This window comes from Corvus hawaiiensis, chromosome 6 (genome assembly GCF_020740725.1).
Source record: "Corvus hawaiiensis isolate bCorHaw1 chromosome 6, bCorHaw1.pri.cur, whole genome shotgun sequence".
Lineage (NCBI taxonomy): Eukaryota > Metazoa > Chordata > Aves > Passeriformes > Corvidae > Corvus > Corvus hawaiiensis.
The window spans coordinates 14,339,224-14,411,312 of NC_063218.1; the positions used below are offsets into that span (position 1 = coordinate 14,339,224).

General features: G+C 39.7%; 2 protein-coding genes across 6 annotated transcripts; both read right to left on the reverse strand.

Moving 5' to 3' along the window:
• Nucleotides 1–2,367: 2,367 nt before the first annotated feature.
• Nucleotides 2,368–36,032, reverse strand: BDKRB1 (bradykinin receptor B1). Of its 3 annotated transcripts, XM_048308351.1 has the most exons (3): nt 7,726–7,843; nt 4,481–5,099; nt 4,173–4,412 (listed from the first exon to the last, which is right to left on the reverse strand). In XM_048308351.1, the coding sequence occupies exons 2-3, from the start codon at nt 5,084–5,086 to the stop codon at nt 4,263–4,265; spliced, it is 756 nt and encodes a 251-aa protein (XP_048164308.1). In that variant the 5' UTR covers nt 5,087–5,099; nt 7,726–7,843; the 3' UTR covers nt 4,173–4,262. The 3 variants fall into 3 exon arrangements, with proteins under 3 accessions (XP_048164307.1, XP_048164306.1, XP_048164308.1); XM_048308350.1 differs by lacking the exon at nt 7,726–7,843 and adding an exon at nt 35,959–36,032 and having other exon boundaries at nt 2,368–5,099; XM_048308349.1 differs by having other exon boundaries at nt 2,368–5,099.
• Nucleotides 11,544–36,042, reverse strand: BDKRB2 (bradykinin receptor B2). Of its 3 annotated transcripts, none has more exons than XM_048308347.1 (3): nt 35,959–36,042; nt 26,237–26,427; nt 11,544–14,454 (listed from the first exon to the last, which is right to left on the reverse strand). In XM_048308347.1, exon 3 carries the CDS (start codon nt 14,450–14,452, stop codon nt 13,310–13,312), a length of 1,143 nt encoding a protein of 380 aa, XP_048164304.1. In that variant the 5' UTR covers nt 14,453–14,454; nt 26,237–26,427; nt 35,959–36,042; the 3' UTR covers nt 11,544–13,309. The 3 variants fall into 3 exon arrangements, with proteins under 3 accessions (XP_048164304.1, XP_048164305.1, XP_048164302.1); XM_048308348.1 differs by lacking the exon at nt 26,237–26,427 and adding an exon at nt 14,866–14,936 and having other exon boundaries at nt 35,959–36,028; XM_048308345.1 differs by lacking the exon at nt 26,237–26,427 and having other exon boundaries at nt 35,959–36,037.
• Between the last annotated feature and the right edge of the window lie 36,047 nt (nt 36,043–72,089).

Here is a 72,089-nt window from a genome sequence, read left to right on the forward strand (position 1 = left end):
CCATGCTGGATTCTCTCCAAAGAACCTGTCACTGGCTTTACCAGGAAGTTTTTATTAACGTTCTGAATTTCCCTTGCTGCAATTCAAGTTCATTCCCTGCTTTCATATACACCTTCGAGGCAGAAACAGCCTTTCTTCTGAAACAAGAGAGAAACAAGGCAGTCCTGGGTCATGTTTGTAAAGATTTAACTCCAGCCAGCTGCCAAGCCCCACTCAGCCACTTGCTCCTTCCCCCACCAGAGGGATCTGGGAGAGAATAGGAAGGGTCAAAGCTGGAAAACTCATGTGTTGAGATAAAGACAGTTTAATAGGGAAAGCAAAATCCATACACACAAACAAAGCAAAACAAGGAATTAATTCACTGCTTCCCATGGGCAGGCAGGTGTTCAGCAATCTCCAGGAGAGCAGAGCTCTATCACGTGTGACAGTGACTTGGAAAGCAAATGCCATCACTCCAAATGTCCCCTCCTTCTTCTTCCTTCTTCCCCCAACTTTATATACTGAGCATGATGCCACATGGTCTGGAATATCCCTTTGGTCAGTTTGGGTCACCTGTCCTGACTGTGTATCCCACCAGTCTCCCATGCACCCCTAGTCTCCTTCTTAGCACGGCAGTACAAAAAGCAGAAAAGGCCTTGGCTCTGTGTAAGCCCTGCTCAGCAATAACAAAAACATGTCTATGTTATCAACCCTGGGCTCAGCACAAATCCAAAACACAGCCCTATGCCAGCCACTGCAAAGAGAATTAATTCTACTCCAGCCCAAACCAGCACATTCCACCCCTTATTCCATACCATTTACATCATGCCCAGGTCCCACACTATTTGATACAACTTCATTAACCACTGTGCTTCTTCCCATCCTTTGACATAAAACACAGAAGTAATTTCTTTAGTCAATGGATGACACCTACAAAATACTTATAAAATGTCCACAAATGTTTACGAAATGTCCTTCGAGTTCATTTAGTCCATGACTTTATGCTCCATCTCTTCTGGGGGTCACTCAGGACAGGAGTGGTGTTGTGTTTCTTGGAGTTACTGGGCACCAAAGTCGGCTCAGGTCTGGTCACTGATGCACTTAAACTTCCTTGTAAGGCTTCTCCTCCATGGATTTGGGTGGTTTCTGCTGCACTAATTCCTGTAATATGCAACTCAAATCATGGCTTACAACAATTTAGAGGCACATCCATTACAGTCTCCACCCCTGGCCCTTTTCAGGCCAGATTATCTGGTTTAACATTGCAGTGAACTTCTCCCCTTGCTCCCAGCCTGCCTGCAGCAAGGGGTTCCTCCTGAAGTTCATCATTAATATAGTCTACATCACTGTCCTCCTCCATGGGCTGCAGAGGCACACCTCTTCACCATGGTCTTCACCATGGGCTGGAAGGGAATCTCTTCTTCCCCTGCTCCAGCAGCGGTTCCCACCCACAGGAGACAGTCCTCCTTGAACTTCTCCAGTGTGGGACCTTTCCAAGGGCTGCAGTTTATCATGAACTGCTCCAGTGTGGGTCCCTCATGAGGTCATAGGTCCTGCCATAAAACCTACTCCAGCAGAGGCTTCTCACAGGGCCACGTCACATTCTCCTTCAGGCATCCACCTTGCATCCACCCCAGCCTGGGGTCCTCCATGGGCTGCAGGTGGATCTCTGCTCCATCATGGTCTCATCCACATCCCTTCAACTCAAGTTCCCACTGGCGTTCCAGCCTGTCCAGTACAGCAGCACAGAAACAGCAGCAATGCCCAGGCCACCTGCTAGCCCAGGAACATCACCATGGCTATCACCAGAACCTTCCCAGGCACAAGTCAGTGAGGAACGCAGTGCAGCACCACAGCAAAAAGCGGCCACTAAGAGCCCTAACATACAGTCAGAAATGCATACATTTGCATACATTCATACTGCAGAGTAAATACATTGATTTGCAAGACCCTGTTAAGTGGTTTAAAGCAGTGTTTAAACTACAGATGTTTTTCCTGACAGTTGTGCAATTGTAAAAGAAGCAGCAATTTCATAAAAGCCCTTGTGACTTGTTCAGGAGGTTTTCCATTAAATTCAGATTTCATACTGATTTTCAATCTGTTATATCATAGCTTAAATATGCCACCACACTCAAGAAGTGTTTTTTTGCTTTATTTGTGTACATTGCATAACATGGACAAGGGTTAGTCAGACGAGACAAGATATTTTTCCCTTTTAAGGTCCTCATCTGTAGTGGGAAGATAGAACTTCTGTTTCTGCATTCTCTTTTCTCTTTTCTCTTTTCCTTTTCTTTTTTTCTCTTTTCTTTTCTTTTCTTTTCTTTTCTTTTCTTTTCTTTTCTTTTCTTTTCTTTTCTTTTCTTTTCTTTTCTTTTCTTTCTGCTTGGAAGTTTTTTGAATTAAAGATTCAGCTGGAGATGTATTAAATAGATGCAGTTTTCAACAGTTTACAATAGATGGGAGTTAGGAATTTGATTTCAGATGAGTCAGGGGACTTCACATGCTGTTGTTACTACTGGTGTCGAAGCCTGATATTTATTTTAAAAACACATGTCACAGAAGGAGTGGAAGTAATAAATCTGTGAGAGATTCTTCCTCCCTGATCCCTTAATCCACCCTTAATTCTTAAGCCATCATTGCAGGAAGATAGGCTTTTAAGTCTTCAAAAGGCTTCCACTGTTCAAATTCAAAAAGTTTGAGAGAACCATTAAAAATTAACACTAATCTTATTGCAATGAGGTTGAACAGATAGATTTCTATAATCAGAGATTTATTACATATTCAAAATGGAAACACTAAAAAGAACCACAGAAAATGCAGTGCTGTTACAGCAAGTACAAGACTGAACAGGCTTTACAATGAGTAGTTAAATGAATTTTTATACAATGATGTGTCTGTATGGTCCCTTCTGCATCAATATCTTTCTGGCTGAACAGGCTGCACTATCTTCTTCCATGTCTGTATATACACATAATTTTAGTGTTATGGAAACAGATATCAGTTGCCTTATATTTACTCTGCCACTGTGGATGTGACAGAAAAGAAGTTTTCTTCTACTTCCAGAGTTTGTATTCTGGTAGCAGCAAGGATTTTTAATCACAGGACTATATATTTGCTCTTCCCAAAAGGAACAGGGGAAAAAAACCAAAATATAAAAATAAATATAGGAAAAAACAAGCCGATGAAGTAAAATAAGATGTTATGCAGTTTATTAATTTTGATTCATAAAAATATAAATACGTATCTAAGGATTTGCCTCAAAATAATATAAGTGTCAATGGCCATCATGGATATTTTCACATATAGAAAATAAAAAGAATCTTTACAGTATTCGATGAGCAGTTTTATAATATTTTACTGGATCAACACAAGTCAAGTTTTGAGGAGCCTACTGCATTACTGTGCTTTTTTTACAATTTATGTAAACTTTCTTTGTGTTGCATCATCTTGTACAATAGTTATGCACTGCATATAATTGAAATGCACAAAAAAATGTAAAATTTTCAATATCTTACTGTGAAAATGCAAACCAGTTAAAATCTGGTTCAAAATAACCAAAGTTATTCTATACCTACTCAAATGCATCTATCAGTCGAAGATGAAGCTCATATTTGCTCTGTAATACCTGTTGCAATTTTATGAATAGTCTTATAAGTGGTATAGTAGCTGTCATCACAGACACAATGCAGCAAATATTCAGGTGGCTTATGGCTTTCTGCAATGAAACCAGATTTCTGGTATTTTGTAAAGAAGCTTTTCTTTCAAGCCACTGTTAATGGGTAAGACAGGTTAGATCATTTGGTATAAAATTCTGATATTGCATGTTATGCATTTGGATGGATAACACAGAAATAAAAAAGCAAACGTGGGAACAAATATGCAATCAATCAAGTGATTTACTTTAATAGATAATTAGCTTAGTCTGTGAAGGCCAGATCACTGCATTTCATATTAATTTTTAATGCCATTTGCAATGGCATAAAATAAGTTGTAATATCAATGAAGATGGAACCAAGAACCATTATGTTAAACTACTCCTGACTGGAAACATGTTGAAATTCGATGACATTTCTTTGAAAGATACCCATTTCAAAGGAAATCCACAGGGAATAAACTGTGAAAAAACTTCTAAAGCCTTTTGCCTGAAGTATTTCCCAACAAAGACATAAATCACAGGGTTAATGCAGCTATTGGTGGTAGCCAGTGTATAAGCAAACTGCTCCCCAAAGTTGATCAGTTCCTCCCAGAAACAGCCTTTGAGCACATTTGCACGGTGTAATGTATCAAGGAATAAAAAAATATGGTGAGGAGTCCAGCAGAAAAGAAACATCAGTACCACGGTGAAGATCAGCCTGGTTGCCTTTGTGCCTTTGTGCCTTTTGCAGCCCTTTGCTCTGAGTGCTCTTCGTTCTCTTGCTGTTTTTTGTAGGGACCTAATGGTGGAGAAATTGAGAAAGATGATTGCTGTGGACGGCAACAGAAACCCCACTATGTTACGTACCAGGCTTTCAGCTGTTCTCCACGATGGGGTGGGGAAATCCAAAACGCACGCTGAAATATTCCACTGGGGAAGGTCTTCCACAGTCCGGAACATGAAAGCTGGGATGCTGAGAAGGATGCAAAAGAACCAGATGAGCAAGCAGATCCCTCTGGTCATAGTTTTGCTCCATATCTCTCTGTGGTTCAAGGTATGGACAAAAGTCAAGTAGCGATCCATGCTGACGGCCACGAGCAAGTAGATGCTGGTGTACATGTTCAAGGTGATGGACGCGCTGATGCTGCGGCACAGGAAACTGCCAAACGGCCAGTTAAACTCATTATTGATGTTCTCTGCCCAGAAAGGGAGCCACATGAGGAAGATAAGATCAGCAATGGCTAGGTTCATAAGGTAGATTTCAGCTATCTTCAGGGGGCCTTTGTGCAGTGAATAAGTGAAGAGAACAAATACATTTCCAAGCATACCAATGACACAGACAGTGTTGATGTACTTGGGAACTATACAGTATACGATGTCCCACCAGTCATCCAATTCTGGGCAAACAGTTGAGTTGCTCTGGTTTTCACTCTGGTTTGAGGAGGGAATATCCAGCAGAGGAGTTTCAGTCATTTTTGAAAAAACTCTGAAATGAACAGAAGATGTCTTTGAAATGAGAGAAAATGACTGCAAAAAAGAAGCATAAAAATGCTAAAGTTGCCTCCCATGAGTGGTATAATAAACATTTAACTGCTGCAAATTCTTTATTAGTCCTTACTGATTAATATAGGCTAGATCACTCCATACGTGATATGTGCAATGGTGAGAAATGTTCCCAGTATTAGCAAGGATAGAACTTCCTCTACATCCTATGAAGTTTCCTCTCCTTGCTTCCATTGTTTAAAGTGACACAGAGGAAGGAGCGTGACAAATTAGAGGAAGTAGTTCCGTATGTCTCCTCCAGACTGATGACAGACACAGATATGGGAGAATTCCATCTCCCCGAGAGTAGTGGGAGCCACGCTGGTGACACAAAGCCAGCTTTGCATCCTTCCCTGCCCTTTCTCTTACTCTTATTTACCAAGCTATGTGCATTATTATATTACTGTATTATATAGTATATTATATATACATTAATATATTATTATATTCTGTTATCCTGCTGAAGCAGGATCCTGCCTGTTTCCCAGAACCGGGAAAGCTGCTCACTCTCTGTATGAACTACTTGCTGCCTGAACTTTGCATTCTTTTGTTCCTTCTCCTTTCCTCCCATCCTGAACTTCGGGTTCAAAATTGCTGTTAGATTAGACAGCTTATTGCCTTCAAATGTCAGCAGTTGGAATAACAAAACACAGACTCCTTCAAAACATTACACTAAAAATCTTGCCTGGAGGGAAGGCCTCTGCAGCTCTAAATTTACAGCATTCTTCTCTAGTTCAAAAATTTCATTTGAGCTCAGCTGGAGAGAGGCTGTGCAGCCTCCAAAGTGTTTAGTCCATCAAAGCATTGGCACAATCTTTCTTTCTGGTAACCCCATGTGAGATTGTGCAGGAGTAAGAACATGGGTAAAACCTTATCCTCTCATGAAAATCCACTGGATTTTCTGTCACAGATCCACTCTCAGGGCTGCGTCCTGCTTCATTCTTCTGGTGCTGCCATGCTTGATGCTAGTGCCTGGATCCTGGTTTTTACAGGCATTCAGCCTCAGAATCATTATGATAGGCAAGTTATTATTGAGCCTGTGCTGCCATCTGACATTTCAGTATTTCATATGCAAGTGGAGCATGACAATCTATAAAAAAGAATGTATTTGAAAAAATCAGTATTTTGCAATCAGTCATTCTAAATATCAGCTTTCTGCTGCAGCTATTTAACTCTGTTCTTTCAACTTCTGTATTTTACACCACGGAGACAGCTAAGTATGGAGTTTCTGAAGAGACAATTTAGGACGATCATTCATCTCTTTTACATATAGGTACAACCTCAGTGATGTCTCTATATGAGCAGCTTGCGTCACTTATTTCTGGGATGCCTCTAGGAATAAGTTAAGTAATAATATTCCACATCAGGCTATCTGGTACTAATGCACAGAACATTTTTCATCACTGCAGAACCAGGTGAGCAGCAAAGTTGTATCTGAGTTCATAAACTCACTCAAGCTGGCAGTCTTGACTGGGAACTGAGCTACAACTCAACACAGCTCCCTGGATTTCCCTCAGAACAATCTGAATGTTACCTAGTTCACAGACATCTCATGCAAAATAAGATAACTTGAGAGGATCTAAAACTACAGATAAAATATATAGCAAATAAATGGCTGATTAGCATCAAAGAGGCTTTTCATGAGACAGCAGAAATCTAACCCTGTTACAGCAGGCTAAGGCATGAGAGAGCAATGGCAGAAAATCTATAACTTCATATTTCAAAAATAATGTAGAAGAAAGATAACAGTTAAACCTAACAGAATTATTTATTTTAATAAATGTAGAAGAAAAAGAACTGTTTATTGTCCTTGCTTGTCCTTTTCCTGATGACTTCTTGCTATCAGCCCAACTTCTTGCTATCAGCTTGTGCGCCAGTCACTCTGCACCCTTCAGATGTGATCTCTCAGCTGAAGCCACAGATTCATTCATGATGGCCTCAGCTAAAAACACCAGGAAGCTTTATTTTTCATTGAAACTTTGAGTTTAGTCTCAGCTAAATCTGAATTCTTGTTCAGCTCTCAATGGTACCTGAGGATTCTGTAGAGTTTTTAATTTCAAAAATTTCTTCAGAGTCTACTAGTCAGTGTCTGAGTGCTACCACAAGCCACAAGCCTTTTAATAATTTAGAGCTCAAAATGTTCTCTTGACAGAAAATGCACTTTATTTTCAGTAATTTCTGTAAGTATTTTTAAGTATTTAGTGCTAATGGACAATTAACCACATGAATGGTTTTCAGCTTCTGTACTTAACACATTCCGGTCATCTTTTATACAAATAATGACATATTTTTCTTACTTTGAACTGATTTCTGATGAATTTCCATGCACAGTGCATCTATCACCCTTTTTACTATTAATACTCATCAGCAAGTTAGAGCAATTAGGTAAAATGGATCATGGCTTTATACATAAACTAATACTGACTTTCAGAATTACTTTCAAGGTGAAAAAGAAAGGGTAAGTCTTACTAGACTGCACAGATCAGAACTGAGAGCACAAAAGATTATTTTTTGGATAAAATATAGAAATTATTTTAGTAAAGAAAATACATTTAAAAACATAGGCATACCTACTCCTGGTCCTTCCTGGCAATTCAGGCAAAGTTTCAAATTCAGAAACAGTTGATAAACAGCAGTAGAGAGGTTACTGAGAGAATTCAAAGATGCATCCTGAGGCACAACTGAGTGACTGAGGGCTGTCCTGAGTGTTTTGTTGGCCATACACCATGCGCGTGATGTTACATCTTGGAAGAAAGCCCCAGGAATTTTTTTTTAACTTCCCCACATGTCAGCTGTAGTAATTTTCAAGACATGTGAAATATTTCATTCTCATTGTGAAATAATACAGTCCATATGTCATGACTCTTGTCATCCTGTGACCTCTAATGAAAGCTTTCAAATTGTCTTTGGCAATTAAAAGTTCCTTTGTGTGAATAGCTATGTTTGTACCAACAATAACTTCATTAACAGCTCTGAATTGCCTTCTCAGTGTCAATGCACACAGGGAGAAGCTTAGAACTAGGTTTTTGTTGTGGTAGGAGCTCCTTTTCCTGCTAGGCTTGAGGGGAAACCATGCCAAAGAGCAGGGGGTAAAGCAGGACAGATAGGGGGAATGGCTGCTGAAACATGAACCTTGCTAAACCCCCCTTCCACTGTTTTTGAAAAGCTTTGCTTTTTGCACCCCTCTATAGGTGTCCAGGGCATGAATCTCTGTGAATATGACTTCTCAGTAGTGCATGATGACTCCTGTATTTTCTCAGGCTTGCACCCACATAAGTTTCTTTTTTTTTTTTTTTTAATTACTTGCTGGTACCATGAAGCCTGAGAGTGATTGTTTATAAATTATTTTTATCTTTTTCATTCTGATTGTCCTCTGATTAGAGGAATATTAGAAAAAGATAATATCTATTGCATCTCAGGCTTTAAATGCAAATCTCTTTTAAGTATATCCATGCAAAAAATATGGGTTTTCAATCAAAAAAAAACAAAACAATGAGAAATTATCAAGGGACTGGAATGCTATTTACTTATAGGAAAATATTCTTCCCATTGGCTACTTAACCAACACATGCACCATTTCTCTCAATTCTTATGCCATTATGTCCATTCTTGTTTGATAAGTAAGTTAAAATGAAAAGGCAGGGGAGGCTGAATGGTGATACCTTGTAATGAACTTCCCTATCATGAAAAATACTTTTATTCCAAATTTTTATTAATTAAAAGATAATAGTTATGCAAGCAGTGCTAAAATTGATAAATGAAAAAAGTTCCAGTTAACACCACTACAATGGAGAAAACTCTAAATGGCTCAAGATTTAATATTTGGGGCTTTTTTTAATAACTTGTAAAATTTTTATTTTTGGCAAAGACTTGAATTTTTGAATTACACATTATGTAAGGAATCCTAATAAATCACAGGAGGAAAATCTTGAAACAACCCATCTCACACTGACTCATGAAGGTAAGTGCAATATATCAGGAGATCTTCGTCACAGACTTTCCAAAGCCTCCTCTTTGCTTACACGACTGCATTTCCGTGTTTAAGTTACTTTTTCCATAATTAAGAACATTTAAGCAATAACAAGAAGCTTGGAATTTTTCCTTGCTTGGACATGCATCTCTAGGAGCTGCCAAGTTCCACATTTACTCACAGACTGAATAAAAAACTGCAGCTGTGTCTAAAATTTATATGATAAATAACACAGTCTTACAAAACTTGTCACATCAAAATGGGATCAAAATTCTGGTTTTGCAAATCCAACTCCTCTTTGTAAATCTAGTTTCTTATTTTCTGTTGTTTTTCATTGCTATATTTGGAACATTTTTCAGTAATGGAGAGAGATTCAAAATTGGAAGTCTATGCATTTAGTAGAAATAGTGAAATGAATAGGCACTGCAGTAGCTCCAGCATTTAAAGATCTTAGAACAAGTCTACAGAAGAAGATGTAACTTTATACAGAAAGGGGATTTAATTTACTATTTCTTTACAACTTCATTCTTCTCAACCTATAGAAAGTATGTAAAAATCTGACAACATTTCACAGTTTGCACAGATGTAATGGACCATGAATTGAAGGAATGTGAAGGATTAGTTTGAAAACATCTATAAGAGTCCATAGTTATAGTAAAAAACTTATCTGTCTATTGGCACCTTTAGATCAGGATACTCACAGCATGTTGGTTTATGTTTTAAGCTTACATGATCTTCAGTCACACTGTCTAGGCAAACTTTCCTGCAGAAAGCAAACATTCTCTAGAGCTGCATAAAAATTTACAAATGCTAACTGAGCCTCTCTGATCATAATGATTAAACAAATATGTTGGTGAACTTGGAGGTAAGACTCTTTGCTTGATTATTACACACATTACAAGGTAGACAAATGTCAAAAATCCCAAAGGTCTCCAGAGTTCTGTCTCTTAGTCCAGTTCAGCCATTAAAAATCATCTTCTTAAGATAGCTGGAACCTTTAATGGTTGGGCCAAATTATCTTTTTGGATCAGCATGTTTAAACAGTTTGATTTTCTTTACTGAAATGGTTTGCAAATCAGCTTAGTTATCTGCTATAACTGTTCATCTGTTCTGGAGCAGCAGAAAAAGTTTTTGATATGACCTTTTGATGTAAAACTCTTTGTCCAGCTTAGTTGGATTTCTTCACGTGTTCTATAGTGATTGCTAAGGAGAGCTTAAACTCTGGTGCAGTTATTTAAAATTCCCAAAGAATGATCATGGTACCATCACAGTGTGGTAATAATCAAGCCCTACTAACTACAGTTTACAGAGCTTGAAACAGCAAAGTAGGAAGGAGCCAATATAGGTTGGAAAACCAGCAATGCACTGATGGAAGAAAGGAGCGTAAGGATGGTTCAATGGCTAAAGGCTGCTTAGGGATTTGGGAGACCTGAACCAAGATCCTAATTTCTCCACTGAAACCAATGCCTAAAAAAGAGCAACTTTCTTCTGTCTGCAGCAAGAACCAGCTGCTTGTGTAACAGCTTTTAAACTGTTAATTTTTCATTTCAAGTGAAGCCAATAATCCACTTGAAAAAATGAGAGTGGAGAAATGAGAATTATTCCTGCCTGTAGATGCTGATGGCCAGAAATATCATCTGGCCATTCCTCTGGCGATGGTCCCCACTTCTGTCAGGCTGAATCGGGAGTCAGGCATTTGCATGGCAAAAGTCTTGATAACAGTTGTGGCAGTCTCAGGTAAAAGAGAAGATGGGATCATATGTACAATGGGGACAGGATGAAGAGGAATAAAAAGATTATATGATTACTCTTTGGCATCTTCAGCTCTGAAATTCTCAGGACAAAGTCTGACCTAATTTTACCAAAAGTTATTCTCATATTTTGTCATGTTTCTTTGAGAACAGAACGGAGCCAAGTGTGACTGGAAACTGTCAGTAGGTCAGATAGAGCTTGGATGTTACACTTTATTTCTTGGGGGTTTTTTGTTGCCTGTATAAATGATGCATGTGAATACCACAAACATGCCATCACACTGAAAAGTCAGTAAAATGTAAATTAAACAGTCTGTGACAGTCTCTGTTTTGTGATGTGCAGAAGCTGCTGCAGGGGCTTTCCATTGTTGCTGGTGTCTGCATGGGACCTTGAGTTATCAGCAGGCAGAGAAAAGCTTCCGAAAATATTTCAGTACCCTTAGCTGCCTTAATTCAGATTTTAACTTCCAAAGGGACTGAGGATGGTCAGCACCAGTCAGAAATGGGCCCTGAAAAGAAAGATCTCAAAGCAGCTAAAATTCTGTTGTTTCAGCTCACTTTCCTTTGGTGTAACAGGAGGTGAAGTAAATAACTGGAACAGTTGAACTTCTGACAAATCATTCCTTAGTAACAGGATACAGGCTGGAGAAGAAAATGCCAGGAAGTCTCATTTCTCAAAGTACTTTATTTTCTTTTGTACATGCTTACTGCATAGCAAAAAATGTCTATGTATTTACATTGTTTAAATTACTGTGATATTAACACAATAACATTTTTATATTTTACTACTCAGTACCAAATATTCAGAAATAACTTCTGTTGCCTGAATAACCTCTGCATGGAATTCCTTTTGTGTAATGGTTGCTTGAACAGCATGCTCATGGATGAGACAATGTGATAACACTGGATATAACAGAAAGCCTTGCAGTGTTTTGTCATAGTTGTCCCTCTTGCTTCAGACAATAAAAAGGATGAGCAGTAGAAGTATTTATGACTTAAGATTATACTAGGTTATCAAAGAAAAGCTATGGCAATTGCCTATAAATCACATAGGGTGATCTAAATCCTGTAGTCTTTAAAGCACGTCTGCACACTTCTAATTAGCAGTTCAGTTATTTGAAGGTTTAATACAAATTTCCCATCTTAAATGAACTTTATTTCTCCATTCAAGCTCTAATGAATAAAGACCATGTAGTTGCAGTCTGAGTTTGCTTATGTCACCAAACTTCATTTCCCTTGGTGGCTTTAAAAGCTGTAACCTTAAGTGCTTTAAAAAGAAAAAAGACTGTTAGTTTCAGCATACACTGGATCATCTTCCACTCCATTTAGATCAAGGTTCCTAGAGGTTAAAGGGCATACAGACAATTCAGTACACTATGAGCTTTCTTACGTGTATAATCAACTTAGATCAAAAATACAGTCCAATTAGGGAAAAGCTATCTTGTATTAAAATCTCACAGATTAACTCTACAAATAAAATGTAGGTATTACTAGAATCTGAAAAGGCCATTCTTGAATACTCTGAACTTTAAAGACCCCTGTTATCTTCAGTTAGATTTCTAATGTAGTTAGGTGATGCTCTCCTTCATATTCTCAGTTTCTTCCGCTTGTGAGATTATACCAATTGTGCTGAGATTTTATATATCCGTTAAAAAACATTCATTATGCTTTGTGAATACTAAAAACCCAAGTGTCTGAACTGAAGTGTAAGCGTGAATGTAAATAGCATTCGCTCACTCAAAAGGAGTAAATTAATGCTTTCACTCCAAGGTAGAAGGGGTAAAGAATCTTCTACAAAGAAAACTCAGCTAACTGCATGCAGCTGGATGCAGCTTCCCTTCCACTACAGCTTTACCTTTTTTCCAGCTACTTTCCATACACACTTGCTCATGTAAATCTGTAACTAACTGGAGCAGTTGCAAAAATGCACTGCTTGTCAATGAAAAAATCGGAGAGTTTTGGATGATTGAAGAGAGAAATTAAAAACCCAAAAGATGGACACATCTAAAAATGGATTCACTTAATGGAACTTACTCAAACACAAGCCCCTCCCAGATCAAAAATCTTATCTAACACACTATTGTGGGTACCATAAGTAGCTGCACAATCCTGACAATAGCTTCTCTACTGGGGCTCTGTTCAGAGAATTGTATGTACACCTTAGAAATGGAAACATTCCAAATGATACATGAGCCAAATATTATTCAGCCACGAAAATGTAAGTAAGCCACAAAACAGGATTCAGTCATGAAAAACATCCAATAACATTAGAAGCAGGTCTCTTTATGGAATTTCCAAAAAGATCAAACCATTGTTTTCCCTCATATAATGAACACTAGTACGTGTTTACTCTGTGGACTTGTAGCAGATGGATAGGAGCAGAGACTGATATGTTAGAAGGCATTCTTCCTGTAAGGATTTCCTAAGATTATGCTATTGGGATAATGGCAAAACAGACATTTTCTTTGGGTATTCGCTTGAAATGGAAGTTCTTAAAGTGTCCAGGGAATTTTCCATCTGCACAGACTGTAATTTTCTGCACCTCCTTGTGAACAAGTCCTTGTAGAATTCCATAGCCTTCTTCTGGAAGTTTTTCCCAACAATCACATACAAGATTGGGTTCAGGCAGCTGTTGCTAAAGGAACAGTACGTGGCTATTTGGGTCAGTATGTCATTGATGTCTTCCAGGCATTTGAGTGTGGGTGAGAAGTAACGGATTGTGTCAGTGAACGTGCTGATCTGGAATGGAAGCCAGCAAATGATGAACAGCAAGAGCACAGCAAGGACCAGCATGGTGGCTCTCCTTTCTGTCTGGACTATGTTCATTTTTCGTAGCTCACTGCTTCGTAAGGCTTTGATGATTTGCACAGTGCAATAGGTAATTACACAGAATGGGAACACAAACCCCACAATATTCAGCAAGCAGTTGTTTGTGAGCTCCCAGTAGCTGGATGGGTAAAGAAGAGCGCAGGCTGTGATGTTGTATTCTTTAAAATAACTCAGATTTCGAAACACCATTGTAGGTGAACAAATGAGCAATGCACATGTCCAGATTACAAAACAATACCATTTGGCACAGACAGTTCGTCTCATCCGTCCAAGAGACATGGTTTTCACCAAGGCCAGGTAGCGGTCAATGCTCACTAGTGTCAGGAAATAAATGCTAGAATATAAGTTCATGTAGCTCATAATGTTGATGGCTTTACAGAGAAACAGGCCAAAAGGCCAATGAAAATTATTAGAAATATTAATGGCCCAGAAGGGTAAAGTACAGACTAACATCAGGTCAGCAAATGCCATGTTTGCTAGGTAAATTTCAGCCACTGTGCATCTACTCTTGTGGAAACACAGGACGGTGAGCACAAAGGAATTTTCTATTGATCCCAGAATAAATATAAACCAGAGGAATGCAGGCTGAAAATCCTGTAGCCATTTCCATGCATCTGCACTGACACATTCATTTTGTTTTATCTGATGCACTCCTGAATTATTGCGGAAATCTGGTGTACTGACTCTGAGCTCCTGGGTGATTGTGTTGTACAGCTGTGTAACATTTTCAGTTGTGATGGAAACCATTTCTGTGAAGAGAAAAATAGGTGACATGAGATTGCTACATCTAGCTCATTGCTGCAAAAGACACTATAAGAAGATCTGTCTCTGCTTTTCCTGATGTCCTAGAAGCATAGCTTTTGAACAGGCTTACACCTCCCTGGTTTGCTTTCTGATAGACACAGGGCATGCCTGTGGAATGTTTCACAGGCAGCATTGCTATGGACTGCCTGGACAAATTTTAGGCAAGTGAAACAGAGAGGATGTAGCAACAACAGACATTGTTGTGAATGGGTTAACAGAAGAAAACATTTACCAGCCTTTATTCACCAGAACTGAGCTGCAGCAAGTCTTTGTTCATTCTTTGAGGATGTTCATCATTAGTTTGTCTTCTTATCTTTTTATTGCATTAGACATGGTCTCCTAAAGGACAGGTGTACCTTGGGTCTCAGGTTGCTCTTGGTAAAGCTGCTAGTTCTGTGTCACATCCTGCAACATTCTACACTCTCCCCTGCAGAGCAAGAATTGAGTGGAATTCAGTGGTGCTTCCTCCCCGAAGAACACCGTATATTTTTCCAAATATTATGACTGTACTATAAACAGACATTTAGTTTGCAGCTCTAGTTTGCATTGAGAATGCTGTGGGATCAGTGTTTGCCAGCAGCATGCCTTTCTCAGCTTCGCACTGAAATTGTCCGTGTATTTCTGTCTCTGCGTTACAGTCTCTTTCTGCAGCCAAGTCACAGAAGAGATAAGTGGTACAACTTCACGAGAGAGCTCAGTTTTAAGAGGTGCACAGTGGGTGGGTTGGCAGTTTGGCAGAGATGGTGGCCATCATATAAGCCAGGACCTGTCTGTAGTCAGGCTGCAGTCAGCCAGCTTGGGTGCAAGAGCACAGTCTGAAAACCAGAATGCTGTAAACATTCTACAGATCAGAACAGTCTGAGATCTTACAGGGAACTATTTACAGGCAGAAATGTCAGATGTGTACTTGAATGCTACTAAAACCAAACAGAAGTTGAGTGTGCAGCATCACTCACTACTGATAAAATGTTAACTGTGTTTTCTTCTTGTGCTCTTGGATAATGAATGCTGAGATATTATTCAAATGAGAGATTGGCTTCCCAGATCAGTACATATAATTCTCTGGACTGAGTGACAGAAAACCTGTCTTTTTCCAGGTCTTTATAATAACCACTGTTTGTATTATCATTTGATCGGAAGATTTTCAAATGTATTTTTAATTAAGACATTTGTCCTATTCAATTGGTAACGTGACAGTGAAAAGGGACACTTGCCATTCCTGAAAGGATGAGGGTTCTCATTTGTTTTCTGGTTGCTGGAATTGTTGGCTGGTAATTGTGAGTGCTTAATATGCATACAGAAATTTGGCTATTGGTTGCAGAATTGATGAAAAATGGTGGTCATATTTTGTGTACTTTGTGTTACAATGTAGCCCTTAAATATCTCAAAGCCCAACATGTGTGGCTGTGAGAGATGCCACTAACAAATTGCAAACAGCAGTTTCAAGTCCCTCTTTCTTTCTACGCTGGCACTTTTCATTGCAAAAACACGTGGGAAGTGAAATACTAACGGATGGCCAACAAGAGGTCATCTGGGAATAGAGAAATTCTGTTGCTTGATGAAATTATCAGAAATTGTTTCTTCTGCTGGTAGTAGGCTGTGAACCAGCAAAAAAAAAAATTGTAAGTGCATTATTTTATGCTTTGAGGTTGGATGTATGGACACATTTAATAAAATAAGCATTCGTAATTAAGAGAGTGGTCATAAAGGCCATGTTGGCCTTTTCTGTGATTTTCATTTCATTCATTTACAGAATTTAATTTACAACAAATAGCAACTCCAAAACTGCCTATTGATTTATCTGTATTTTCTCTGCAATTAAACTCTTTTAGATTTTGGTTTTAGACGGGAAAAATCTAGAATGCTTTAAAATAAGTTAATTCTATCATATTACTGTGGTCTAAGAACAGTGTGCAGGGACTAGTTAGGATGCCACCAAGTCCATGACATGGGGCTTCTGGCAGCCTGCCACCTTGGTCTTTAGCTCAAGTCCTTCCATAATGCATTGCTAGAAATGGAGGAGCGAACAAGATAAAATGTGCTAATTATCAATTTACAAACCCTAATGTTTGGGTTTAAAATGATGTGCTTGATGCTATTCTGTATAGCATCTGAAGTATGTGATTGCTGAATAAATTATTGTCAAAGCCACAGCTTAGAGAAGGCAGTGATTTGCTGTTTTCTTGTCATATTTCGGTGAAAATAAATGTGATCCTTTCACACATTCTCTACAAATATTTTCTGTGCAATGCAAGACAAGCCTAATATCTCACCAGGGACTTTCAATAAGATTTTATGTGACAGTTTTGATTGAAATACTGCCCAGATGAAGTAATCTATCATTAGTGGTTCTGAGGGACTCCTGTGGGGGTTGAATTTGAACCTGACGGAGTCCACCTCCTGTTGTGAGTTACCTCCTCCTTGGCAGTCTATAAAACCCACTGTCAGTCATTATCTCGTGTTGTTCTGGAGTATTTTTTGCTAATAGCATTGGGAACAAATGACAAGGTTTTGATGGGAGGGGGCTTCAGGGTGCCCTGTGTGGGAGGCAGTTGTGTCCTGGCCAATGCTGGTGGCAGCCAGCCCTCACCAAGGCTGAAGGCTTTGGAGTCGGGTCATGGGGGATACTTTGGGTGTTGGCCAGATCCTGCCAATGCTGCAAGTGAAGAACCCCTGCAGAGGGACTGGGAAGAAGGGGTTAATCAACTGTTGTATTGTCTTTACAAGCAGGTGGAGAAAGACTCCAGAAAGGTGGTGGTCACCCGTGCCATAGCCTGAAACTCTGAGGGCTGGGCAGAGTCACTAGGGCACCTTGGTGTCTCTTGGCAAACTCATGGGATGTCCTGCTGTTCAAGGACTGACCCACACATGCTGCACTGGAGGGAGCATGCCAGAAGACAGGCAGGAGTTAGTCAGCAAGCTAAGGATGACACCTGGAGTCCAGCAGAGCGGTTAATCTTAGAATGTGGAAGGAAAGTCCCCTGCTGCAGCCATACATGCTGGGGCCTATGAAAGTTCTTGAAAGAAAAGAAAGGGAATGTGATGAATTGGAACAAAAAGTCCTCTAAGGATCAAGAGATATGAGCTAAGGAATGTAAGGACAGGGGGAAAAAGGTCAGTGATCAGTTAATGCTGCTACTGGATTAATGCAAGCTCCAGCACAGCTTTACTCCCCAAATGGGATATGCTGCTTCAGGTGAATGATTTCACCATCAGTTTGGGTCTGGATGAAGCCCTACAGCTACTGAACTCCTGACTTTATTAGTAATGACACCAGTGTTAATCTTTCCTTGTACTATGCTAAACATTTTCTGTATGGTAAGATACAGTGAATAACTAAATATCTCATGATGGTCTCAGTCATGTCTTATACAAGAACAAGTTCTGAAATGTGTAATAAGAATTCAGGTTATTTCAATGTTACCTGCAGTAATCTACTTTGTGGGAGCAAGAGAGGGACTTTGTAATGCATATTTTACAGCTGTTGTGACTTTGCTGATTACATGTTTTGCAGAAACAAGGTGTGAAATTTGTAATTAGTATATTCTGAGATTGTTGCAATATTAACCTTGCTAATTTAGACCTCAGAGACAAGAGGTGGAGCCTAAAACAGATAAATGCTTTTATGATGTCAACTGCTATAATACGGTTTGCTGGAGCAAAAGAGAGAATATTAAAAAGCATAGGTACACAGTCCTGATGTTTTCCTACACAGTCTGATTTGCAAGGGCAAAGGATAGAGTGGGCCCAGGGCCCCACTGGTCTTCTCCAAATGAGGAATTTCTTTGATGGATGATCATTCATGATGAAAGTTGCCTAGAAAGCAGCTAAATTTTCCATTTATTTCAGGAATTTCTTAGCAAGGCTGAGTGAAGGATAGGTATGACACCCAGTCTGTAGCATCCTTAGCAGAATTTTACAATTATCTAGTTTGCTTTAAGTGCTGTCAGTGGCCAAAAGTGGTTTTGGATACATACAGTTGGCTTGGCATACATACATACAGCCCCATGTACAGCTGGGTGTCAGTGGCACAGAGGAGAGGAAAAGCTGGGAGAAAAAAATATGGATTTGAAGGAGTGGCTGCAAACTGAGAGAGGCACTGGCTGACTTCTGGCATGGTGATTTTTTAGAAGACGTGTTAGCTACAGAAGGAAACAAGCAAGGGCTGCCCCAGCCTCTCCTGTGACTGTCTGTTTCTGTGCAGAGCCCAGCCTGCTTTAATGCTTTGTATTTTTTGTGTGAGTTTGTCCTGAACATCTCTGAGCCCAGCTTGGGCAGCCAAGTGTCCCCTGGTGGCTCTGATTTGCCAGGCATCCTTGCTTCTTCATGCTAATGCAAAAGCTACAGTAAATGTAACACAGGAGTTGCCAGAGCCGTAAGAGGAAAAAGGGTATCTGCCTGACAGATCTGCTGTGACTGAAATGGGAAACAGCAGGAGTTTAAAAGCTGCTGTAGGTAAGGGAGGCCTTCCACAGTGTGGTCTGTGCAAGGAAGCCTGGAAGTCCTGCTGACTTTGTGTAAGTGCCACTGCTGCCCTCAGGAGCTTCGAGTGTAAACCTGATAGATTCAGCAAGTTGTTAGGAGGCTGTAGGATGTCCCCTAAATTGCCTCATTTGCAACCGTCAGACAGGTATTTGCTGGCCAAGAAAGGTAAGTTTTATTTTAACAGCTTTGGAGGATTTGGTTGCAGAACATCTATTTGCGAGGAAAAGGAGGATTTTTATTTAGTAATAGGTTATAACAAAACAATCTCAATGCATAATTTCTCCTTCAGCTCCACACCGACAGGTCTAGCAGGCCTGAAGGACATATGATGGAATGGCATAAGCAGAGGCATTGCCCAGCAAGAACCCAAAGGTGTGCTGGAAGATTGAGCTTCAGTGGTGGACTCTAACATTCAGAATTTAGTATCAACAAAAATACAGGTGACCCATCCTCTTTATAAATTCTATATCTCCTCCATAAGGTTTATTTTCAAAGCTTCTATTTCAACCTGGTCTTCTTGCAACCTTTACTCCTGAAAAAAATCACCTTTGTCATCTATCCCCAGTTCATTGAGACTCTTGTTTCCATCTAATCCAAGCCCAATGGGACTGCTCATACCCCTCTCTTTGGCTTCAGAATGGGTTTGTATCTTTGGCTGGATGAATACTGGAAGGTAAAATTATATCACTCTTGTGGCATCTCTGAAACATGTTCTGAAACGTTCTCTGAATGTCCTTTTAATTCTGCATTACTGTGGAGGCATTAGTTATTTTGGCGAGGTAGAGGAAGTATGGGAAACATTCCTAAAATGTTCTGCTTTTATGGATCCCACTACATTAATTTTTAATATCCAATCTTTGTATAATGAATCCCTAATGGGCTTTAGCATCTTTGAGGTTGTAGATCAGCAGACACTTTCTGTGGCCGTGTTAACTTAAAGGTTTCTTGCTCTTCATTCACCCTTCACTGTCCCTTTCACCTTACGGCTGCTCTCATGGTTCATGAGGCTTCATGTTGAACCAGATTCAGGAACTTGACTGGGACAAAAATCACCTTGTAAAAGAAAAAATTCTTTTAAACACAAGCTCCATAGTTTGCCAGAAAACTAAGGCAATAAAGAAAATATACAGAGGAGCTACCTCTCAAAAGTGTAATTTTTAGATTTTATTTGTTGTGTAAGCTTGAAGCCCACCATGGAAAGAAATTATTGTTCTGCAGTTACCGTTAAAGGCATCTACATCAACTATGTTAGGAAAAAGGTGGGGGGAAAAAAAGTTGCTCTGTGAAAGCAGTTATTTCAATAACAATGAGACCAAGGTGAGAAGAGGCTACTAATTTTTCTCCCTGTGTGGGAGTTGAAGCCACTCAATTCCAACTAAAGAAAGGTGTGGAGAGAGTAGAAATCCAATCAAGTGCAATGAAGCACTTTGCATAATGCTTTTTTTTCTACGTGGAAATCTTGAATGTTCTTACTTTAAACTCTCCAGGGTTATAATTTCCTAAAAATAATATCCTATACATTTTAGCTTTCAAAACCTGGTATGTTATTTTTCAATGGTCTTTAGACAGTCCAGTCAATAACTGTGATGATTCTGGCAAAGGGTATCATCTCTGTGTAAAATAGTTATAACTGAAATAGATAAGAACAGCGTCGTTGGACTGCGGTGAGAACTGGAAGAAGAAGGAAAATATGAATTGGTTCAGAGTACTGTCCTGATCACAGGACCTTTGTATAAGGGAGAGGGCTCATCTCATTATAAAGTTTTGATTTAGTTCAGATTTGGTGATGATGTTTGAGTCAGTCCGTGTTTGATCCCTACTTGCTGCCATCAATATTTTAGAAACTTTTCTACTAAAGATGATCTACTAAAGATGACCTCCAAAATGTTGCAAATGTCACCAAAGCTGGATTTTGTTGTCATTCTGAAAGAGTAGATTAGGACAAGAATCCTACTTAATCTGAAGTGAGAAATAATATTTTTAACACTAGAGCCTCTTTCAGGATCAAAACACAGAATCTGCAAGTTTCTCCAGCCACTAAATCATTAAATTTCAGCCTTGTAATCCTCAGAAATTTCAAAGACACAGCTGTAAAAGACCAGAGTAGCATAGTCTGACCCAGCTTTGAGCAAGAGGTTGGCCTACAGACCTTCCAACCCACATTATCCTAAGCTCCTTAATTTGTGCTTCTTGTGCTAATAAATGAAAATTCCAGTTGGATTAAGGCTAAAAAATAAAAAGTAGAATCATAGAATTGGGTTGGGTTGGGTTGTAAGGGACCTTAAAGATCATCCAACTCCAACCCCCCTGCAATGGGCAGGGAACCTCCCACTAGACCAAGTCCCTGGTTACTTAAAGCTGAATTTCAGCAGCAAGTGCCTTCATTTGTTGGAATTTTCTACCTCACTGAGATGCCCTTGCTCAGCAATGTTCCTTAGGAAGCTGTGTAGATTTTGTTGAGAGTGCTATGGGAACTGGCCTTCCCAAAAGTATTTTTTTTTAAATTATTTTTAATTTTGGAACACAAAACTGGTTCATCTAAGTCACAGAAGGAACCAGAGAAAAGTTTTTCTTGTATTAGTAGATTTTCATCAGGAGGAACAAGACAGCTTGGGTACCAGGAAAGCAGAGCCTGCACAGCCAGGAGTTGAGAGGCCAATATTGGCAACTGAAATGTGCTGTGTTAGTCGTCTGCATCAGGTCTACCATGCACCACACTGGGCTGCTGGAGCCAGCTTTCAACCTGTATGTACTGTTCTGTTTACCCTTCTGGTCATTAGGGTGCTTCAGTTATGTGGTTAGAAAAGAAAGAATATCCCAGAGGAAAAAAAAGATCTGGAATAATTAAGCAGAGACATTCAGGCAGTGAAGCAGGAGGGATGAACTGGAAATTGAAATAGAAATCTACAGTTGTTGACAATTTGGTCTGGCATATTAATGGGGAGTTTTGCCTTTTTTTGCACAGAAAGCCTGAGGAGCTGCATTCAGTGTGTATAGAGGCAATTAAAAAATTTGGTGATTCTGAGGGAAAGTGGTAGCCAGGTACCTGGAAGGCAATTCAGGTGCTTGGATATTGGCATTTTGGAAAGTGCAGGCTGTCTGGGATATCTGCATGGGGTTGGTATATGGTACAAGACCTCTGAGAGATCTTCTGGAGACAAGACACCCTGGAGTTTCTGAAGCACCCAAGACCTTGCAGGGGCTCCTTTACCCCTTGATGTTAACACTAAGATTAGAGCATGGGAAGCATAACTCCACTGTGAAAATAGCAAATATTTAGGCTTAATAGAGCATTATAGACACTATAAAATAGAGCATTATACCTGTGAAATGAAATGCAGAATTATAGCAAAAGAAGATATGGGAAAGTTTCCTGGGAATTAGTCCTTTAAAACAATCCAAGTTTTCAGAGATCAAAAGGATAAGCTGCTGATTTCTCTTGGAAGAAATGGTTAAAATGTTAGTTTCTGATTTTTAAGAATTAAAAAAAGACAATAAAGGAGGCTTAGGTCCATATTTTAAATGAACACAAGTCTGATGTAGTGCTCAATGTATTGGACCTTGACTTAGTACTGGTTTTAAGGAAAATTTCTGCTGGTCTTTTGGGAGTGCAGGAATGCTGTGTAAAGTTCTGTGGTACCTCAACAACAGCTATCGTAGATGAACTGCAGGCAAAGTTTTTGGTTTTATTCTTTTGAGTTTCTTCTGACAAAGTTATTATCTAGGAGAAAAAACCCAAACCTACATCCATACACTACTTTTTGCTTACTTTCTGACCTTTTAAAAATCTGCATGTTCACAGCACCTTTCTCATTCCTGAGAAGTCTGTATTCCTCAAAGCTGACATAAAGGCCATCCATATTTTAGTTTTACATAACTATCTCAAGGGCAGTGTATGCTAAAATTGTTCAGCAAGAAATAACTTTTTAAATTAACCATTTTCCTTGCAGAAATATGTCCTCTTCGTTCTCAGATTTACAGAGAAGAGAAAACACATAATTAATCAGAAATTTGCTACCATACAGCTCTGATCATCTATCATTTCCATTGTAATTTTTATAAATGCCATGTATTATTGTAATAAATAAGCAGTAATTTTACTAAGAGTACTTTACAAAAGGGAGTGGATTCAGTATCTCCTGTGAAAATTTCTGATATGGGCTGTCATAAGGCTTCATGGGCACATTCAGTCAGTGGCGAGCACAAGGACGAGGTGGAGGACTCTTGCTACAAAGATTCAGTTGCAGTTTTGTTGCATGCGTAAACTCACTGGGCTATTCTTTGGAGCTATGTCACTCCTCTTGTATGGAAATGTTTCACAGATCCTGGACTGTAGAATATACCCCAGCAAAACTGCTGTTGGCCATACACGGAGTGAGAACATTCCTTTTGCAGAGAAAGTGCGCATCAAAGCATCATTAAATTAAAAAGGGAAGGGTATAAGCAAATAAGTAATAGGAAATGCCAAATCCATTGAACACTGCTCTGGAGTTCTTATGAAGCATATCATATCAAGGCACTGCTTGGATGAAGCAATGAAGTATGAAGATAAATCCCTCAGCTGTCTCTTTTTCAAAAATAAACCTTCTGCTAATATTAGAGAGGGTTTGTCAATAAAAGTAAAGGAGGTCTGCAACTGTGGGGCCATCAGGAAATGCAAATGTGATACATACAAAACGTGCACAGTGACATGCTCGCAGCAACAACTCTCTAAGTTAAATTTAGAGCTGAGTACCTGGTTTAGCATTTTGTTTTCCTGAAGATTTCTATTATGTTAATGTTTTCCCCTTCCCTTTTGTACATGATGGATTAGTAAATGCAGTAGAACTACCCTGAAGTAAAACTTCCTGTACTTCTCAGCCACTTTTATTATTGTAGTTCACAAGCAGAAAAAGAAGTTTAATTCAAAAACTATCTAACTGCTCTGAAAAAACGTATCACTGCCTTCTACCTCCTCTCAGCACACACTTTGATTTCTGCTGTTCAAACATCTTAGAAAGTTTAAGCTGCTCTGATTTACAGAGCTATCTTTCCCTCATCTCCAGCTTTCTCAAGACAGTATATGTCTACAAAGAAATGAAGTATATGAAGGTCTTAAATGTAAGTGTTAAAAAAACAAAAGCCAGTTTGTAGTCATTGGGCAGATGGAAGATCTATTTCCAAATCTCTATTCTGTTTAACTTGGAATAAAATCTGGAAATTAGGTGATTCCCACACCTGTATACTAAGAGGCCACAAGCTTATTGAATAACGTTGAATGAGGTATTTAACTTTATGAAGCTATTTCCAGTTAGTATATATACTTAAATAAATATTGAATCTGAATCTTCCATCTTTGGAAATATCATTAGTTTTGAGGTTTTTAATGTCAATCTCACAACTCCTTCTCCCTCTCCTTGTGAATACTTGCTGCTTTTCTCAAGTCTTTAATTCTTGAGGATTTTGATCTTCTTGGACCTGCCCAACTCCTTCTCCTTTAGACTTAATGTGACTCTGCTCCACAGCCTGGTGTCAGGAGTCACCAGAAGTCTCGTGTGTCCCTGAACTGAGATGATAACTTTCTGACTAACAGCAAAGCATATAAATCTTACACAACACAAGTAACAGCTGGATCTACATTTTTTCTGTCTGTATTGTGGTGTGTTTGCTCAAAATGTTTTGAAAACTGAGAAGGAAAATACTCAACCAGGAGAAAACTGACCACAAGCTCACTCTGCAAGGCTGGCAGGGTATTTTGGTTTGGTTTTTTTGGCATTTCCCATATGAGAACAGGTAAGGTTAACCATGAGTGCTCATCGTCCAGAGCTCAGCCAACAACTAGCATTTAGGTTAGTGTCAGGAGAGTGAGAAATCTAGGAGCTGCAGTAGGAGTGGGACTGCAAAAGCCCTGCAGGAGTGAAGAACAGTCATCCACATGAATTTATCCTTGAGAACATTTTCATGGGGACCGTGCATGGAGCAAGATTCAGCCCACACCTAGAGTTCAGGTTAGGGCTCAGGGAGTCACAGGCTATGTCTGCTCTTTCAGAGATAGGGTGAGCCCTGTCAGGCTTGTGCATGTGTTTATCACGCTTCTGACACTGAGTCATATCAGCCCTCTGTGTTTTCCCATGTATGTGATATTGGGTCAGCCTACTCTTGTGTACTGCTATCTTGAGCTTTGTTAGCTTTTGCTTTCAGAAAGCTCTGAGCATATCACTGAGCTTAAGGTCCATCTGCTGCCATGTCTGACTTGTGATCCTTTGGGTTTTGTTTACTTGATTTTCATATTTGGTTCAAAACAATGTTTTGTATTTTCTATTGTTACCTGGAAGGCCTCCTGTGAACAGGAGCTATGATCAGATTGTGGTTTGCTTACATTTTTAAGATTTGCAGAGTTTATGCTCGACATTGGATCTGTTGCTGAGATGACCATCTATTAACATAATTTATTCTTGCTCCTAGCTGGTTCACTGCCTATCTTGATAATATCTCCCCCAGCTGAACTGTCTTGCAAGCCAGACTGCAGATTTGTACAGGGAGAGAAACAGTCAAAGCAGTGCTTGGAGTGAAAGCAACATGCCTTGGCCTCAGGAACCTCACAGGGCTCCCTGCTGGGTGTCAGTGACTGCTGGGAAACCCTGTCTTGTCCTGGGGCTGAAATCTTGCATGTTCCTTAACACTCCTGCACTCATGGTGTCAGAATACCAAGATGAATGATCACAATTTGCACAAATTAACTGAAGTACAAAGAAAAATAAGAGACTGTAAACTTCTTGAGTTTTATAATATGACCTGTAGATTTACCAAATTGGAACGAAGCCAAAGGTGGTTGTATCTAGTCCCCTGAGCTCTGCAGGCACCACAGGAATTTTCTGTTGTAGACAAGGGATTTCTGTACTCCATCACCATTACAAAATTCAGTGCTTAACACGCTAGCATTGTGAGACCAATTTAATATCCATTGCAGGAGTCTGATACCATGTGAAATGGCAGGTCTGATGGTATCAAACAGTACAATGCACCTCTCAAATGGCAGACAATACCCTGAGCCCAGTGAATAGCTAAGGTATCCAGTGATAAAGAAATAAAATGCTAGTGATCATACCAAGAGTAGCTTGTGCAGCTAGATTATATTTCTTTCTTAAAGCGAGAATTTCCTGCTTTAGAAAACAGCCTTTCCTGAAACCCAGATAGCTCAAACTTATTGCAAGAACCAGGCCAAAACCTGCTAAGCTGGAAAATAAAAAGGTGAATTTTCACCTGGCTGATGACAGCTTTCAGGACATGGGCTGGAGGAGCTGAGCCATTCCTAGGGTGGGTTCTCAGAATTGGTCTTGGGGTTCAATTAATTTAGTTACAGTCTTGATCTCAGTATGAAAGACAGAAGAGCACTGATGAACCATGCCAGTAAATTGCTTGATATCTTCATTACAGAGAACAATGGGAATATCCTGCAGAGAGAAGTGGACGATATTAGTAGAGCCTCAGAGGTGGAATGATAAGAGGAAAAGGCTGTGAGTCCTGAGGCATACCAGTTCCCAAGAAGATAAGTGAGTGATGCTCCTTTGTCCTCCCTACTGTAGTGGAGGCACAGAAGAGCTGTTCAGCAGTGCAGAAACCTCCACTCTCTGACGTGCACATGTATGTCCTCTAAAGCTTTGCTCTTTGATGCATTACTCCCACCAGACCTCTTCAGCTCAGTTTAGCCACACCTTTCTCTTAGCAATTGAAATACTATTCTTTTCCCTGGGTAGCAGCATTAGGTTCTCATGACTAGGAAAAATGTGAAGGTCTAATGGCCAAATAGCATTTGTCAGTATTGGTCCCTCTGAGCATTAAATACTTAATGGAAAGATTTGCCTTTCATATGAACTGGCTCTGTGCCCTGAAAGCACTTTACTTCTAGCACCTTGAGGACATTTTGACAGCCATTTAGGAAAAAATAAGAGATTTGCCATCTTGAGGGCCTCCAGTCACTATAATATTTACACTGTTGTCATGTATTTGCAATAATGCAGCATTTTCTGCATATTTTTACCACTGGCTGTCACAGGTGTGGACTTTGAGGAAAGCCCAAGTGTCTCCAATAGCAAAGAGCTCCCAAAGAAGCTCACGGTATGTGGGACTGACTGGTTGTTGTCCCAAAGTCTAATACTGATTACTTTGACAGCAACTGCCTTCCTCATTTCTTATCATACAGGTAACTGATTTTTTACTCTGCTGTAATTAGAAAAGCATAGAAAATATTTTAACCTGTCACATTATGTCTGAAAACCACATTTGCAACTCCTCAGTCATCCCTTCCAGCAGCTGGAAATGTTTCAGTCACTATTTTGCTGTTTCCATTGCTGAGACACAGCATGGCTCTGTGCAAGCAGAGGAGTCCTTAGCACAGAAGACGCCACAGGCAGAATCTGTCCTGTAAATTAGTAATAATGCCTTGTGTTTTCTTAATGCCTTTCACCACAGGGATATATGGACAGCTTCGCTGCGTAATGGTGCAGTTTCCAAACAGCACTTCAGGCTCTGACAACAGGATAGGCTAGAAAGTATCTAACTATAACTATATAATGCTTAAGTGAAATTACAGCTTTATTTTTGAGCAGGTGGAATTCAGAAGACATGATATTTACATTCAGGTTACCACCTCTAATGCGTGGGTTTCTGAAGATGGTCCTAGTTTAATTTAGATCTTCTGACAACAGCTACACTAAACTATAAACTTAGATTTCAACTTCCTGAATAGGTTTCCTTGTGGATCATCTCAGAGAAAGATCCCCAGCATCACTGATTTGTGTCATGGAAGGCAATACAAATGTGACATGATATTCATTGTCTTTACAATGGCAGGTTGTCTTTACTAAAGGATTGGAGGGTTTTGTTTGCTTGTTTATTCAAAATTTCATATTCTTTTAAAAACTAAAATCAGAGTGTGGCAGTGGAAGCAATGGTGAGTTCCCTTCTGAAGGAGAAGACTAGTCTGTAATGTGCTTCACTTCTTAAATTATAAACTTTAGAAAACCATTTTGCCTTGTCCTTCCTAGGTCAAACACTAGGTCCTGCTATGTTGTTGTTATTTCTTGAGCAGCTGGGACAGTAATTTCATATTATTTTTGTGTATCTGCTCCTCACTTAGCCAGTACATGAAGTATTGGCAATTGGAAAGAGGTCAGTTTTCAGACAGCGTAGTTAGAAATCACCATATTCTATATATTGTAGAGAAAAGCTCAAAACCAGATGTAACTGTTAGAAATGGTGTGTAATTCACACTATAGTGAATTTCAAACCGTATTGCAATTTTCTTGATAGTAACAGCAGATAAAAATTAGATATAATCCAAATGGAGCCCGTTTTTCTACAGAAAACCCAGGGGAACTCTACTGACAACAGTTCTTGAGTGAGAATACACCCTGTTTCTATTGAAAAGACTAAGTATTTGAATACATGCAGAAAGGGATTTGGTGATTAAACTGTATAAACATGGATATGACTTTCAACACTGAGAGATCTGGAAGGTTCAGGACACTTCTCCAGCCGAGAAGTAGTGTGGTTTACAGTGTCGATTTACAACAGTCGGTGTTTGGATGACAATTTTTTTTTGCCTTTGCATGCTTTGCCAGTGTTGAAATTAAATTGTGTGTTAATTTATTGTAATTCCTTTGTTAGCAACAGGAGATGACAGAGCTCTGCTGGAACCTGGTGCAGACAGTTTGTTTTTCACTCTGCATACACAGGTTTTGAGCACTGGTGTTTGCAAAGAAGATATGTCCTATCTGCTCTTTCCAGAATGTCAGACCCAACAAAAAAATACAGGGTAACAATTTAGTTAGAGAGACAGATTCCCTTAGCATATGCTATATTTACTTCAAAGAACTACTGTACCCAAAGCTAACAAAAAGATAAGGTTTAATGTCTTTGTTATTGGCACAGACAGTGGGATCAAGTGTACCCTCAGCAAATTTGCCAATGACCCAAGCTGTGTGAAGCAGTTGACTGACACACTGGAGGGAAGGGATGCCATCCAGAGGGAAGGAATTCCACCCAGAGAGAAGGGATGCTTGAGAGGTGGGCCTATGCAAACCTCAGGAGGTTCAACAAGCCAAGTGCAAGGTGCTGCCCCTGGGTTGGGGCAACCCCTGATATCAACACAAGTTGGGGGATGGAGAGCAGCCCCGCCAAGAAGGACTTGGGGTGCTGGTGGATGAGAGGCTGGACATCACCCAGCAAAGTGCACTTGCAGCCCAGAAAGCCAGTTGTGTTTCGGGCTCCATCCAAAGCAGAGTGGCCAGCAGGGTGAGGGAGGGGATTCTGCCCCTCTGCTCTGCTACAGTTAATGGATTATGTTTTCTGGTACCTTAAACTCACATATTACTACAGCTATGTAGGAGATACTTTTTAAAGTGTTGGAGGAGGGGAATTTTCTTTTCCATTAAAATGACTATAAAAATAGAAAATTTCTGGAGAAACTGATTTTAAAAGAAAGATTTTCACAAAAGATTTGGGTAATTTAACAGAAAATATTTTAAAGATGTAATTTCTTATCTTGAACAAAGGAGAAGATGTACTGATTTCTCACAGTTTAGCAGATGACCCAGACCCACTCTTGCTCTCTCTGGCCAACTAAAGAATTTAATACCTTTACAAAATGGAGTAGTTCCAAAAAAACCCCAGAGACTGCAAGAGCCCAATTCACTACAGTTTATCCCTCAGGCACTTGCTTAAGAAGGAAGATGCCTCTTTCAAAACCCCTTATCAGTGATCCCCATTCCCAGGCAGATTTATCCTCTGTGTGTGCATTTGTTCCGTGGGTTGTTTTCTTGCTTTTGTTAAAAATGTCAAGACCCTTCACCAGTTTGTCTCTAGAACAGAAATGTTGTCTTCTGACCAGCTTTGTTAATTTAAAAAAATATTCTGATTTAAGTTAATCATGTCCCCTTTGAACTTGTGTACCATCACTTTGCCACCACTGTAGAAGAGAAAGCACTATGTAGAATTGTGTGTGACAGTTTTCTGCAGCAGGCAGCAAAGGCTCATGGCAGGATTTTAGGGCAGGAAGATGTGAAGGGGAAATGAGCGGATGTGAGTTCTGGAAGGCAACGTAATGCTTCTAAGTGAAACAGAGGAGAAGCCCTGCTGTTGGGAAGAAAGGAAGGATGAAGAATGAGAAATGTTAATGTTGAAATGGAAGGAAGGAAAGAAGGGAAAAAGAGGAGTTTAATTTCTCAAGAGGGAAAAGAGTTGCAGACCAAACAATGAATAAGAATTCTTTCCTAAGTCAGGTATATGCCAGGCTTATGAGAGCTTTATCTGGGATTTTGATTTAAAATGTTAGAAAACTTAGGTAGTTTATACAGTTTGGATCCGTATTTTACCCAGCTTCAAAATAGTCCAAAATCTGAAATTGTTTGATTCTTGTATTTAAAGTCAAACTTCTCTTTGATTTTTTAAAGTTAATTAACCAGAGTATATTTATTCTAAGGCAAATTTTATCAATATGTTCCATTGAACCCTTTTTTTAAAACCAGAGACCAGTGTGCAGTGAAAACTTCTTAACCTGTTGGTAGAAATATATGATGTAAGAGTAGAAAAATGGAACTCCAGATATCCCATACTGTATAGTTATTAGCTGTAGTATGATTTAAATGCCAATTTTTAGACTACATTTATTGTAGAAGGAAATTAATTGCTGTCTTCTTACATTTCCAAAAAAGACTGTTTCCAAAGCATTGCTGGAAACACCTACACAAAACTGTCTCCACTTTGTTACTTCTACTTCCTTCTACTTCTGGGAAATGTCCCTTTTGCTGACCCAGCTGACTGGAATTTATGAGCTATAAGGTGACTATTTTAAATTAAAAAAAGAAAAGTTTCTCAGAAGAAAAATATAATCAGAAGGTAAGGTTGTCTTATGCGACCTGCCTCCACATGCTGTTTTTAAAAAAAGCATGTGTTATAAATTAAAACTTCTGTGACCAATATCCCAGCCATTCATGAACTGCATTCATGTCTGATTCATTATGACTGCTTTATTTAGATTGCACTATTATCATTTTGAAAATGAACTTGCAACTCACAGAGGAGAAAAAATACCAGTATGGAGAAAGCTTGTAAGTTTTAAACTGGTTCTCTTGTTCTGGTAAATTGCTATTCCAAATTCTTTGTCTTATTTGAATTTGCTATTTACTGTAAAGCTCTAACAGTTTTCAGGCCTGGAAGCAGATAACTGCTTTTGCTTATTTATCTACCCATGAGTGTTTTGATATTAATAGATGGACACATCAGAAATGTCTGATGAAAATATTTGCTGATTGTTTTGTACAATGTAAAAAATCTGGGAGGAAAGTTACGGAGGTTTGAGGTCCCCCTAGCAATGGGTAGGACAGGACTGCATGAATATGCAAAGGAACATGTATTTTACTTCTCTGACTAGATGTTAATAATTCTAAATATATGTTTGTGTGTATATATATATATATATATGTATGTCTATGTGTGTACAGAGAGAGAATTTCCACAAAGCAGACATTTCCTGGTCACCTTCAGAGCCTCACACCTTTCATCTACTCTTTTGTTGTTTACTTAGGGAGAACATAGCTTGTGTGCACTCCCAGCACAAGAAGGACCAGGCCAAGAAACCTTTCTAGGTGATGTCAAGGTGAACAGCCATCTGTGAGCTGGTCTGGAACAGGTAAAACAGGATTCTGCACGAGGAGCATGTGGGAGGGCTCCCCAGAGTACAAACAGCGTAAAGTGGGTTTGTTTCAGGTGACTCGATCTGAAGAAATAAAGAAATAAAAATTCATCCTTGAGCTCAGGTGTCAGACAGAGATGAGACTGTTATGATACATAACCTGATGACACTAGGCTGGTTGTAAGATTCATTGGCTGAAGTTCAGTGTTGAACTGAAGCTGTACAGTTACAAAGGCCAAAATGTGACTTGAAGTGTATTATGTGTCCCAGAACCAGGTTTATCTATGTGATAGGTAAAGGAACAGGTATGGCGTACATTTTTTGTAATCTCCTAATTTCACAGCTAGGAAAATCAGCCTTTCACAGACCTTTCCATCTGGAGAATAAGGCCAGAAAAAGAGAATGTGTCAATGATATGTTTGTTAAGCGGGCTACCTGTGAGCAAATTGCTCATTTCTGCTGATACATCCAAAAGACCTCATCTTCTATAATTTGTCATTACTTTGCTGATGCTGACTTGGAGGGCACTGGAAGCAGTCAGTCCAGCTGAGGATCTAGCCTGTGTGCCTACTTGTATGACTTTTTTGCATCCCTCCATCTTGTTGTTTCTTGTTGAGCTGTTTGCTGCTGTCTAGCAGGTAGAACCAGGAGCACAGCTCTGCAGACACTGCCATACTGGCTGTGTTACACTGATTGCCAGAGGCTTTGGGGATAATCAGTGTGCAAAACTCTTGCAAGCTTACAATCTAAGCAGAATCCAAATATAATACAGAGTAGAATATGGCTTATTATAGGGAAAGACTGCTGCAGAAGGAAGTGAGAGGTGCATGCAGAGCTGAGCCGAAATCTAGCAACAGGTAATGCAATATTTCTGTCATCCTACTTACTTGTTTAAGGATCAGGTCTCAGGTTTGAAGTATAAAGGCTTAATAGCTGCTTTTTGTAAAAATGCTCAAGGTACCTGATGAAACATTTCCAGTTTATTGGCCTGCCTGTAGACCTTCCCATTACCCTTCACATCAGGAGAGTGGCATATTGCTGTGCTCCATGTATGTGGGTAGAGGGACCTGCTGTCCTTCTTTTGTAACCCATGACACTTCAGAGCAGCAGCCCTTCAGTCAGTCAGACAGCTGACAGGAAATCTTACAGCCATGGCAAAGGGACAGACCACCTCCGCACTGGGGCACGGTCCCAAAGGGCTTATTCCTTTCTGCCAAGGCAGGAACACGGCAGGAGGAAAAGCACCTATGACCAGTTCTGCCCCTGGGCATGCATGCATAAATCCTGTTAATGTTAAAAAGACCTGGCCCTCTACCATGGATCACTCACTATTTTTGTGGCATTTAACTGTAATTTCAGATAACATGAGTGGTTAAAGTGGATTTCTGCATTTTGACAGCTCCATTCTCTGCAAATTAACCATAGTCTGAAGTGTGTTCTTTGCAATACTAACACCATTCTGGCATACCTTATTGTGCAAAGCTACTGAATCTGCAAACCTGGATGATCAGATTTATTTGCAGGGTTCACACAAACCAGCCCAACCTTGGTGAATCAAGGAGTTAACATGTAGGGGACTTAAATATAGCACAGAAGCAAAAGTAAGTCAAATCCACGCTTTCAGGGAACATCAAAAGTCCTGAAGTATTTTAGTGAAGTTTGATATAGCAGCTTTGCCACAATGTCTGAATGCTTTGGACTTGCCTGTCATCAGACTGAAGATAGGTGCTTTGAGCAGGCAGCTTTGCCCCTTGTGTTTCTCTGGTCTGTATCTCCCACTTGTGCCTGTTCTCCAACATTTAACACTCCTAAGTGGGGTGTTAGACCATGACCAGAGTCCCTCAGTCCCAGTTCATTATCTTTACTTCTAAGCAAACTAGGTGTCACTGCTGTGGTGATCACAAGCAGTTACAACTTGATCTGTGTAAAGCCAACCTGCAGGGCCCAAATTTAAAGTACTGCTCTCATCCTCTGTGCTTTCCCACTGTGGCTGAGCCTACCTGGCTCAGGGCTGGCACAACACTGGGATGCCCTCTCCTCCCTCTATCCCTGCTCAGGGGCACCCAGCCGAGGGGAGAAGCTGGTTCAGCCATGTGTCTCCACCCTTTTGTGAGTCAGCAGCCAAAGACTGCTCTAGGGTGTGATTCCTTAGTAACTACAAGTTACTAAAGCCCAGAAAGAGCTGGCAAAGGATAGCTTTTGCCTCCACTTTAAAGTACCCTGCTCCTGTACAGCTGTGTATCAGCCAGGCAGAGGCACAATTTTCCATCTCGATGTATGAAGTATGTAAAACATAAGGAGGAAGGAAGATAAGCCTTTTGATAAGGTAGGGGGAAACTCATCTGTATGGAGTGCTGAGAGGGAGTTTTAAAAAACCATTAGCGAAAAGAGAACAAGGCTTATGAGTAGTTTTAAAGAAAAGTAGAACTTTTAGCTAAATGGCATTTTTCCCTGTGGGTGTTTTTTTACTTTACATTGATTAGCATTGCTAATAGGTTCAGGTGTACTTTTGCAGTTGATTTGGTTACTGAGAGGGAATTTGTTTTGAAAACAAAGCTCTATTCTTTGATAAGTTTTCCTAGACTTGCAATATGAATTTTTTTCCTACTGTGACTTTAAAAACAGTAGAATTTGAGTGTTGAAGGGATTTTTACCCCCTTCTTTTAGTGAAAAACAGATTATCAAATACTGGTTATTCTTAAACAATAAATTTTAGGGTCTTCATAATGAATGTCCTAAAATTCTCCCAAATTCAATTTGTTTTCTGCCTGAGAACATACTTGAGCTATTACATAGCTACAAAGAATTTTTAAAGCTGTTTTCCTGTGCAAGGATGGGATGTATATTTCAGGAAGCTCTAACTCAGTAGGAAAGGCGGTTCTTTTGTTAGTTTGTCAGTACAAAATGTTCAGGTAACACTGAGTAACTCAATTAATCTTGTTCTCACATGTCCTAAAAGGCCCAGAGGAAAACCTGACAAAGATTTTCTGGAGGTGTCCCTGGTCTGCTATTCCAAGGTCTTTATTAACTTAGGTGTATTTATCCCTTCTGTTTGTGTTTTCACTATTCACACTGAAAACAAGAGAAATACATCTGGAAGTCTATAAATGAACCTGGAGTGCAAAGATGCCTCTCTTAATTTTTTCTTAATGATTGCACATTATCAGAGACCAAGTAAAAGTCATATGAGTGATGTTACTCGGTATGCTGATACTTCAATCTTAGAGGGTCATGTGAAGGTAGAGATTTCTTTTACTCAGATAACTGTCTTCTAGTTTCTAAGAAAATATGTACAGCTGTTTAAGATAAAAGTCTGCCCCTATCTTAGGAGACAGCATCTGTAAGACTACATACAGAAGGTTAAAAGAAGAATTCTAATGGCTAACTATTTGAACACTTCTGTCTTTATGGCTATTTGCTATTATTACACTAAGAAGGCTGCTTAGGATACTGAGTAATGGAAAAGGAATAGCTGAAAGTAGAGCATTTATTTCAACCTTTGCTCTTTTTGTTACATGATTCTAAATACAATACCACTACTAAGGTCTTTGTTTTCATCAGCAACTTAAAAGTCAATCTCCTACTGAATTTTTCTTTATTTGCATACAGATTTTTAAAAGAACCTAATAATGCAGCTTAAATGTCATCCAAAACCTTTCTTCTTTGTAGTATAAGTTTCAAAGGTTTAGCCTTTGCCGTTCAATCAGTGCAGATGAGACCGGTTAGCAGTGTAAGGTACACACACATGCACTTCCACATCCTGCCCAACAAAGTTTACAATCAAAATAATAAAGAGAGACAAAATTATCAGCATGTACAGAAAATAATTGACTCTTTTTTCTCCTTGCTATTTTGTAGGTAATTTCTCAGCCACAAACAAAGTTAGCTGTTTGTACTTCCTGATTATTTTAGTGAAAGAAACGGCACCCATGGTGTGATCACAGACATGAAGTGTAATCTGGATAGGAGAAATCCTTACCCTCCAGTACATGGGACAGTATCTGTGGCAGATGAAATACCCTGTGGCTTTGATACATTGGATACTTTGAAATAAAGCATTTTTCTGTAAATGTTATAGCTCTGCAAAACCCAACAAAAATCACATTAGCAAAATCACATTAGCAAAAGTTATTTTTCTCCTCCATTTTCCTGGAACAATAATAATATCGGCTCTTTAGTCACTGAACCAGAAACATACTAAGAATTCAATAAGTGGTTTCCAAGAAGAACAAACCACACTGAAATTAAATAGTAAGAACTTTTCATATGAAAGAGAAGTGAAATTACATACCTTGACTGAAAATTCACCACTGAGCAGATGCAAATGAGTTAAGTGCAACACCTCTCTGGGAACAGCTCCTTCTCTAGTATGAATGAGTCTAACTTATGGTTTTACTGCCCCTCCCTGAACACAGCAGACTCATCCCTCTGTTGATGACATCATATTCCTGGATTTTCTCCCATACTATATTTTAAAAACAATGTTTATCTACTGTATCCAGTATGAGACCACTGATATTTTAATATGGGTGGCAAACAACACAAACACAGCTAAGATACTGATGTTCCCCAGTATGTGTATAAAACAGTCATGTGTTTGTACAACAGCTTCCAGAATTGTGCATGAGCTTGCACGCACAAACATACAGCTCTTATCCTGATTTGGGGTAATGATGAGAGCATTTTTTATTTTACTGGTGTTAGAGCTAAACAAGTCAGCTTTCTGGAGGACTTGGATCTTTAAAACAGAAAAGACATCTTTTTTCTCATGGGAAAAAATTTACTGTTTTTATTCTGGAAGACACTGCTCTTCCTCTCTGACTACTTGGTCTGCTGAGAGCAAGTACAGAATCCACATACCACTTAAAAATTTAAATTGGACCAAAATTTCTTCAAGGTTATGGATGAAGTCTCTATATGAATCAGAATTATAGGCAAACACCAGAACATACCTTTTTACTTACTGCATTCATTGACTTTTATTCTGGATGTCAGTTAATTAACAGAGAACTAATTTTAGACTATTTATTAGAGGCATAGCTGGTTTTCCTCTAATATTCATGCAATTAAACTGAAATCTGAAATGGCAACCATGGTTGCAGAATTCCACACAAAGGACACATCTTCATTCAAAGGAGGAATGAACAGAGAAAAGAACGGTCCACTCCCTTAATTTGCCACAAAATTCTAATTCCAAAAGTGAACAATTCAGGAAAGATGCTGGTCTATATAGTGACCAGTGGTATCTACCAGTTAACATATTTGGCTCCCACTCTCCACTGCTTTGTCATTTACAGTTCTAGTGCAATACACTTCCTTGGTGTGTATTCTGACAGGAATCACTGCTTTGCTTTTCAGTCATTTTCCTTTTCTTTTTCTTTCTCTTTCTCAGAATCTGTCATAATGGCTGCTTGGTACATTTTCAGTCTTTATTGGAACTAGTTGAGTCATGCTCTACTATCAGCAATACCTCCCCCTGGTCTGTCCCTGATTTCCCTGCACCAGTTCCAGTTTGGCTGGGTAATCTTGAGACTCACAATCACAAAGATCTTCATTCTACATTTTTTTTCCAGTTCTTCTTTTAACTCATTATGCACTTGAATAAAAATTTTAGGGCCACCTCTAGATTTTTGGTTTTTAGCTGGTCATGGATTTAATATTAAATATTAACATAATTTTGCAAATACAGTGCCTCAAAACTATGCTTTGATTTTAAGACACATTTTATGTGTATATAGGAGAGACTCTGCTGTCTCATTTGTAATGATGTAATAAAACCCAGCTATAACCAGATCTACTCAGTTGCACCTGAGGAATGTGGATAACTTCTGGAAGAGCAGGAGAGGAGTATTCTACAGCCATTTCAGGAGGCTGAGGCTGGTGTTGCCAGCAGCCAGTCTGCTGTGGAGGCTTACTGAATGGTGAAATAAATGCATGCAGTCATCTCAAAAGCTTTAGAAAGGCAAAGCTCTGCAAAGCAGGAGCTATTAGTCTATACACACAAACAGGGTTGCCCCATCCCAAGTGCAGAATCCAACACTTTCCATTGCTGAATTGGTGATTCTCCCTCTCTCTAATTTGTCGAGGTCTCTCTGCAGGGCCTCTCTCCCCTTGGAGGAGTCAACGGCTCATCCCAATTTAGTGTTGTTGGCAACACTTAGTATCCCTTCCAGTCCTGTGTTCAAGTCATTAATGAAGACGTTGAAGAGCAGAGAGCTGATGATGGAGCCCTGTGGAACCCCACTAGTGACAGGTCCCCAGTCTGATGTCACCCCATTCACTGTAACCCTTTGTGCCTGACCCGTGAGCCAGGTTCTTACCCAGTGCACCACTCAATTATCCAGCTGTGGGATGGACATTTTGTTCAGAAGGATGTTGTGAAAGTAGCAAAAGCTTTTCTGAAGTCCCAAAAGATTACACCTACTGGCTTTTCTAGACCAAGTAGGTGGGTTAACCTGTTGTAGAAGGAAATCAGGTTTGATAAGCAGGACTTTCCTCTCATGAAGTTGTGCTGGCTGTGACCAAGGATTGTATTGTCTTTCAGGTGTTTTTCAACATCTTCCAGAATAATCTTCTCCGTAACTTTACCAGGCACTGAAGTGAGACTGACAGGCCTGTAGTTTCTGGAGTCCTCCTTCCTGCCCGCCTTGAAAATCATCACAAAGTTCACCAACTTCCAGTCAGGTCCAGATTCCCGAGATCACTTGAAAATCATTGAGAGAGGCTTTGCAATTGCCTCAGCCAGCTCTTTGAGGATTCTAGGATGAACCCCATCAGGCCCCATAAATTTATAGGGAGACAGCTGGAGCAGCAGATCTCACACAAGTTCAAGGTTGACTGGGGTTTGATCATTCTCACAGTCGTGGTCCTCCAGCTCAGGACACTGAGACCCCCTTAGTCCATCACTGGTGCTGAAGACAGAGGTAAAGAATGCATTAAACACCTCTGCCTTGTCCCTGTCCCTGTTTTTGAGGTGGCCATCCTCATCCTGGAATGGGCTGCTGTTGTTTTTACACTGTCTGTTGCCATTAATATATTTGGAAAAACTTTTTATTGTCCTCCACATTTCTGGCAGCTTCAACTCCAGCTGAGCTTTGGGCACATGAATTTTCTCCTTACAGTGGTGATCAGCATCTCTGTATTCCTGCTATGTCACCTGACCTTGCTTCCACTGGGCATACACTCTGGGTTATGTGGGAACATTGCTGCTCAGTTAGCATTTGTCTGGGAAACTGAGAGATATGTGTGTGAACATTTGACTCTGTTAACTCAAGACAGCAAACAGTGAGTAAAGAGTAAGTATAAGGGGAGAATTGGTTGCCTAGGTAGTTGTTCAGGACTGTTGCAGCACTTTCTACGAGAGGAAATTATTACCATGTGATTTTACTTATTGATTTCTGACCTTTTCCAAGTATGTTTTGCTCTTTTTGGCCTACCAAGTTTGCATTCCAGATTTGGAAGAAGGAAGCAGTCCTTGGCTTTTTGACAGGGACTTAGAACTTTAATTGTTGGTGTTTGAGCAGAAGTCCCCGGCCCCCATGTGAACAGGCGACTTGCACTATTGGCCATGCAAGTTATCTGAAGCTACATTCAGATAAGTGCTGCTCTTCAAATCTCTGTGTGTATATGCACACACTGATCAGTCTCCTAGAAGAAGCTATTTTTGCAGCTAAGTCTGTGTATTACTTCCCCTGCAAACTCAGTGTTTTTCCAAGACTCACTGATTAAAATTAGCAGCTGAAGATGTTTAGGTAACTTTCTCTAAAGAGGATAGTGATTAATTTCCTTTTCCTTGCCCTGAACTGATCTGATTCTCCTAAATAAATTGTATCGGCACAGTTTTATAGCAGTTGTAAGGTTTTTGTATCATCATTGAGCCTTAACTTACTGGGATGTCTTCTGGTTTAAACAACCACCCATTTTGGTCAGTTATATTTTTCTAGAATGAGAACAGCTTTTTTATCTCCTATGTGTTTCTGGCCCTTCAATATGTTGCATTTATTTTAAAACCTCTTTTCAGTAATTTGTAAATACACAGTTTTTTTCCTTTCTACAATTTTAAGAATTATGGTACTTATAATAAGGGGGATTGAATTAATCAGGATCTAGAATGTGTATGAGCTACTGAAGGACTGTACAATCAGTTCAGTTCTAAAAGACCTCTAAGGAGATAAAGTTTGACTACAGATGTAGAGAATATCAACAGAGAAGCAAGACAATGCTGATGGAAGTACTTGCATCTTACTTACCAGGAGAAAACCACTTTTGTTCAAAAACTGGATCTTCTATACATTGTATTGTAGAGGTACACAGCCAGAATTAAACTTCTTCAGTTCTGTGCAAGGGGCAGCATTCATCTTTGGAAGTAGCCAAGTGGATCTCATGCTATACCTTTGCAAGCATGTACAGAAAACCACTAGGAGCCATGAATGCTGTGGTGCTCTTTTAGCAGTAAAAGTCAGATGAGCAGCCAGAAGTTGAATCTGCACTGGATGAGATGAAGGAAATGACACTGGAATGAACAGAGAAGGCTTTTCTGTAGCTTTTATAGGTCTGCTTAGGCTGCAGCAGGAAATGCTGCTGGAATGAGAATGATTTTTATCTGTACATCCAGAAACATTGGAAGGAATATCATTGTAACCGCAACATTTGGCCCAGCTTCTTCTCTAGCATTAATCATGGTTTGGCTGCACATCCAAGGAAGGGGTGATTACCTTCTCAAGGAGCTGTCAGTCCAATGTTATGTACACTTATCCTCACGGCAATGCCAGGCACATCTCTGCTACTGAGTGATGACTCTATAGCTCTTCATCAAAGGAACAAACAAACAGAATCAGAATTGCTTCTCTTTCTTGCTTCCTGAACATTTTTATCTCACCAAGCTTCTCCTAAGGGTGCCACTGCATGCTGATGTATGGGATTAGCTCTGACATATTGTGCCACAGGGTGTTACTCTTCAGGTTATTCCTTTTCTGCTGTTTTGCATCAAATTTTTTTCCTTTTTTCCTTTTTAGACATTGGGTGGGATTAATTGCAACCACTTAGCACCAGGAAAAAGATTTAACATCCCCTAAGAACAAACAACAAAAAACCTCCCTAACTGATGTTCCTGGATTGTGCACCTATCCTCACAGTTGCTGAAATCCTGTAAACAATGTTACAGATGTACTTCAAATTAAGTTCCCCCATTCAGGAAGGAAATTTGCTGGTTCTTCTCATTAAAATCAGACTATTTTTCGCTCTTACTGGAAGTGCTCAAATTGCTGAGTTAGTCTGTGTCCTGAGAGAACTTTGCAAAGGAAACCTGCTGCTTTCTGTATCCAGCCCTGCCAACATAGAAGTTATGTTGCACAAGCGAAGCAAACATCCTATTTCTGAAATATCCTTTGGATTGGACATATCCAAGTTAACTGTTGTAGTTCAACACTATGTCACTTTCATCTAGAGATTAAGGAGACTTTTATTTTTTGTGTGCCTCCTCAGTTGCACTGGGCTTTGTTAAATTTGCCAGTGCACACTGTTCCCTTCCTGATCTTCTCAGACAAAATTTCACCAGTTGGTTCATTTTTTAGCTCTTTTGTGCTAGTCCTTTTAGTTCCACTAAGAGAGACATAATGCAAACACAGGAATCAAGGTCTCTCTGGTGCATGAGTATGAAGTGCAGCAATAACCATTTAAGTTAGCTGATGAAAATTGTATCTGTGAGAATGGCTGTGGTAGTAGAGGTTATGAGTGCCCAGATATGAGGGTGGCTGTATGATCTGCCCTTTACTAGCAGAAGGGATAGCAGTGAAGCAGTGTGGCACAGTAGGGACTGTCAGAATTGGGCAACTTGTTAGGGCAAAAATAAGAGAGCCATGTAGCCTGCTTCTTTGTAGCCTTCCTTCCCTGCAGGTGGTGACAGGTGGATGAAAAAGTCTTGTTCTCATATGCATGGAGCATTTTCTGCACAAACTCAAATAACCTGTGCTTTCTGTGAAAACCTGCCAAAAGAAAGACTGCTGTGATTGCAGTTGAGATGCTGTGATGATTGGACTGTTTATATTTTATTTATTATTTTTATTTTGAAAAGCTAATGGATTTTCAGTCAAAAGCAGCCCTATACCTCAGGGAACAATACATTCTGTTTATGTCTGGGTCTTGTATTTATATGAAAACTCTCCTGACTTCCCAGATTTGGTGAACTGCTGCAGTCTTTATAGACATTGAGGTCCATACAGGCTGAACCTAAGGGAAATTAAGGTTTAGGTACAAATATTCTAATGCAAGTTATCTGCACGTTGAAGGCAGTTGATGTTTTTGCAGTATACACCATAAAAGAGCTTATTTTATTGGCAACTTATTTTTGTAACTTTCCACAGGTAATTTTATTCTGATGCTTTTTGTTTTACTCTCATCAGCATGTAGGTACTGTTGTCTCCTTATGGCATTGTTTTGCTGACAGGAGGACACTGCAATGCTGATTGATGCACTCTACTGAACTTTGCAGTGTCACACACTGATCCTTCAGGTGATGAAAAGACACAGCTCCTCTTGTTGTCTCGTTCTTAGGAGCTGCATTTAAATGGCACAGTCTCAAGCTGGAATTTTAAGATATATTGCAGTTCCAGACAAACTGACTATACTCATGAGCTGTTAGCATTGCGTTCATCCACACACCTACCAAGTGTTAATACAAATCACTTATAGAGGAAGGGATGGGTCTTACTTTTATAACACTTCCAAAGCAGTTTGCTTAGTAGAGGATTTTGAAATTAATCCAGAGGTGTTTTCCTGCAAGGATGGAACTGATTAGTGCTAAAATCAAGTGTGGAAAATGGAACTTTCAACTGCGCACTTTGTTGAGCCAGAAGAGTGACAGGACATTTTGCTTTTGGGAGCAGGGTGGTCATGAGCTGCTCAAGGACTTGAACCACAGGCTGACTCAGGCACCGTATGCAGGGAACAGAGGAATCAGTGGTTTAAACCTTTTCTGTGTCAGTAATGCAATGAAAATTAAACAGATGTGGCCATCATAACTTAGCAATATCCAAATTATCTTTCTAAAGTTACGTAAGGCAAGGATTTGATGATCATAGTAACTAAATCCTAAAGAGGAGTAGCTCCAAGTAGTTCTGGAGCTTCAATATGAAAATTGTTATCTTTGTAAACTTCTTATAGTGACAATGGGCTGGCAGGGACTAATTCCTGCTACAAATAGTGATATGTGTGAATTACTTTCAGCTTTTTCTCAGTGTCCAGTAACAGCCCCTGCAATAGCATGCTTGATTTAATTCTGAGCATTTATTGTTTTCTGGGGGAGGGTGGGGAAAGGGACACAAAACCACTGGATTGCAAGAAAACTCTGTGATACTGGAGAAGGGAGAGGTTATTTTTGTTTCTGGATAATATGACTCTTTGGTTTCATATTCATAACCTCCTAGAAACCTGTGCCCAAGTAGTCTCATGGGGATTATTCGTGTGTGACATTAAGGATGATGAATGCTGTGTTGTCTTCTTGGTTTGGGCATCTTCTGGCTACAGAGCATATTCATGTTTCAATAACAAGAAGAAAAATAGCACTGGGCTATAAACTCATTAAACCCCTCTCTTCTACTAGAGCACAGGCCCACAGCTAGTGAGTCACCCCTGCCATGATCTGGGTATGAGCAGCACATTCTTCAGCGTTTACCAGTTTTACCAGTGTTAATTTTGCCCTGTCTGTTGTTGCATGTCATGCTTAACCCCTGCTCTGTTGTTCCTTTTGCTCCATTTACAAACATGTCTTTGCATTTATATTTATTTCATTCCAACCTTAATAGTGCTGTTGCAACCCTCTCCAGGGCTAAGCTGATGTAAGAGTAAGACTGAACTAATAAAGTGGACCCATACGCTTCTCATTTGGCTGAATATTATAATCCTCTGTCCTGAAGGTGCGTGCCCTAACTCTAGCAGAAAAGTGATTTACTAAATATTCTTTGTAAACAACTGTAGAAAACAATGTGTTTCCACTCCTTACTATAATACCATGGGGCTTGCTTATTTATTTATTTATGAGAATTAATTGGGTACAGAAACCAAATAATTGCTCGTGTGTATTTTTCCACACCAAGTGGTAAGTAGTAATGAGAGATAGGACAGCCAGGAAGAATACTGGATGAAGCAGTGAGATTAAAGGGATCGTAGGAGCAAGAGAAAATAAGCAAATACACCTTGATACCATTTTGTTGCCTTTCCCCAGTCTAACCATGGTCTGCTTCACAGCAGTGAAGATCATATTTGCCTGAAGTCAAACAATACATCGTGTATTGTCTGTTTATTTTTCACTGCTACCCAGAATGAGTAGACAAGGAAAATTAAGGTTAGCATTTACTCTTATCCCCCTTGATTTTAAGTGAGACCACAATAGATTTAAATTGTTTATTGATTCAACATTCTTTTTTAATGCCTGTAGCTAAATGCTTATTGGGTGGACAATCCATATTAACCATAGCAGAAGAACCAAAGGGAAAGACAGGATCTGATAAATTGCATTCTGCTTATCTTCGCTTTAGTCCTGAGAGTACTGTGGAGAAAACTCAATTGTTTCCAAGCACACAAACGAGAAAGTGGTTGGGAACACTCAACACACATATAACAAGGTCAAATGATGCCTGATGGTCTGGATTACCTTCTCTGATGAAATGGCAGCTGACTGGCTGGAAAAGGGAGAGTAGTGAATGTTGTTTATCTTGACTTTATCAGGTTATTTTATCCTAATTCTATGAACTATATTCTTACAAATGAACTGGGTAGGTATGGATTTGTTAAGGGAGCTACAGAGTACATGAAAAACTGGATGAGCCACTGGGCTCAGAAGGTAATGGGCAGTAATTCAGTGTCAGTGTTTTGCCACTGCTTAATGTGTTCGTCAACAACCTGAATGATAGAAAAGAGCTCCTGCCAAGCTTAAGGATGACACCAAGCTGTGGGAGGGGGGGAGGGACAGGATACTGATAAAGGGAAGAGAGACCTCAAAAGTCTAGAGGAGCTGGCTGATGGAAAACTTGTCCAATTCAACAAAGATAGGAGCATCCGGGGTGAACAGCCCCATGCTCAGTACAGGCTGTAGGTGGGCTAACCAGGTAACAGCACTGCAGAAGATCTCGAGCTTCCTAGTGAGCAGCAGGTCCAACACGAATCAGCAGTGTGTCCTTTAACAATGAAGTCTTGCAGCATACTGGTCAGTTATTAAGAGCATAACCAGCAGGTTGATGCAATTTTTCTCCTCTGCCCTGCAATTTTGAGGCTGCCTCTAGAGTCATATCTCCATTTCCACCCACTCCTACCCTCAAGAGAGATTTACAAACTGGAAGCTGAAAGGAGTCCAAAGAAGGCTCACTGAGATGACAAAGGAGCTGAAATATGTGACATTCTAAGAGGAGGCTGACGGAAGTGGTTTTCTTAATACAGAAGAAGAAGAGTTTGAAGGGGAATACTTGCCACGTAAAACAGTGTAGTGGGTGGTTGTTAGAAAATAGAAATCCAGACTCTTCTCAGGTGTCAATGCTAATGGACAAGAAGGAGGGGATAAGAAATGCATCATGGAAAGTTCCTATTTCCTATTGGGAAAAGATTTGTTGAAGAATGGAACATGTCACACAGAGAGATTGCAAAGTTTCTGTCCTTGAAGATACTCAAAACTCATCCAGACAGAGCTCTGAGCAATCTGATCCTCTAACTTTGAAGTTATATTGCCTTGAGCAGAGGGTTGAGCTAGCTGACCTTCAGACTATTTTTAACAAAATTCTCTCCTTCTGTGAAATTCTGGCAGTTCCAGAGATGAGGATCCTATGAAAATGTGAAAAGATTTTTAGGACTGCTTCCTTCGCAGACCTGGTGTCTATGTGCACGTCTTCCAAGCAGTGGAAGTTCTTACCCTTTGTCTGCCGTACTGTAGAAACCTTCACTGAAGTTTTGTTCTCTGTGTAGGTAGCTGTATTCTGTGATGCAGTTATTTCTGCACCTTTTCTGCAAGAAGTTATAAAGATAGCGTTATGAAGCAGGTTTCCCACTATTTAACAACTTTTTTCTAAAACTTCTCTGATATACTATTGTTTTCCCCAGCTGGCCCTCAGAACTGGAAAAAACACACTTTTGAAACAGAACTGGACCTCTTTCTTACCACTATCACAGAAGAGCCATACCATTTCCTTTCTTCTTAGCCATCCCTCAATGAAACATTCAAGGACTGCATTAAATAAATGGGCAATAGAAGCCCATAATTTATTTTTGCCCAGGTTATAACAGAAAACCTCCACTTTTTCAATTTAAATCCACTCCCCCTTGTCCTATCTTTACATGTACTTGTTTTGGGAATAAACCTCTCCTTTTTTCATGATTTAATCTGTATGAGTAACAAACTTGGGCATTTTTAAAAATCAAACTCACTATTTTTTTTTTTTAAAGCTGATTATCAACTGTCCAGCACTTTCACCAGTTTCTTTCTGATCATTCCTCTCTTCCTTAATGAAACACGACTTACTGACTTTGTAATCAGCTGTAATGACAAAAATATGTGCAAACATAAACACGTGCAAGACAATGACAACTGAACTGCAGAAAGGATAGTCTGAAGCATAAAGGTGAGAAGATGAGTTAATCTCTTTACATTTTCCCTTTACAAGTCTCTTTGGAACAAAAGCTGCTTGAGTTGTTTTACTGTTGCTTGTTAGATTTTAACAGAGCTCAGAATGTGAGGAGCCTTTTGACTGTGGTATGAGAGGCACCCTTAGAAGGAATAAATATGCTGGCTGCAGTCTGTCTGGTCTGTCTTGCTGGGTGCTGATATATATAGACACCTTCCCTGTTTGGCCTTCTGGCTGTGGAAGGGCAGGGAAAGGGACTATCCCTTTCTTTCCTCCAATAGTGAGGGGACTTCAGCTCTGAAGGGATGTGTTGGCAAGCAGATATGGGAATACTACACCTAGCTGCTACTACAGCAGTGAGTGGAATGACACATGGTAGCTCAGGGGAGGATTGGATTTTCCTTAAAAGAAACATAAATAAAACCCCCACATTTCTGCCCTTTAGATTTCATGGCCTTCATACAAACACAGGAGTATCACCCTAATTCTATGATATTTGAGAGCTTTAATAACCCACTCCACAAAACTATAGACGATCCAGGGAAATGTCTCAGATCTTCTCAGACCAAGTGTGGAGACTCTAGAAGTCTTTTATCTATGGGGGAGTGCGTGTAATGTTTCCCTTGTTCTTTTTGCTTTTTACAAGTAACACTTTTTACAAGTGGCCTCATGCCAAATACTAGAATATCTACTGTGCCTCTGTCTGTGTGTCTGTCTGTACATTTCTAAAGAAATTTTAGCTGATTCTTCACAAGCATAAAGGTGTTATAAAATGCTGGCATATCATATCTCCCTTGATTTTTCATCACTAAATATTGCAGTTTCTCTTTATTAGTCTGGTTTTACCAGAGTTGCAATTCTCCAACCTCCTCTCTAAAGTTTTATTTCTCTTCAGCCATCTCCAGTTCAGCCTTTGCTCAGAGTATTTAGTTTCCTTAATGATCTCCATTCATTTCTTTAGGTTCCTGTCTGTTTATTGTATCCACGTTTTAGCATTTGGATAATTCTGTCAAATAAAAGTTTCCTAACGATTTCCACAGTAGCCTTCTCTGACCCAGTCAAAAAACTTTTACTGAAAATAGTGAGAATACTGGGTCTGTTGATGACTGTGAGATGCTCTTGTGCAGTTTTACAAAGGGGGGAAAAATCAAAATCTTTTATACTGTATCTGAGAAGTATTGGCTGAGTTACATCTTTTTCTTCATGAATCTAAATCAGGATAATTCCAATGATCCAATCTTAGATGCAGAATTAGTCAACAATTTATCTCTAAAGGACTATATAGGTGCAATTGAGCCTTTACATGACTTTGTCACATAGGATTAAGGATGGAAAATCATATATATATTTATGAAAATAAAATTAATTATTTATTTAAATGGATGATGATAGATGATTAGATTAGACTAATGATTAGACTAAAATATATTAATCATTATTATTTAGTACACAGTATAGATAGCTATACCTGCTAATACAGGGCACTATTTATTGAAGCAATATCCAAGCCATGATATCAAAGTCAGCAAAATAATTATGAAGTAGAGATTGATGTTACATACCCATACCAATGACCATGAGCAAATCTCTTTTGCCCAACCTCAAGGAGTAACCTGGAGAGGGTTCTCCACTCAAGGGAGAAATTTCCACACACACTCCAAGAGGTGATATGTTAGAATATCCTATGGTTAAGAAGTGGAGCAGGGGTTTCTTAGTATGAAGTGACTGTCAGTCATATGTCTCTAGGCCAGCTGTGCCAGCTCAGCAGCTTTAGATAAACTATCAGCATTACAACTTTTTGGTTGCTTTATCAGGAGCTTTCTCTGCCACATGCTCAGTGGTGACAGTTTCTGTCAGGAAATGTTGTTCTTCCTCAGAGCATTTAACTTTCAGACTGAGTCAGACTGGTCTCAGCATTCTTCAACACCAAAGCAGTGTGATGCCCCTTCATCCAGCACTCGTAACTTCTGCAAATATTGTACAGTTCCAGCTCTTTTGCCTCCAGTTAGGCAGGGCATCCTGCTACAAAGGCACCATATATGTGTACACATATGTGAAAGAGGAAAAAAAAGGCAAGGCAGGACAGGGAAAGACGCCTCAGTATACTGGAAGAAAGACACCTTATTAAAACTGAATTGCAGACCACCTCACTTCAGCTAGGTAAAGACAAGATATACACAGGTGCTTAGCCAATTATTCCCATCTAAACAGCAGTTTCATGAGATAAAATACAAGACAGAGAGTATAGGGGTTTACAAGAGAAACATAAGGCAATCACATTGTTTGAAAGTATGTGACTATACTGCGATTTATTAAGGAAACCATATCTAGCAAGACAAAAGAATCATTCATTGTTGAGGCAGTGGTAAAGCTTGAAGAAAAGTAGTGTCAAGTTTGGGTGGTCTGATCAAAGGCCAAAAATCAGAGATCTGAAAAAATTTCCTATACAGAAGAACAGAAGGAATTTGAGTTCTTCAGTTTTAGGAAGAGAATTCTGATCTCTCAGGTGAGCAAATGGTGTTGCAAAAAGACACAGGAGATTCTCCCAATTTTAGACTGTCAACAAATCATGGATGTAAATTGCAGAAAGAGACATCCAGGCTGAATGTCAGAAAAATTCTTCTGGTAAAGACATTGAAGCACTGACATGTTTTTTGTAGGAAGCTTTCATCGTTTTAGGAACAGCTATGTCTGATTGGCTGTGAGGGAAGAGGATTTTCTAGGTGGTCTCTTGAGGTTCCCTCCAGTCCCCTGACATAGCAGTTTAAAGACATTTGATTAGTTTCCTGTTTTATAGCAACAAAGAGAATGTAGGCTACTTTACCTAAAATCAGAACCATCTTTTAAACACTTTCAGCTGATCCTAGAGTGCTATGCCTCTATTAGCTTATAAAGCTGGGATTAAGGGCAGTGGTAGGAAAATGTGTTTTATTTTTTGAGATGCTTAAAAATATTTTTAAAAAATTAAAACCTCAAGTAGTTGTATTAAAATATAGGGACTAAATGACAATGTAAGTGAATTCTTCAGCATCCTCCTTCAAGTAGAAAATAAGTTTATTCTGAGATACTGCATTTCCCACTTTAACTCCTGTCTATTCTAGCAGGGTTGAAGCTCTGACTGAGAGATGTGGTCTGACAATTGCTGGGCCTGCAACACACTCTTTTTCAAGCATCTTTCAGTATTGTTAAAGCATGAGCATCTCCTCTAACTAGACAAATATTGTCATCTTGCACAATGACTTCTCTGTAAGGCAAAAATAAAATATACCCTGTTGTACCAGCTATTGAAGGAAACACAAACATTTAGATGATAGTGTACATGAGGGCATCTGGAAGCCCTTTTGTAAGTCATGGAAAGGACCTGGATATAAGTGGTAGATGTTAACCAGATTGTCAGCTTTTTAGTAGGGGTAAGGAAAACCTGTAGAAGTAATGTTTTAAAGAGTTGCCATTCCTTCTGTCACTGATGTAATTTGTCCAGATGTATTTTTGTCACTTATTTAAGGAATAAGGAATCCTTTCTATTAAAATTGGAGATCTTACTTTTTTTCCATCAATCATTCATATTCTCTGAGAATGTGGTAATCCCTGTGGAGAAATTAACTGCAAGTAAAAATCAGCTTTGGGAGGTGTCACTGCTGCTGGAAGACCATGCTAAAGGAAACTAGTTTTATCATTGGGGATAGTAAGATTTTCTCAAGTTGCACCCACTGCTGTGATATCGGTGATCTTTTGTGGTTTTCCCCCACAATGGTTAGTATCATGCACCTATTTTGCAATAGAGGATATGTTGCTGATAACTTCTGTAGCTTCGGCTGTGTAAGCAGGTGGAACTAAACAGCAGGGGAGATTGCTCTGAAAATAGAGTGCAGAGTAGCTTGTTTCTTAGGTGAAGTTATATTTGAGCACCCTTATGACCCTCTCTCTGCATTCACTCAAGCTCTATGATAGCCAGGTCACTCTAGCAATCATGACAAACTATAGAAATCCTCTCTGAGGTCAACTGGTCTGAAACACTCGTGATTCAGAGAGACATCTGCTATGACTGAGATGCTCAAAAAGGCGGCTGCATTTCAAATGAAGATGGTTGTAGTAATAACTTCAATTCTGGCATACTTACCTTCCTACTTTTGGATGCTAATTAGTGGGAGAAAAATAATGCCTGAAAAATAACATCTGTTTAAGGACAAATAAAATACAAGTCAATATATGAGTGCTTCAGAAGGATGCTTGCATCCTTCCTCTACCACCCCAGCAATTTGAGGTCTGAAAGAAAGCACTGCTAGAACATACTTTTAACTGCGCACACACAGGGCTGAACAGATTGTTGTTTCAATTCAGCACACGATGCTCATGCTGTTTGCTCTGCCTGTACCAATCTCAGGGGACTGAATGCGTGCCTTTCTCATTGTTGCACAGATGTGTTTTGAATCTTGCGGGAAGAAGTTATTTTAGGACATGGTAGTTCTCCAGGTGAGACTCAATGAATTTACACATTGGTCATCTTGGCTTCCTCCTTCCCCTAGAAGGTTTTGACTAAATCATTTGTTCTTCTAGTCTACATAGTTTGTAGACTCTCCATGATAAGGCTGTGATGAATTTGAAAGTTATAAGCAGTCAGTTCTTCTTACATGTAAGAGCAGCTGTATCACTCAATCTGGGGCACCAAACCACTCTTAAATTGCAGAGTAGGTGTGGTATACTTGAAACCTACCAAGTCTCTCCTAAAAAACAAAAAACAAAAAAAAATAGAAGTTCTGTTGGCTTCTGTAGATGTCAGTATTAAACTGGTTCATATTTCTGAGGCTGAATGATTTATAATGACCATAATAGTCCTGAGGGTAGAGATATAGCAATATAGCAATCTCCATCTAAGCTGAAGGCAGAACCTGGTAGAACAGATTGCTTCCTCTAATAAAAAAGGGGTTTAAACAAACCCCAAACAATATAAGATATTAAGGTAGAACAAGATCAACTCTATTTACTTTTCTTCTAGCTGTGTGTGCAAATCTATCCTTCTCACTTCAGAAGCATGTGCTCAGGAGAAGGGTATTAGGTAAAATAAGGACAGAAAAATAACTGTGACAGAGTGAATAGTATTTGGAGATGGATTTAATTATCCAGTGTATAATAACTTCCTTTAAATGCTATCCATTTTGTTGGCTTATTAAGGAATACGTGAGATTTAAAGTGCCCTGTCCTATATCATCATAATTTTAGCCATGTGTTAAGGAAGGCAATGAAATTTTGGATCTTTCAGGTTATTGTTTTATGCCTGAGGCCCCACAGGTTTTGGGAACAAAACCCGTTTCAAAGCACAATCCCTTATCAAGGAAGGAAGCACGGGGGTGTGCGGGGGTGGGTTTGTTGGACTAGATGTCCTTCAAAAGTCTCTTCCAACCCAATATATTCTATAATTCTTTGAAATTGAATCCTGATCCAAGTGGCATGATGACCAGACCCAGGACCTGTCTAGCTGGGACATGTCTGCCCCAAGGCTGAGGTTTGACATTCTGCCACTTACAGCTTATCAACTCCTTCAAACATCCTCATGCTTATTTCTGCTCCTGTAACAGACTGTGCTGCCTTCTGTTGTTCAGGAACAGCTGTTTGCAGCAAGTCTGACTGAAATATTTTGGAGAACCGGTCTGGTTGAAGGACTACAAAAACCATACATGGACAATTTATTTTAATTCCCTCTCCACATTGCAGCATGAATGATCCAACAGCATTTGCCATCCCATTGGCTGCCTCAATGCAAGAGTGCAAGGCAACATGAAGACTCTGCCCTTTCTTCCAGTTAGAAAGTTTAGTTATTGCAGATATCTTGGAGGGATGTAAGGACAGATTATTACGAGTGTAGATCAGGCTGCTAAAAAGCTATATGAATGCTGCCTACAAGACATTGAAATAAACCATTTGGCTCACCTGTAACCACTGCTGCTATTGACTCCTCTGTTGCAAAAAGCTGTCAGGAGTTTGTCTTAATGCTCTTCTGATGGTTGGGACAACAGCATTAAAAAACAACACCATAACAACCTGTAAACACTGCTTTGGAGCTAACATAGATGGAGTTTATTCACCTCACAAAAGTACTGGCTCTGATATTACAATCTCAAATTACAAGGGCTACTTTTTCACACAGCAGGTATTACCCTGAAAATTTGATAGTCTAAATCTCCGTGTTGCTACAGGATGTGAATTGTTGTTGAAATATCTAACTCATGGTTAACTGCGGTTTGTACTTCTGAATGTACTAAAAATCAAGATACATATGCAGATATATTTGCATGCACTTGCATATGTGTTTGTGTACATATTTTCATAAGCAAAAATACATTAGGTATAGGTTATATCTTTCTGATTTTATAGCCAGAAATCTATGCACACTCTGATTCTTTTGCTCCTATCACTTTTCTTTTACCATTAATCTGATCTTATTCCTGTCCTCTTCTAGTCGGACTTGATGCACAAAATCTAGAAAAACATCCTGAATGTCTTTAAGAAGCAGATCAAACTTCAGCCTCAGAGTCTTCATGGAACGTGATACTTCTGCCCACAGCTTGTTCTGGTGACAAGTCTTAGAGCACAGCTGCAGAAGTTGAAGCTGAATCTGCACCTGCTAACCCAGCTCTCAGCCAGCAAAGATGCTTATACTGGTTAAAAAAGTGCTACTGCTCAACTGCTGAGTCCTGCTAAGGCAGGAATTGCATCTGAACTCCCGGTTTGCCTGCATATGTCTTCATTAAACACTGTGGTTTCAGTAGGTCTGAGCTAATAGGTGGGGGCGTTTGCCACAGCTTTTTCTGAGAATAGTGTTATCCACTGGCTTCCTTGTAATACTCTGGATGTGGGGGTCAGAGGTGGGTGAAGATGAATGTTTGAGTGAGAAGGGCTGAGAGGGATTTCTTTTGTTTTTGTTTATATTGCTCATGTTTATACAGATGACATAACCTCCTTTTGAAATTCAAAGAGAGCATTACTGCAACTTGTGTATGTGTATAAATGTTTTCAGCTACCTCCAAACAGTAATTCAGTACTGATGCTCTGAGATAATGGAAAGTTGAGGTATGCAGGCAACAGGAGGTGGTATCCTTGCCTCATCAAGCACTGTTAGGTCACTAAAAGTTCAAGTCCTGAATGCAAAGGAGTGGCTTTCTAAGCAGCCTCCGCATGAGCAAAGAACCACAGCACTTTTGTCTCTCAGAGACAGTGAGTTGCAGTCAGAACTTCTCCTTGCCTTTTGGCAGGGACAGTTACTCAAACATCCTTCATCATGAGTTTTCAAATTTCAGAGCGAAAGAAAGTGTTAGTAAGAATGATATTGCCATTTTAAAATTTTTTTTTGTTTTTAATTAATGAGATCCTCTTCTGCTGGGAATATATATGTTTTTTTCCTTTGTGTATAGACAAGTAGATAATTATTTTTCCTGGCTTCTATTTTAATGGTACCATTGAAAAGGGAATAAATTCAACAGTGAATCAAAATACATTTTATTTACCCACAGATGGGGTTAAGGAGAAGAAAAATCTGATTTTTTTTCATCTGAAGTGTCTGATTGAGAAGAATTATATTAGTTTGAGCGAGGAACATGTTGTACATCAGCTTTGTCCTGCCCATCCTATGGGGATAGAAAAGTTCCATGTCAGTCACAGCTGGAACTGCTGCAGCTTGTAGCAACTCCAGAGGTTAAACAAAAAAATTGGATTAATAATAGATTGACTACTGGTTAATTAATTGTGGTCAGCTGTTATTTTAACTTTTGTTCCTCCAGTTTTAAAGACAGAGGCAGACAAGAGTTATCTATCACCACTGATGAGCATATCAAACAGAAAACAGGTAATGACTTCTTTCACAGTTTCAAGTGTGCCAGTTGTAAAAACATTAACACTGAAAGGATCATCCTTTCATGTATGGAACCAGAATAAGTGGCCTCCACATGATGAAATGACATTTTGGACAATTTTCACAAGAAAAAGAATCAATTGAATCACAGAATCAATTAGGTTGCAAAAGACCTCTGGTATCATTGAGTCCAACATATTTTAGCCCAGTTTCTGTTGGACGATCTTGGTAGAAGTGCCAGGGTTTTTCCTGGTTCTAGTTGAGGAACTGAATATTAGTAAAGCAATGATGTCTCTTAGACTGAGCTTAGAGAGCTCTGTTAAAGTATTTTTTAAGCTCATCAAAGGTCTGAAAAAAGTTGGTAGGAAAGAGGCCTTTTATGGATTCTCTTGCTTCTCTCATCACAAAAGGCAGCTGATTATTAGAAGTTCATTAAATTAAAAAATCTACTTTTGTTTTTTTTAAGATATGCTCTTTAACACCTGGGCCTCACTTAAAATTTGCAACCATACACTTCATCAGCTGAGGAGCCAGGTGCACCTGACAGTTTCTCACGTGGGGGAAAACTGGGTTAGTATGAAGCTGTTGCACTGAGGACAATGCAAGGGATTAAGGGAAGCCAAAGAGTGGTCATCTCCCTGTAACGCAGGCTGAAATGTGTTGTGTTCTTCATTAAAATCTAATCTCAAATGAAATCTGCAATAGTGCCTATGCTAATTGCTTGTGTTCTGTGCTATTAAAACACATCAGGGACTTGTTTTTCATTGTTTTGCCTCTTCTGTTCGACCTCCATGCAAGTAGTTACAAACAGTAGTAACAAGCCAAAGCAGTAAATTCTGTCCCACAGCTGTTGTTTCTCAGGCTAAAACTCTGAGGTACTCAGTTGTACCAAAACGTTTATCTCAGAAGTTATTACTTCTGTATGATAGGATAAACAAAAGGTGGATTTTATAAAGGGAGAAAATTACCTCCTTTGAGGCTGAACCAATATTTGTGTTCTTAGCACTAACTCACAGATGGAAGTGCATATTTGGTCATACACCTGGATATCATTAAAAATACTAATGTAAATATTCCTCAGAGACATATTGTCAATGTAAAGTAATGAAATGTACTAGCCTGCAGGCAGGCACTAAAGCTTGTCTCAGATTTCTAATGCATAGAGTAGTGGTTGCTATAATAAAAACATGAATCTAAGACACAGTTTCACTTAATGTTCACTTATCAGAAGTGAAACTTGTGATAAAGTAGCAGCAGCTGGACACGAGCACCTTTTTGGGACAGTGGCAACTGTGCTGAGGCCATGCAAAGGCAATGCCAGTGCCAGCTCAGGGTCATGTCTGGGGCTGTGAAGGGCTGCCTCATTTTCTTGGCTTTGTCTCCTAAATAACTGATGCCTCTTCTTAAGACAAGACCTTGAGGAAACTGCTTAGCAAGCCAAGGGGAAGGGGGAACTGCATTTAAATTCATGAGTGCTCTCTTGCCTCAGTTTTCACTGCTCTGGTTTTCTGCCAGTTTACAGTTAGTTTTTAGTACTTTGCAGGGCAGGCAATATTTAACTCATCAGTGGTCGTACAGAAAAGATCAGCTTCTCAATATCACCTCCTTTTAAACTTTGCAGCTTCTGTGGGGGTTCTTGTTTGTTTTGCCTTTCCCCACAGGGCTCTCCTTGCTGCATTTGTGGAGTAATGTGCATTTCTACTGTAGGTGCTGTTTCTGGGGGAGGTGGAATTGCACACCTGGCAAATGCAAGCCAGGTGCTTCAGGTCCCACTTTTGTCTGGGTTAGTTGTGGACAGAAGGTGAGAGGGAAACAGCTGAGGGGGATTTTTATCAAGAACTTTTCTTCTTGAAAAGTGGGAAAATAGTTACTTTGTATAAATGTGTATTTGTATTTTATTATGAATCCATATTCCCACTGCCTTCCACAGGTTCTGTTTAAGCCAGGAGAAAAGAAAACAAATGTGGTTTAAAATTCCCCAAAGATATAAAGACAGTAAAGCAGCACTTTTAGTGACACTTTCAGATTATGTCTATTTTCCAATTGAGTCTGGGGGCAAGTGTCTTACAGAAGCTAAAAATTTATAAACATTTTCAAAATATTGTCCATTTAAAAATCTACCTGATGGTACAGTTAAAAAGAAGAATTTTTCTAGTACTAGCATAAAACCGAGGTCTTCCTGTTTTCAGTCTTGGGAAACACTGTCATCCCAGTCATCAAGTTTTTCATGACAACATTCTGTCACTTTAGAAATAAGACACTCACTCTGAAGTCTTTCCAACAGAGAGCAGACTTTTGTCCTGTTTAGCAGTTGATAGAGCTATCTTCTTTCTCACAAATTCTTTTCACTGCCCCCCTTGGGACAGAGATCAACAAGCTTCAGCCACTTGGCACTTACCATGTAACTGTGGCAATATCCTGTTCCTGAGGGACAGGTGAGTGCCACAGCACCTGGCACACTCAGTCTCTCCAACCCGAAGGACCTCAGGCATTTCTTCACTCTTACTTTTGCAAAAGGCCTGTTGCTTGCACTTAGTACAAACACTTGTATTAAAGCAAGTTTAGCGAAGGCAAATTAGCTTTTTTTGTTTTCTTGCAAATTTATGGTGGAAGAATATAGAGCAGTTTGAAAAGGTGGTATAAGGATGTAATTAATCTTGGATAGAGGCAGAAATGTGAAACTTATAGCTCTTGTGGTGTTGACAATTCTTGCCCTGTTTTCAGGATTACTAGTGTTTGCCCAAAAGCCTCGGGTCCTGGAAATAAGAGGAAATCATACACAAACCTGAAATTTCTTAAGGAAAAAAAGTTTCTAACTCCCCTGGAGACAGACCATATCTAGGATAGATTTTATGATTTAAACTTCAGAAGTGAAACACCTGGAGACAAACAGAAAAGTGGTAACTATTTGTTTTAATCCAGATCTGTGACAGTTGTATTTGACAGCACCATTTTTGTGTGAGAACAAGCAACCACAGATACATGGCCTCTGTGGAGGGAGGAGGCCCATTTTACATGGGAATTGACTCTACCTCCATTTTGGATGTTTTCCCTCTTCTCACTGCCTTAAGCAACAGTCAGAACAGACTACCATAAGCTGATGATTCTAAGTCAAATGAATTAATTCCTTGGTATTATGTATTTAGCCCAGTAGCTCTTTCACATAAATCTTGGTAAAGCGAGTAAGTACCAAAGTAGCTTTGAAGACCAGGACACCAAGGCAAAAAGAGCTCAGCATGCCAAGAAAGTGCAAAGCTATCCTTATATTCATGCAAAGCAACAGGGAAATTTTTGAGCTGGAAAAAAAGTTAACCTAAAATGATATAAAATGTCAGCCTACTTCATGGTAAGTTGCTCAGGATGAGTCACACAGAGCCCTTAGGGAGGGGGAAGTGGAATCCCCTACTCAGTTAAGGTTGCATAAATAGGCTGGTTGATTTTTATTACTTTTTTTCTTCTCACATTGGATTTGTTTGCGATCATATTGGTGAACCACACACGTTTCCTTATTTAGGCTTCTTTTCTTCATTAGTTTGCTGAGCTGCCTGGAACCCAAGATGGTTGTTGTTGTAGAGACAACAATCTGTGCACACGAGGAAAAAATTTAAAAAAGCACAACCAAATGTAAAACACCTCCCCCCCACACACATGAAAAAGAGAAAAAAAGATTAAAAGGTGGTTAAAATGAGTAAGAGACAGGTTGTGAATTCTTGAGTCTGTATATTGCTTCATAGGCAGTGAAATGGTATTGATGGAATGTGTAAGAGCTAAGAGACAGCATATAAACCAGATTCCTAACGCCATCATAATATTGTTTAGATGCTTCTGCGAGAAGTAAACCTAGGGAATGAGCAAATTGCTTTTGAGAGGTCAATCTGACTACATTCGCTGAAAGTTTTTTAATAGTGTAGCCTGTTATTTCTCATTTCCATTCTACATGAGCTTCAGGCTACATGCTGCCAAGGGGGCACCTTAAGTTTCAAAAAGAATCTCAAGGACATAGGTTCTAGCAAAGGCAGGAAGAGGAAATGTCCCTTCTGTTTCCCACTGTTAGGACAGTAGTTTCAGGAGTTGTAGAATTGTGTTTTGTTTTTTCAAGCTAAGGACTTCCCCCCCAGAACTAATCCACTGCACCTCAGCAAAGAAACAGATGAAAATCTGAACTCCTGGATATCAAAAGAAGAGACCCCATTCTCTTCCAGGGAGATTGTACAAGATTTTACATAAAAACTCTGAGCTGGCTGATGCTGGACAGGAGCCAAGAAACATGGGGGCTGAAAACACTCTCTACCTTCTGAAATCAGAGCTGAAAAGTTGCATATTTTACTTCCATTGCAATTCTGATCAGATAATTTAGATGTTTCTCTTCCTCTCTAAACACAGTTTCAACAAAGTGGGCTGGTTTTCAAGGCAACCTGTTTCTGATTATGCGTTGGAAAAGCAGGATCTCAGCTCCTAGAAACTTGTGAAAGATAATGAATGAATTGAGAATACAGAATTGCTCATTAGCAGACGTAGAGTTAGAACAGCAATTTTCATTACTTTTATTTGTCTTGCACCCTCCTTTTGTGCTACTGCCTTACTTTTCAAGGCATACATGAATGAGGGCAGTGAAAGGGGATGTGAGGCAAAGAAACAAGCCTCAAAATTTGAGTTGTCCATGCCAAAAATTAGGGACTAGAATTAAAACAGAAAGGAAAAGGGAAATCTGCTGATCTTTCTTTATAATTAATTGGCCTCATGTATGACTTGATCATCTGGTATACATCTCCTTCATAGCAGTTTTCATTTGATTTCTCCCCCCCACCTGCCAGTATGTCAGGTCAGAGAGGAATGATGGCTCACTGCACTGTGACAAGTGTGCTTGAGTCTGTGAATAAAGTTATAGGGAGTCCTGGTAAAAAGATGTGGGGTCTGGAGAGAGTTGCTAATCCGGAAGAAAAGCTAACTGGATTGTTTAGCTATACAGCTAAACAAGTACAAAACCAATTCTACTCAATTTATTCAAAAGGCATAAACAGCGAGAAGAAAGAGAAATTTAAGATGATCTAAAACAACTTTGAAGTAATAGAATGACACAGATATTTTGGATATACTCTGTAGAAGCACCAAACCTGAGATTTGTTGTTGGTGAACAATATTCCCATGGCAAGAGAAGGATGATCTACATATTTGGTTTCAGCTCACAAGTATTTGATCTGGAACTGTTCTGGAGTAGAAGAAATGAACTGGAATGTGCTCAGGGAGAGACAACTGAGATTGTCAACATGAGCAACAGAAGTACACACAGAAGCTACATGTCCTGCTTATTGTCAGACATTGTCTCCCACAGAACACATCTGAGAGCTTGCAGAGGTTCTTGACCCCAAACACCCATCAGCCATTTGCAGAAGCAAAGGTGGCCCGGCATGAACAACAACTTTCTCCCATCAAAGCCCAGCTGAAACTATAAACCAGCAAGATTTCAGCTTCATGCTCCTCGAATCTGGCTGAGCTGCCTTTTGTGCCAGTCTGTGCTGACCATTCCCAGCTGATCTAGAATCTCTTTTTCAGCCTCTAACCAAATTGCTTTCAGATGGGTTTGCTGGGTTTTCGATGAACAAAGGGACTGAGTTACTTCCATTAAAGTTGATGATGCCTTAACGATGGTTAAAACAGAAATCTGGTTTTGTGTCAAGTGAGGACATCCTCATCGTGGCCACTCAGTGGCTTTGTTCATGAGCCTATTAATTTTATCCAGACTAGACTGACTTATATTAAATATAGGATCAAGCCAAGTATTCAACATTACTTTTTCTAAGACCTTGTAACTGTGGCTATTAAATGCTCATTAATGCATGACTTCAGTGATGCTTTAAGATTCTGTATCTACTTAATTGTTCCCAATACCAAGACCACAAGGTCCTTAACAGGGCTCCTGGATGGACCCTCAGCAGTCACAAATGGTAATATCATGAGGTTGTTTTAACCTGAAAGGCAGTGTGGCTGCTCACTGTGCTGATTCTTGTGCTCAGTTCTCCCTGAAGAGAGAAGCCACTGGACAGCTTCTGTGCCCAGGGAGATCCAGCTGAAGTGTGAGGGTAATTTCCTGACCCTCTTTGTTTGCCTGTTTTCCTCCATGTGTGATAACTAGCTGATAAAGAAGAGAGGTTCAGATGTCCTATCACATTACAAGGGCTGCAGTTGAAAATGCTGCAATGGCCAAATGATGAGAAGTTAGTACTACTAGGCTAAGCAAGAAAGATGATTGCAGGTGAATATAGTCAAATTTGGAAGGTCAGTAAATAATATTAAGCCTAGAGGGGAAAAGAAAGCTGCTCCTAATAGAAGTCAGTGGAGTGAAATTCCCATCACACCGAGCAGAGATACAGGATGGAAAACAGAGGTTAACAGAGAGCACAAAGCAACTGTGAAATATAATTGCATTTAATCAAACCAAAGTGACTTTAATTAGACCAGCTAACTGCTCAATTTTACTTCACATTCATTTGAACATAAGACCTAGTACTGGAAATTAGCGACTAAATTTTTGCATACTGTCTTGGACTTTTGTCGTTCTTTTGTTAAGGGGAAGAAGGAGAGGGAAGTTGAATTTCTCTCCTAAAACAGGAAGGCACAATCATTAAACCAGCAGTCATTGAGAATAACTGGGTGGAGGAAGGCAGATGAATATATCCTTACAGAATAAACAGCTTTGCAAGTGGAAAAGGTTCTGATGTTTGATTAAGGGGTGGAGGTGAGATGTTTTAAATTATGGGCAAGAAGTGTAGGAAGTAATACCATGACAGTAAAATAAATTGATAGCTGTCTTTGGACTTGTAGGGATATAAAAGTCCCTCGTGTGATGAATATTTTTGTTGTATTTGCTTCACTGGTAGAGTGGGATATAAAAGATGAGTTCTATTGCACCTATGGATTCGCTTCAAACCCTGTGTGGTGGTTGGAAGCTCAGAAAGGCTTTCCAAAGCCTTATCTATTGTCTGAATGGAATCATAATGACACTTGTAATGGTAGTCCCTTATGGATCATTAGAAGGAGCAGTTCTGAATGCTGGAATGAGTGCTATGAGTGCTCCTGTGCTAGGATAGCTGAGGTTCCTAATGGTTCTCCCAACTGCAAGTGGAAGTGAGGACTGTCTAAAAAATTTATATATATATATATATATACACACATATATACATACACACATATATATATTTAGAAAGCTAATTATCTCTCTCCAGTGTTTTCAAACGGGCTGCGAAGTTCTGTGTAATCCGTGCAATGACATGGAAGATAAAGATGAGCAATTAGTTGCAAATACGTAGCTAATTAGAGAATAAACTGAAGGAGAGATGAACAGGACCAGTCCCAAACATGGAGCTGTTTGGTGCTCCTGGAATAAGTATCTCATCAGTTGCCTTTACATGGAGCAAAGGACTTCAAACTGCCACTTTTTCTGAGCTACACTGCAAATTAGGATTTGCTGAGAAACATACTGTTTTATCACAAATATGTGCAGCTTAAAATAAATTAATTAAGGAAGGAGGTTATAAGGAAGCTATACTCAATTTCCATGTCATGAAACTGCTTTTGTGGTCATGACACAATCTGACAGGGTCTACTAGCATACGGATAAAAGAAGTGGATCTTGGAGCCTTGCCAGTGCTACATTACAGATTTTATTTCTGTCAAGGGAAATGGTCATTATCACTTGCAGTGTAGTAGCCATCACCATTTATTGTGTTATATTTAAGAGAAAGTAATATTGGAAAAACTTTTGTTTGTAGAAAGGTGGGGGTTTGGAAGAAACAGCCATTGCTTTGAGGGAGATTTCTGATCAAAGAAAGAAACGTGGTGGAGGATCCTTGTGTCAGGGCTCCTCTGGTGTTCCAGCTGTTAAAAAGTCAGCTATTGAAAACAACAGACATGGTACTTTTTTCAGCTTGGGGAACCTTGACAGTGCAAGAACACTGTAGTTGGTAGATTGTCAACACCAAAATGCCAATGACCGCGATCAGAAGATGATCCAAGGTGGGAGGTTGAAGTGGATGAAATTCTGAAGGCAGTAAGTCAGAGTTAGAATGAGAACTGCAGTGAGTGTCAGAGATGCTCAGTACAAATGAAGGTGTACGTGGGGAGGAAATTAAATGCCCTGTTAGAGCTGTCAAGGAGTTTCCTTTGGGTAATGATAAGTTGTAGTGGCTTTGGTGGCTTTGGTTCCAAGTAATTGATTGGGTCAACTTGTGGATAGTGCTGCAGAAGGCAAAAACAAATGACTTGGACTGAATGAATCAAGTATTTGTTGCCAAGTGTCAGATTAAACAGCTGTTTAAATTACACTGAGCCTCTGTACTTTATTTCTTCAAATACCATCCCTTCAGGGGATACAGCTCAGAGGAATCTTTTTCTTTCTTAAATCTGAAAGGACTGCATGTCTACTGTGTGTATCACACTACTTTGTGGGAAAACAACCTCATCAATCACAGGCCCACCAAAGAGAGGATCGTAAGCAGGATGCCTGGGTGAGTGATCTAATACAAGTGGGGATTAACACAATTCCCACTCCACAGAGCTCAAGGACTAGGCATGAGTGAAGTACTGGGCAAGAAGAGGTGCAGGCTGGAGCAGCCATAAATTTCACTTTTGTTCTATATACTTTCAGGATTGGGCGTGGATCTAGACTGTACCCCACTCAACTAATTTGGGAGGTTATGAGTGCAAGGTGGGGAGGAAGGTGGAAGACTGTCTTTTTGAAGCCAGTGTTAGAAGGCAAGACATGAGAGGAAGTCTGTGAGACTGGGAAATGTGTGTGTTTGTGTGAATGTGTTGGGGAACAGGTGGGCTTGTTTGACCTTTTTTCTATTTTTTTTTTCAGGATGTATTTTTCTGATTTTGGATCTGTCATACTAGACCACTTGATAGATCAAGTATGAGGTGAAACCACTTTGTAACAGACTTATCAAATGAATCAAAAGTTTCCTCTTACCCAGGATTGCTCAAGGATGCTTGTTACCTAACATTTGTAACTATGTTTTGAGAGTCTGCTTGTGGGAGTTCTGACTGTTCTGGCATGTTCTGGCATGTTCTGACTGTTCTGGCATGTCTTAAGTCTTGTCTTGTTAATTCTTTGTCCAGACACAAAACATAGAATATTTCCTTCTAGAAAGATGGAATCAGCTTAAGTCATTGATGCTGAATTCATTGGGAAGGAGAGGAAATGAATTAATACTGTATTTTACCTGAAAGAAAGATACTTATCTGGCTTTGCAGACATTGTAAATATTGATAAAAAGATGCATTTAAAAATCTTGATTATTTTATTGCTCTCCTCCCTTATGCAACAACTGAACCCCAGCCAACAGGGTCTTTGAAGGAGGGTTCACTTGTTGACCAAACCTCTTCACGAGTGTGTTGTCACGATAGACTATCACAGCATGACTCTACCGCAAAGAAGTACATAACTGGTGGTTTGACTTGCAGACAGTCTCGTAAATATTGTTTGCTTTTCCTTAGTTTAGTCTTGCTGTTTCACTGTTCTGTGATACATTGTGCAAAAGGAGGATTTTCTGCTGGAAACCCAAAGTAAGACCTATTAGTGTCCTGTTTGTTACAGCACAGTTTGCTCAGCAGTTTGGCTACCAAGGAACATGTACCTTGAGTAGCTCACTGAAGAGTGTATTCACTCCTAAAGTGAAGCCAAAGCGTTTTCACACACTGTCACAGCAATTGCTCCTGTTCCAAGGCAGGGCTTGATCTCCTGGTGTGTGCATGTGGGGTGGGAGAGCCTGCAAACAACACTGCTCTGGTGGTATGTTGTGGTGGCTAAGGCCACTTTACACCCCTCAAGTTACCTTAAAAGTAGTCTCTCCTTACAACACTGTGCCAGAAAGTTCTCCCTCTGTCTAGATTCTGCTGGTCACTGGCGCTCTCCCCCCTCCCCTCCCTTTTCCCATTGGCCTCTGTTCTGTCATTCAACCTTGCCTCTGCCCCCTAGCCCTCAGACTATTGGTTTTGGATGCTCTGCCTGCCTTTGGGAGCTCTCGGGATAAAACGGGCATGAGCTTTCGAGTTGTTCATTCTTGCCTCCGTTCCCTTCGGGTGTGTTGCCATTAAACGCCTCGGAATTGCACGCAGAGAATCCCTCTCGCCTCTCTGTCTCCAGTTTGTGCACAGACTGTGGGTGTGAGCGGCTGTTCACAACCACCTGTGAAGGTGAGACTGTGTGCACCCATAGGTGCTGGGAGAGCGCTGCCTAAGCGTGTCCACGAGGGACCCAGCAGGGACAAACACGGCATCGATCCACCGAAACCCTCACTTCTTTAGTGGTACCTGATACTTAGCAAAATACTCATCCTGTGGTGTGTATATAAGCAAAATCCCTGATGTGGAGCCAAGGAGTAAATATATGTCTAAGTTTATTCTCCACGTTTCAAGCCAGTAAATTTAGTAGAGTAAGTACCTGCATCATGAGTATTTGAGATGCAGCAATCTACAGTGGTAGAACTTGGAAACTGAATTTTCATTTAGGCTGCATTAGGGTGCAATCAAACCTTTAGATAAGATGCTGTCTGTAGGGTGGTGGAAGCAAAAATATGACAGCTACCTATGCTAGATCATAACCAGAACTCAAGGCTACCAAAGTTGTTTAAAGTTGAAGGCTGGCGAATTGCCATCACTGTGCTTGGCTTTGCCTTTGAGTGAAACAGAAAAGCAATAATGTTCAGTGCTGTGCAGAACCTTACTTTAAGAATTCAGGATGACCTGACATCCAAATAGCTCATACCCTCAAGAAGCATTTACTTATTTTCTTTTTGAGGTTTTATTTTGGACAGAGAATTGCTTTTAAAGGCAGAAAGGACTGTATTTTTTCTCTTATTATTTGGTATAAACTGCAAGTAAATTGTATATGTCCCAGGACTACAGTATAAATGCTTTCAACAGACTGGCTGGTTTGTGATTCTTTTATTTGGCTGGTTTGTTGGGGTTTTTTTGTGCTTGCTTTTCCGTTTTTTAGTTGTTTTTTTTTTTTTTTTCTTTCATTTCTCTTTTAAAATAAATTGAAGTGGGAGCATTGTTTATGTGTATTTATATGATGGTTCCCTTGTTCAGCTCAGTTTATGCAAGAAAATATGAAAAGTTCTCTGTGTAGCACTGATTCCAAGCAGCATCTGAGGATGGTCTGCCTGGATGCAATGGAAATACTTGACACTTGCAGGCACAGAAAGAAATCGGTGTTATTGTTGCTGACTTGATGAGAGAGGTGGTATATGGACTAGTCACATTACTAACAATGTGAAGCATTGCCACAGGCTCTTCAAAATCTTCCTGGACATCCATCACCTTTACAGACAGATGGTGCAAAGATGCAGGGCCTGATTAAAATAAAGGGTAATTTTTTTTATTTTAAGTCATTTTTGGTTTTAAGTCATTGCTAATTTAAGTGATCCTAACAGCTGAGAGCACCACCCAGTACTCTGACTGGTCACCCTCCAGGGGCTGGGGTCTCACAGGGGCAGGTCTAGAAGGTAGGTGGGAGGGTCCAATTCATTCTCTCCATCTACAAGTATCCACTGATGTGTTCTGAAGCTTGGAACACTGATTTGCAACTCAGTGTCTCACTGCTTGCATCTAAACTACTTGGAATTGTTTTCATGGCATACAAAGATCAACTGCAAAACTTCACTTCTGTTATTGAGCGCAAGGCTTTGAGAAATATGAAAGTTTAGCTCATGGAAGTGAACTAGAAAAGATTTCAGATTGTCCACCCTAGGCTTAGAAACATGAAACCTGCTACAGATAGAAATTGCAAGTGCATTTTACTTCCATTAACTTTTGTCTAAAAACATATATATAATGAACACTTTTCAAATGTATTCAAAATACAAACAAATCTTTGCTTACTTCTATTAGGAAAGCAATTTGTTTGCTGGAAGCAAAATGGAAATCCATTTGCCATATAAATAAGAGAAAAAAATCAAAAGCTTTTCACTTTTCAGCCAACGTGAAAGAGAACATATTTTCCCAATGCTGTAGTACATGGGTGTTGGCCAAGGGGTATATAAAGTAAAAAGACAAACTGGTCTAAAAATTCTCTAGAGAACAGAAAAAAAAAAAATAGATTGGTATAAATTATTTTCCTTAGCTTTTTTACAGTTAATTTCTTGTCTTATTTGTTCAAACCTCTGTAATGGGAATATTAGTATATTGGCAGAGAGCATCAGATTTGGTATATAGCAGAGAAGTAATGGCAAATGAATCCCTAAGGTTTAATGCAACGGTTCCTGTTGGTGGAAGGCACATCAGCTCTCACCTTTGCTTATGGGGAGAACGGTAGATTTACAGAATGCAGCCTATTTTTTCTTGGCTTCTTGCATAGCACAACAAATGAGGAAACTGCTCTTGGTGGGGCAGTGATGATGAAGCATATATTTAATATGCAGGGAGGAAGTTAATAAGGTGGAATTGTTCCTTCCCAATTGAACCCTGAACAGGGAACATAGTGCTTAAGAAAAAAAATTGACAGACCTTGGTGAAAGTTCTGTTTAGAAAAGGTCCACTGTAGATCAAAGGATGTAATTTCAGAAGTCCCTGGATCTTGCAAACAAAAATTTCTTAAGCAAATAGTTCCATGCTGTAAACTTACCGATGGAAAGCTTTTGACTAAGAAATTATCTTCCCCATTGAAGACTATAACAAAGTGAGAAGACAAAAATTGTGCCAAGTCCCCATGTTTTGGAAAAATCATGCATTTACATTTAGCCTATCTCCTGTATTGGCACTTGGGGTGTTAATCCCCATCAACTCTCTGCTCACTGTGCAAACTTACAAAGTTTCTTTCCCTGGCCCAGGTTGTAAATGTGATCCTAAAGCCACTACAGAAAGGAAGGTTGGGCAAGGCTTCCTTTGTTCATGTGCTATCTCTGAATGTACACAGGCACATCCTATTTGGCATAAAGCAACTCAGGTGTTATGCCAATTTTTAGCATTTTATTAATCCCTGATTTTAAAAGATTGATCTTATTTTAGTGAGAATGGGTTAACCTCTGCCTCACAGTTCTGTTAAGTCTAGAAGCTTCTTGTACCCATTTGGACAACCACAGGAGCTAGAAACCCTTGTGGTGACCAAAACAAATAAGTGCTCTGACTATAACAAATTTCAGAACAAGTGATAAATTAGTGTACTGATTTCTCAGCTATTTTAATACTGTCTGAAGAAGGTGCATAAATAAATAACAGCTGAATATACTTACTTTAACAAATTAAAATTGTCTGTGATATTTTTCCAAGTGCCACTTAATAGAACTTAGGAAATTAATAGCAACAGTAAAACTCTGCTCAGGAAGCATCTGGAGAGTCACCTACTCTTTGTTCCTGAGCCCCCTTTCCTTACTTTTCTGACATACGGAGTTAATCAGAGTCAAGAGGGTTCCTTGTGCACTTAAGTCAGGGGCATGATCATTTCCAAAACAGTGCAGACCCCGCCTTCTCCTGTGCTGTGCAAGTCTGAGGTTGCCTGGCTCCGTCATTGGATTTCTGTTCCCATTACTACATGTAAATATTAAAATATTGTTAAGCGATCCAATCTCCTAGAGGCTATTCCGTGCCTATATGTTGCTGGATGGAAATGTACCTTCTTGGACAACTTGGTTTCTGTTTTTCCCTGTCTCTCTCCCATGCTTGCCTTGGGCTGAGCTAGGTGATCTAAAAGCCTATGAGAGAAAAAGAAGTGACATGCACAAGGTCTGTGAACGGCGCTTGGAGGAACCTGCTCTGCCTGAAGATGCCCCTGCTCCTTGCAGTGGGGTTGGATCAGCTGACCTTTAAAGGTCCCTTCCAACTCAAATCGTCCCATGATTCTAGGAAAAGCTAAGAAATTTTTATCTCCAGTACAAGCCACTGCAGGTTCCTCAGAGGCTGAAGTAAAGCACAAATCAACAGGAAAAAATGGTTCAGATTTCTGTGAAAACAAAGGGCCCAAATAGAACTGGCCTTTGGTTGACATAATAAAAGCTACTGAAGGTCCTATACTAATTTCTTCTCATAATCAGCTTTTTTATGGGGAAAACCATATGTGTCTGGCTGTTGTGTCTGATAAGCTTGTTTTAGGAAAACTATTATATGATGGAACTACTAGCAACTGAGAAAAAGGTCTCAGGAGGAATTTAGATTCCCGTATTCACTTTGTTTTTCTTCTTCCCTCCACATGTTTATTTATGGAACAGCTGAATCTGGGTAACGCATGAAGTGTCATGGAAGGGCTGGAGACGCTTTGCTATTCTGAAAGAAAATTTAATTTCTTCAGGCAGAGAATCCCTCTTGAGAGCCCTGAAATTATACTGAATGGATTTAACGTCTTATTCTCCCCTGCTTTATGGTTTAGTTTGGGGTTTTTTTTGTTGCCAGTTTTCTTCAAGTAGAATGTGATAAATAAAAAATAATTCCTGTCCTGTTAATAGGAGGGTGATCTCTAGTGCAGAGTTAAACGGAAATATACCCACACTTCTGCATTAATTTAATCTGCTTTCATTAACTCAGAGTAGGTCTGCTTATTTTTTTCTGATTCATGGGGTTTTATTTTTAGCATCCTTCTCTTCCTGTCTTTGGGGCCCAGATCAGATAGATAAAATCAGATTTTTTTTCTTATTTAATAAGCCTTTCCTGTAAAACAGCAAGTCTTGAATGATTTCACCAAACAATTGGAAGAGACTGGAAAGGGAGGATGTAACAAAGCAGGATCAGGGTGTGTGCAGCACAGTCACCAGATGCAGGGATATTGTCTTTATCCCAGCACTTGGAAAGGTACATCTGGAGTGTTGTTTTGGTTCCCACAGTATGATGAAGACGTTCACAAACTTGAGAGAGCTCAATGGAGGGCCAATAAGCTGTTTAGGGGGCTGGAGCACAAGATGATGATGATAAATTAAAAAAGTAAGCTGGACAAAGCCCTAAGCAATGTGACAGAGTAAGACAATCCCTAAACATGAGTTTGAAGCTGATTTATTATATAATTCTATGATTGATGCAATCCAGATAAACAGGATACTTTTTATATACTCTGTTGTTCAAAGTGTTTACAATAAATGGTGAGATAGAAGAAATAGGATTAAGGTTTTATTCATTTTAAGGAAACTGGGAGAGACTAGCTAAAATGACTGCCCAGATAAAAAATCAGAGGCTTTGGCTTGATGCCATGTAAAGACAGAAGACAAAAGCTCTTAGAGAAGAACAGCTGTGTTAAGGACATACTTTTGGGATGTTTCAGAGGGGTTTGATGGGTGGAGACGAGTGTCCTGGTCAGTAGAACAGGAGCCTTTGGAAGTTACAAAGAAATTAATTGAAATTTTAAAGTTGTTGGATATCATATTATGTATTCTGATGCCCAAATACAAACATATTACCCAATCATTTGGCTCTTCACCTTTTTAACTGTATGTACATCTATGTACATATATACCTCAAATATATATAAATACATATATATATATATAGATATACTTATATAACTAGTATTGCTGGTCATAATGCTAATAATTTAACATGATACAATGTTAAATGTGCCTTTTCTAGGCATGTATTTTATTTTATCCCTGGGTTTGGTTTGCATTTATGCAAACTAGGCCATGAAGAAATTGTGATGAACTACCAGGCCACATTAAATTATCATCAGACATCTTTTACTAGCAAGGTAACCAAATGAAGAAAGCAATATCTAGCAGTGATGACAATTGCCATAACTCTCCATATAAATCTGGGAATGCTAATGATCCCATTAGTCTGGTTCAATAAATCATTGATAGGAAGCAGCTTGAAGTTTGGATTCCAACTTCTATTCCACAACAAGTCATATCTGCTGAGATGAAGCAACCACTGGAACAGCCTGTTCCCTTACATTCTGGAAATGGTCCAGCTCATCTTCAAAGCCCAGTTCTGATCTAAACAAATACCTTAATTTTCCTTAGGAAAGCCTGATCTATGCTTTGCTCATTTTCTTGTCAGGATTTTCTTGTCAAATAATGGATCTTGGCAAAGTTAAGCTTTATTACACATGCTAGACATTTTGTTCCTTTCTTTTTGTCCTTGTTTTGGCAAAAGAATTGGGATATTTCTAAACATTGGAAATCCCTTCATGTCTCATTTTTTTACGAGGTCAAAAAATTAATGAGTAAGGCTGATCTTGGGGCAGCATCAGCATATGTTTCACCCACAAGCTATCTGCAAGTTCAGAGGGGCACTTTTTTTATTTCTTTCTCACCAGACCTTTCTGATACTAAAAACTGCGTAGCCGTTGGAAGGCACCAAACTGCATTAAAAAAACCCAAGCCAAGCCAAAACCTAAACCAAAAAACCACAGCTGGATTTCCAAAATTTCAAGCCATATCCAGGTAGTAGCTCAAGTACAAGTCAGTGAAATCATCATGACTTGCTGCGTGTCACTTGCCTCTGAGCAGGCTGGGTTCAGGCCCTGGGGATGGCACCAGGGCACAGACATCAGAAATACGTGCTGGTTTCCAGTGCAGCAGCCCCTGCCCTGATATGTGTGTGCAGAGACTGCCAGACCTTCAGGAGTGCACATACACGTGCACACACGTGTGCTTAACCAGGATTTATAAGATGACCTTGATCGTATTCCTAGCGCAGGGCAGCTTGCATGGAGTTGGCCCATCTGTGGGGAGAGTCTACTGAGTACCAGGGTGTAGTGGTTTGGCCCAAAATACTCATTACTGTTTATCTTCTGCGAGATAAGAATTAGGAGAAACGCAAAGCAGGCACCAAACTTGAAAGAATATAAAGAAGTTTATTAACAGACCTAAAAGAAGAAAAAAATCATACCCCACCTTCAGAACTCTTCTTCCTCCCCCCACCTTTCTCCCTTCTCCCACTGACAATGTAGAAAGACAACCCTTGAGATGTTCAGTCTGTTTACCACTTCCATAATAACCTTGTTCAGTCCATTTAGGAAGAGGAGTCTCTCTTGCCCATGCTATGAAAACATTATCACAACGAGATAGCGGCCCACTTCCAAATAACTTTGTTCAGTCCATTTAGGACTGTGAGTCCCTTCCCCCGACTTGCAGCTTTTCCCACAACTGCTTTTGAGGGTCCACTCTTGAAGTTTTTTGGGGTACAATTTTAAGGTTGAGCCGTTCAGAAACAAAAGTTCTCTACAGTCATCTCTAGGAGCATTTCATCTCTAAGAACAGAGGCCCTTCTCCTTCCCTGGGAGCAAAGGGTTTTCCTCATCTTCATCGTTAGGACTATCTCTGGGAGCATCTCCAGGAACTGAGGTTTTCTCCTTTCCCATTTGGAGCAAAAGTCCTCATCGCTTCCATCTCTCCCTGTCCAAACTTCCCATGAAATTACAGCTGCATCAGCATCTGCCTATCTCAGCGCAGGTGCTTTTGCTCACAAGTACAAGTTGAACGCTCCACCCCCCATGCCTTCATGAAATTACAATGGGTACTCTGATAGATCATAGCTTTACAACAGAATTTCAGCTTTAAGCATCTCCTCTTTCTCCTCCCTCAGGTTTTCAGCTCTTCACAGCACTAAAAGGGTTAATCTCACCTAGGCCTGGCAGCTGGAATGTTGCTTATCTTTGTTGGTCACATGATCTCTGCTGGACATCGGTGCAGCTTCAGCTGAATCTTGGCTGTACTGGAGAGGGGGGGGGGAGCCGAGCCGCTCTGTCTGCACAGAGCAGGGCTGGGGGGGGCGGGGGTCCGCAGGTGGAACAGGGCCCATCGGCTCCAGGATGGCCGTGGCCCTGCCCGGCCTGGCCCAAGCTATAAAGCTTCACCAAACAGCTGTACAAAAAGCATAAATTTTTGGTTCAGACAGAAATCTTGGTGTGGGACTTCTTCATGCTCTTCAGTAGGGCTTGATGAAATGCTTCCATTTGTTTTTGGAGATGTGTTCCCAAGGGAATGAAAAGTTGGAAGATGAAAAATGCTCTTCAGCCATACAGATTTTAGTAGAATTCTGAGAGGT

What these genes read in the sequence shown, in the direction of transcription:
- BDKRB2 (XM_048308347.1), bottom strand. Translation starts at nt 14,452, where the DNA reads ATGGTTTCCATCACAACTGAAAATGTTACACAGCTGTACAACACAATC.
- BDKRB1 (XM_048308350.1), bottom strand. Translation starts at nt 5,086, where the DNA reads ATGACTGAAACTCCTCTGCTGGATATTCCCTCCTCAAACCAGAGTGAA.